This window comes from Strix uralensis, chromosome 8, assembly GCF_047716275.1.
Source record: "Strix uralensis isolate ZFMK-TIS-50842 chromosome 8, bStrUra1, whole genome shotgun sequence".
Taxonomy (NCBI): Eukaryota; Metazoa; Chordata; class Aves; order Strigiformes; family Strigidae; genus Strix; species Strix uralensis.
In genome coordinates, this window is record NC_133979.1 from 29,957,748 (window position 1) to 30,018,695 (window position 60,948).

General features: G+C 43.3%; 3 protein-coding genes across 9 annotated transcripts; 2 read left to right on the plus strand and 1 right to left on the minus strand.

Moving 5' to 3' along the window:
• The first annotated feature begins 5,343 nt into the window (after nucleotides 1–5,343).
• Nucleotides 5,344–31,400, plus strand: KLHL20 (kelch like family member 20). 5 transcript variants are annotated; one of them, XM_074876923.1, is made up of 13 exons: nucleotides 5,344–5,477; nucleotides 7,689–7,749; nucleotides 15,101–15,674; nucleotides 19,990–20,148; nucleotides 21,309–21,403; nucleotides 22,585–22,700; nucleotides 23,032–23,215; nucleotides 24,409–24,552; nucleotides 24,749–24,882; nucleotides 25,499–25,707; nucleotides 27,320–27,426; nucleotides 29,468–29,548; nucleotides 29,633–31,400. In XM_074876923.1, exons 2-13 carry the CDS (start codon nucleotides 7,727–7,729, stop codon nucleotides 29,661–29,663), a joined length of 1,857 nt encoding a protein of 618 aa, XP_074733024.1. In that variant the 5' UTR covers nucleotides 5,344–5,477; nucleotides 7,689–7,726; the 3' UTR covers nucleotides 29,664–31,400. The 5 variants fall into 5 exon arrangements, with proteins under 5 accessions (XP_074733024.1, XP_074733022.1, XP_074733025.1 ...); XM_074876921.1 differs by having other exon boundaries at nucleotides 5,345–5,487; XM_074876922.1 differs by lacking the exon at nucleotides 5,344–5,477 and adding an exon at nucleotides 5,703–6,392.
• Nucleotides 31,401–32,632: 1,232 nt separating this feature from the next.
• CENPL (centromere protein L) lies at nucleotides 32,633–36,926 on the minus strand. Its single transcript, XM_074877259.1, has 4 exons — nucleotides 36,781–36,926; nucleotides 36,202–36,453; nucleotides 34,953–35,495; nucleotides 32,633–33,643 (listed from the first exon to the last, which is right to left on the minus strand). The coding sequence occupies exons 1-4, from the start codon at nucleotides 36,901–36,903 to the stop codon at nucleotides 33,572–33,574; spliced, it is 990 nt and encodes a 329-aa protein (XP_074733360.1). The 5' UTR covers nucleotides 36,904–36,926; the 3' UTR covers nucleotides 32,633–33,571.
• A 98-nt stretch (nucleotides 36,927–37,024) lies between these two features.
• On the plus strand, nucleotides 37,025–55,132 carry DARS2 (aspartyl-tRNA synthetase 2, mitochondrial). 3 transcript variants are annotated; one of them, XR_012629905.1, is made up of 20 exons: nucleotides 37,025–37,102; nucleotides 37,374–37,486; nucleotides 38,477–38,576; nucleotides 39,930–39,996; nucleotides 40,292–40,393; nucleotides 41,660–41,755; nucleotides 42,740–42,863; nucleotides 43,504–43,550; nucleotides 44,300–44,406; nucleotides 45,183–45,252; nucleotides 45,817–45,996; nucleotides 46,813–46,920; nucleotides 48,709–48,771; nucleotides 48,953–49,105; nucleotides 49,953–50,171; nucleotides 50,653–50,763; nucleotides 50,983–51,058; nucleotides 52,160–52,386; nucleotides 53,194–53,305; nucleotides 54,453–55,132. XR_012629905.1 is itself a non-coding variant. In XM_074876928.1 (19 exons), the coding sequence occupies exons 2-18, from the start codon at nucleotides 37,390–37,392 to the stop codon at nucleotides 52,345–52,347; spliced, it is 1,908 nt and encodes a 635-aa protein (XP_074733029.1). In that variant the 5' UTR covers nucleotides 37,025–37,102; nucleotides 37,374–37,389; the 3' UTR covers nucleotides 52,348–52,386; nucleotides 53,194–55,132. The 3 variants fall into 3 exon arrangements, 2 of the variants coding, with proteins under 2 accessions (XP_074733029.1, XP_074733028.1); XM_074876928.1 differs by having other exon boundaries at nucleotides 53,194–55,132; XM_074876927.1 differs by lacking the exon at nucleotides 54,453–55,132 and having other exon boundaries at nucleotides 52,160–52,362; nucleotides 53,194–53,283.
• The last annotated feature ends 5,816 nt before the right edge of the window (nucleotides 55,133–60,948 follow it).

The window sequence follows — 60,948 nt, forward strand, 5'->3', positions numbered from 1 at the left end:
CAGGCTCTTTGGCGTCCATGCTCTCGGCGACAGGGGACGCTTGCTTTGGGTCCTGGGGGACAACATCTGTCCTGAACCAGAACCAGCTGAGGAGGCTGCGAAGGCCAGTGCTGCTGGGCTGTTTGGCGTCCATGCTCTCGGCGACAGGGGACGCTTGCTTTGGGTCCTGGGGGACGTCTGTCCTGAACCTGGCCCAGCTACAGGGTCTGCGAAGGCCAATGCTGCTGATCAATACGGAGGCAATCCTTCTGGCGGCCATGCAGAGCTTCTGGCGTCCCTCAGAAAGGGGTTCCATCTCGACTGTGAACCAGCTGGTGTTGATGGAAAGGCCGCTGGCACCGGGGAACAGAGACACCATGCAGAGAGCCATGGTGAGGCAGAGAAGTGGGCTGAGCCTAATCATGGTCTCTGCCGAGGGAATATCGATGCACGAAAAAATATCGATGCACGAAAAAATATCGATGCACGAGCTGGCTGGGGCTGTCACCCTGACCAGAGTTCAGGCAGCGACCACCTGGGCTGAGTGGCCACCTCCTGTGTCTGTGCTTGCAAGGGTTGCCAATGTGACAAGTCACGGGCTGATGTCATGCAAGGCTCTGTGATGTCACACAATGCTCTGTGATATCACAGTGCCTTTCCCTGCCCGGCCGGCGGGCGATGAAGGCCGAGGTGGAGCTGGGGAGGACCTGCATGGGCGCATTCTGAGGCCTGGTGCTCCTGCTGCTGTGCCGCTGGCAGACACCGAGCCCAGCAGTGGAGCGGGACTGTGTCCCACATGGTTTGGGCTGTGAAGTGCTAAGGCTTGGACAACAGGCCCAAGCCAGAGTTGACCTATAGATGAATCCTGTATATTTTATAACTGATAACCATTGTGCTAGTAGGTATTGTACTAAGTTATAACAACCGCTTATGCTGATGTAAAAAGCGCTAAAGTGTTAAAGTATTGAAGCCTGAACAACAGGCCCCGAGCCAAAGCTGCTAACTTAATACGTAATCATTAACAAAGTATGTAAGCTCACTAGTGAAAGATGCAGCTTAGAATATAATCAGTAGTGAGGATGAAATGCTGAGAGAATGTATCCAACTTCCCTTGTTTAGCCTTGTTCAAGGATGAGAACCCACGTATTTGGTCTTGTTAGAAACTCCCTTGGTCTCCCCGCCCCAAGCCCTGGCCAGGCTTTGGGTGGAATCCAACAGGAGAATGAAACCAGAAATTTTCCGCTCAAAACAAAGGTGCCAGCTATTCTGGCTTGCCGATCTCTAGTATATAAGGCTGGACCCACTCACAGCGACTTTGGAAGCCTCACCTACGGGTGGAGGCACCGCGTAGGACTTCCCACTTGCCGGGACAGGCTCTCCAAATCCTCGCTGCAACCGGGGCTGCCCAGCGTCTGCGGGTCTGGATGTTGGTAACATATGCAAGTGGTGATGGATCTTTCCTAATCACTGTTCTCCCTCTCATGTAGTAATGTTTTGATGCATTCCCCTGTATTTTCCTATTTGTTGCTTTGGGTGCATTATTCTGCCTTTTCTTACTGCATGTTTTCGGTATTACTCTGTTACATTACTTGGTTATCACTAGTAAAATACGCCTACTCTTTTCACTCTGGTGTCTGAGTTTCATTGGTATCCTTAATCAGCAAAACAGGCTGTGCCCTGAACTTGTCAGCGAGAAGGAGCTGTGCCCAGAGCTCCATCCAAGCTGTGTTCAGCGCTGTGCCCCAGGTGGGCAGCTGTGACACGCTTGCGCTCCAAATCCTCTTGGGGGAAAGTGGCAGCCCACGTTAGGGGGAAAGCCACAAATGCACCCCCTTTGACCAAAATCTTAAGTTGTGAGAACGAGGATTGAGATGTAAAGTTAAATTAAAAGCTGTCAGTGCATCTGTGAAAAGGGTTCATCTCAAAAAACAATTAGTGCCACAGTTTATAGAGAAAGCAAGAAAACACCATGAAATGCTAGTACAAGGTAGCCGTCTAGACCCACAAAAGTCTGCACAGCTTTGTATGATAGCAACTGGGATGGAGGCATTTGGAACTGGCCCGATGGGTCTGATGTGGAACTAAGTAAAATAAGTGACTCTGCAGCAATATGGCCCCTGATGAAACAAGAAATCACTACTGATGATCCACTTGGAGATGCATTGCAGAAATGTGATACCACTGAATTTCATTATTTTAATAGTGATGATCTGCAAAGAATCGTGATAATGTATCAAAACCAACCTGGAGAAACAATAGTTGAATGGCTGTACAAACTTAGGTGTGATAGGGCACGAAGAATGTTTATGAGAGAGGCAGAAGATTTAGACCTAGCCCCTTGAATTTCCCTCACCCTCTGAGAAGATGCTGATTGGACCTTATGGACTTTAACTATTAGATGGGCAAGAGGGGTCCATTATCAAGACTGGGGTGAGGAATCCATGTTCTCTTAGCAGGGCCCAGATGAATCGCAGGGAGCATTGTTTCAAGCGGCTGTTGTAACGTTGCACTGAGGTGAAGCCCTAGGTGATGAACCTAGTCCTTGGGACATTCCTGCTACATCCCCTGATTTGAGATCTGTTGGGAAGGGGGCCGTGAGGACAAGAAAATTACCTTTTATGCAGATAGGTCAGGGGCTACCTGTGGAAATCCCCTTTCCAAAAACGCTCCACAGACTGTTTTGCAAATGCAAGAACTAAGCCCTGACAATTAAGCCCCTGAATGGTGTCAGGTCTTAATCGTCTTGGCCTGACCTGGAAGTCGAATGAGTGCCCCACGAGACCAATGGACTAATCCAATCAAACAAAATAAGTCTCTTAGTAGATTTACCAACCAAATTGAGAGTGAGCAAGCCACACAAAATGAGTTGGTGGCACACCTGTTTAGAGTGGAGATACACTCACAATTTATTTCATGTTTGTAAGTGCTAGGACAAGAGCAAATGGACTCAAGTTGCACCAGAGGAGGTTTAGGTTGGATAACAGGAAAAATTTCTTCACTGAAAGGGTTGTCAAGCCTTGGAACAAGCTGCCCAGGGAAGTAGCTGAGTCACCATCCCTGGAGGTATTTAGAAGATGTGTAGATGTGGCACTTAGGGACGTGGTTTAGTGGTGGACTTGGCAGTGTTAGGTTAACGGTTGGACTTGATGATCTTAAGGGTCTTTTCCAACCTAAATGATTCTATGATTCTATGATTCATTTTATTAGTTCACCAAGGATGAGGCAAACCATCTCCAAATGGAGACTTGCTTTAACTATCACTGTAGCTTAGGTATTTTTCAAGACTGGATGGTCTTTTTGTCCCTTTAGGTAAGGAATTATGCTTGGATGGATTCTTTAGCTTGGGCCAACCTGGAGTTCCCTCATTTGCTTTTGTCTTAGCCATACTGATCTTCTTCCCCATTTCGTTTTCTGTGGAAAGCTCAGCTGTGAAGGATGACCACGCCATCTACTGTATTGTCCTTATTTTTATTTGTACCTTGCGTTCCTTGTCAATTGAACAATAACTCTATCATTCAACTTATGAATATCATTTCACAAATAGGTAACAGAACAAACTGTTGGTATTGTTTACAACATCCTCAATTTGCCACTGCTGACCTTGGATGGTTGGCAGAGCCTGTTGATGAAACTTTCTGGTATCAACCTGGTACAACCTAAATACTCTCTAATGATAACCCAAATTACTGACACCAGCCTTTTAAGGCACATTCTTATGATTAAACTCCATGGTGCATTCTTATGCCCAACTGCCACCAACTCAATTGGGGCAGAAGTAAGTCGTAATTATGCCTGTATTATAATTGAACACAAACTAGGTTTCAACTTATCAATAATAAGAACGATTGTAATTTTGAAGCCACGTGGACTTGTAACAACAAATTATCAGTTATAGATCAGGTTTTTTAATAATTTGTCACTTTGGAATCTCATCTGGAATATTAATGGCACCAGTTGTCAAAGATATTACACTATCACTGGTCCTAACTCCATGTCTTACATTTTACAGAGTAATTGTTGGTTAAGTACTAATGTTGATTGGAACGGCTGGTCTATGAATGATGACTCTGACCACTAGTGCTGGGCAATCTGGTCACAAACGCACTTCTCCCTCAAAGGGGTCCCAGGCACGCGGGCCCATCAGGATGCCCCACATTGTGGAACGGGGAAGTGCAAGAGCCTGCGGCCTGCTGCCAATGGAGACAGAATCACAGAATCATCTAGGTTGGAAAAGACCTTGAAGATCATCCAGTCCAACCATTAACCTAACATTGACAGTTCCCAACTACACCATGTCCCTAAGCGCTATGTTGATCCTACTCTTAAACACCTCCAGGGATGGGGACTCCACCACCTCCCTGGGCAGCCCATTCCAACGTCTAACAACCCGTTCTGTAAAGAAATACTTCCTAATATCTAGTCTAAACCTTCCCTGGCGCAACTTGAGGCCATCACCTCTTGTCCTGTCACTCATTACTTGGTTGAAGAGACTCATCCCCAGTTCTCTGCAACCTCCTTTCAGGTAGTTGTAGAGGGCGATGAGGTCTCCCCTCAGCCTCCTCTTCTCCAGACTAAACAACCCCAGTTCCCTCAGCCGCTCCTCGTACGACATGTGCTCCAGACCCTTCACCAGCTTTGTTGCCCTTCTCTGGACACTCTCAAGCAATTCAATGGCCTTTCTGTAGTAGCCAGGATACCGTTGGCCTTCTTGGCCACCTGGGCACACTGCTGGCTCATGTTCAGCCGGCTGTCAATCAACACCCCCAGGTCCCTCTCTGACTGGCAGCTCTCCAGCCACTCCTCCCCAAGCCTGTAGCGGTGCTGGGGGTTGTTGTGGCCCAAGTGCAGCACCCGGTATTTGGCCTTATTGAAGCTCATCCAGTTGGCCTTAGCCCATCGCTCCAGCCTGTCCAGGTCTCTCTGCAGAGCCTCCCTACCCTCGAGCAGATCAACACTCCCACCCAACTTGGTGTCCTCTGCAAACTTAAAGAGACGCGCGGCCGCGAGCCCTGGCTCGGATTCGGGGGCAGGTCTGTGAGCCTCGGTGCAGGGATGCCACGGCTGTCGGCTGCTCCCCCCCGGGAATGACCGAGTTCGGTGTGTGCGCTTGTCGACTCGGTCCCGGGGGACGTGACCCACGGGGCCCTGGCCATGGAGCGGCAACCGGCACCTCGCTAGGCCACGGGGCCCCATCGAGACCCTCTCCAGCACGGGGGCTGGGGCACCCCGCCACGGCTCTGCCCCGGGCGGGCGGCGGGCCGGAGCAAAGCAGGCCGCGCCAGGGGCCTGCGGCGGGCCCGGGCCGCGGCCGGAGGGCGGTGCGGGGCGGGGGCGGAAGGGGCGGGCGCGGCCCGGCGCGCGGCGGCGGCGGTTGGCGGGGCCGGACCGTTTCCTGCTGCTGAGGAGGGGCCCGGCGGGGTGGGCTCGGCGCGGCTGCTGCGGGACCGCGGCTCGGCGGCGACCCCGCACCCGGCGTCAGCGAGCGAACGACTGAGAGAGTGAGCGAGGGTCCGTCCATCCGTCGTGCGCCGGTGGGCACGGGGTCGGCTTCCCGGGGCGGCGAGCGGCCGCCCGCTCGCTGCGGCGAGGGGCTGCCGGCCGACCCCGTCGCCCCCGCCGGTGCGGCGGCGGCTCGGGCGCGCTGCACTGCCCTGCCCGGGTGCCGCCGGGGTGGCGGGGCAGGGCCGCCGGCGGCGGCGGCGTGTGTCGCGCCGGCCCGGGAGGCCGCCGGGACGCGGCGCCCAGCGCGGCCTGGGCCCTCCGCTCCCGGGGACGAGGGGCGGGGGCGCGGCGGCCTGGGGGAGCGCGCCCGGCTCCTCGGCTCGGCTCCTCGGCTCGGCGGCTCGGCTCGGTCTCCTCCGGCGGGTCGGGGGTCCGCGGCCCTGCCCGCCGCTTGCGCTCGGTTGGCGACGGGCCCTGGGCTGCCGGCGTGAGGGCTGCAGGGGCAGGAGGGGAGCGGTGGCCGTCCCGCGGGGACAGCCCCGCGCCTCGGAGAACTCGCTTGTGCCTGCGGGTGCTCCGGAGCCAGTGCCGCGTTTTGCTGGGAAAACCGTCGTTCCACCCAGTTGCTGCTCCGCGGAGAACACTAAATCGAGGACCCCGGACAGAAATGTCTTCCTTTTTTTTTTTTTCTTTTTTTTTTTTCCTCACGACTTTTAACGTGGATTTTGAAGGGATTAAATCGGATGCGATGAGGGGGCTAAGAATAGCATCGTCCACGTTTCCCAGCACGTGCAAAGTGCTCTGAAGGGGTTTCGCGTGTGTTGTACCGTTGCGGAGATGCTACTTGGCAGTGGGGCACCTGCTGTTGGCCGCGGTGGCGGGCCGGGAGGCTGGCTTCGCCAGGACACCCCCGCTGCTGCGGAGAGGCTGATCGGGGAGAGGCTGGGCAGTCACAGCGCGGATTTAAATCGGTATGCGATGCCCTAACCGGGAGGAATTGGCTTGCTTTATTTGCAGGAAAGTAAGAACCTGAGTAATTTGCAACTGTGGCAGACAGCAAGTCTGAGCTTATTCTTCATTAATTGGCTAAGTGCTCTGTTTGTGTTTCTGTGATAATGTGCCTAGAGAATGTTGCATATAAAATAAGGTGCCTTTTCATGTAGCCAAATAAAACTATAGCCATTTTGTAACTTAATTTCAATTGTGCCAAAAATATTTTGTGGTTGGACTCAAGGCTCCAGTCTGACAATCACAGTCTTCCAAAACCGATTTTATTCTTCCTAAATTTAAGTATTTCTATTTTAAATGCTACTTCTGTTTATTTTAAGAGTTATTCAGTCTCATTCTGTCATTGCTTTTCCTATAGTTTCACTGGTTTCCCACTTCTCACTTCATTTCTGGATGGGAAGAAGTCTGTGAATATAAATATGGAAGCAGAACACCCTTCTGTTCTTCTAATATGTATCAAAAAGTTAGGCTTACTGCTTTAATTAGTGATTGAATTAAATTTATTCCTAATTGAATAGTCATTAAAAATGAAATCGGGCCGAGTGATGCTCTTGTAAAAAGGGCTAATCTACATTAGAATTAGAAGTTAGTGGTTGAATATGGAAGGCCTGTGCAGTTTGCAACTGTTGTTCCTCTCGGAAAATGAGTATTTGGAGTGGAAGTGTAGTGAGCATCAGGCAGCATCATTAATCTTTGCAGATGTAATACCATTATTAGCATCCTTCTTACCTCTGGGGCACATAGTTATCTTCAATTTCCAGACACAAGTTTTATCTTAGATCAAATTCTGGCTCTGCAGTGTAGCTGTTGAGCAGCACTGTGCTGTTTATTAGGTGCCAGCCTGCCTTAAATCTCTGGTAAATGTATGAGGGAGAGATACCTCCTGGCTCTGGGCAAGGAGTGAGAGCAAGCACGCTGTTACTTGAGATATTTTTTTCCTTTGGTATTTTAAGGATTTGGGGAGGCAGACAGTTTACTGACTTTATGATGTGTGTGTTCTACTTGTCTAAAGAATCATTATGCAGCTGTAGTGAAATTACTTTTAAAGATGATGATATTTTCTTCTGGTTTATTCTCTGCAATCCAGACATTGTTAATCTAGGCTGTGAATTTTATAGCTGGGTAAGAGCTTGAAGGCATTTTAGTACATGGATGTGGTCAGTTCTGTTGTCCTAGAGTCAGACTGAAGATAGGAAAGAAGGTTCTCTTGCTTCAGAATATCACCCTTTTTTTTTTTTTTTTCTTTTCTCTTGGATCAGGTCTTGAAGCGTAGGGTGAAGGTTTCTCTTCACGGTGCATGGACGGAAAGCCAATGCGCAGGTAAGATATGAAAAACAATTGTCCTTCTCTTATCCAAATATGATAAATCATGTGAGTTGGTTTCATAAGTGCCTGGACCATAAAATGTTGTTTCTGGTTTTTTTTTTTTAAAAAGGCCTGGCTAGGAGAATTAGAATATAAAGCATTCGTCTTTAGTCCTTACTTAAATGTATTTAATTTTCATTATTTACAAGACCAGATGTCTCTAAACGAATATGCTGTTAGGAAGACAAGTTATAATTCTCCATCCCCACTTCCTACTTCCCCCGTTTACTATCATATTTAAAATCCAGTATTTAATTACTTAAGTATTCAAATTGTGTGAAAGAAACTGCTGGGAATAAATTTAAACTTGATTTCTAAGGGGCGTTATTCTTCCCTTAACTAAAGGAGTTTATCCCTTTTGATGGGGTGAGGTCTTGGGTGAAAAGGAGATTTCCTTTTCTAATTATGGATGCCAGCTGCCTCAGTTCTAATGAGCTGAAGATGAAGCTGAAGTTTAACTCAGGGGAGTTCTTGTTGTGGTTATGTCAGAAACACTATCTGGTTTATAGAGAAAAAATTGTCACAGTAAATCAGCACAATGACAGGTTGGCAAACAGGATTGTCTGCTAGTTCTAGTTGCTTTTCACTATCCAATGTCAATCCCATGGCAAAACTTACCAGCAGATAAATTTCTGTATGTGATACAGCCTGTGTGGAAGCAAAGTTTCCTGAAGTTCTACACCTCCAAATGAAGTAAAAAGAACTCATGCAGATTGCTTAGTCTGTCTGCACTCTTTAGGATGTTGAAAGTGGGGAACCTTTGTTACTGATAATTCTGTAAACAGTCACGTAAGAAAAGCCGAAGAATTTTAACCATAGATTGATACGTGGAGCACTTCTAACTATAGCATTTGCAGAAACCATTAGCCTGGGTTCTGTGTTGTGGAAGGAGGTAAGAAATAAATAGTCATTTAAACCCTTGAAGAGTGGCACTACGTTGTTTAATTAAATGAACCCCTCAAGCACAACAAAAAAACTGTGCCGCTGCTTCAGTTAAGCTAATGAGTAAACCTTGGGACATGATATGGGCATCACTGGAGCTATGTATTGTTCAATATTTTTGCCAAGATAAATGTGGTTTAGACAATGAGGAGCCGTATGTGACTTTTACAGTGAGCTCCTTTTTCTCCAAGACGGATTAAGTAGCATATGAACTCTCTTCCATCTTAGTCTTCTACAATGGAGACTTAAATCTTAAGCAATGTAAAACCACAGCTTTTCAGGTTCTTATATTGTATTCTAGTTCTCAAAATGTTTTTGCAAAATGACATAATATTGCTGACTAGCTTGGCTTGTGTTCTTGTTTTCTCTCTACTTTATTTTTCATGTTCCTAACGGAAAAATAAAGGGTCTAAATTTATTTTTGTCTTCTGTTTTCTGCATGTCGACTTGAGGCAGAGAATTAAAGTGCTGAAGTTTCTATGTCATCTGTGGGGTTTTGGCCTTCGACTTGCTATCACGGAAGTTCTGTCTGCCACTTAAACTGGGTAGTTTTAGTGGTGGGCAGCATCACAGGGCTGAAGAATTAGAGGTTTTCTACTGTGGTGCTGATCCTGGCACTTCAGGCTTTTTTTTTTTTAAATTTTATTTGGATAATGGATGCAGACCAGACCTTTCAGTACCTTTTGTTTTCCCTCCCTCTCTGGCAAGCCAGGGTAGAACATGGATAACATGTTTGACATAGTTACATGGCTTTACTTTTGAACTAACCTTTCAGCTCATCTCTGTGCCTGGATGTATTGTGTTGCTGTGGTCTAGCCTGACAAGTGTGGCTCTGTCGTGAGCTGTGGACTTCAGTTCTTGATAGGCTTGCATGTTTTAGGGGCCTCTGTGTGGATTGTTAAAATTTCTGTTTGTTATTCTGCTGTGTGTCTTAGCAGAAAATTATAAAAGGTTCCCAATTGGATTTCAGGCTCACAGATTTTCCAATGAAGTCCAGCTAAGCAGATGGCAGAGCACTTCCTTTTATCCTTTTACTCAGGGCTCTGCAGCCGTTTTAACACCACATGTGAGAGTCCTGTTAGACACTGCAAGAAAAGAGGAGTGAGACTTGGTCAGTACTGTTAGTTAGTAAACATGGTGAGTTGGTATCAAGTGTGTACAGCATTCAGAGGATGGGAAATACAATTTGAGCAGGAAAGGAATTGCAGCTATTCCTGTCAAGGTTATAGTAGAGAAAATGCATTGATGTTCAAACAGGATTTATTCTGCATTAGAAATGAAGTGACAGTTAGGGCAGACTATTCTTTCTCACTGTCAGGGAGCAGCAAGAGAACATTGTTTTGCTGAAGGTAAAAGCAAGGCAGAGGGGACCTCTCCAGTGAAGGGCATAGTCCCACAGTACCCGAGCAAGGAGGGCAGAGCAGAGCTGATAACTGAGTCAGTCAAGAGTCCAGTACTCATCAGGCAAGTCTGTAGTGATGAGGAAGGGCTGAGGTTAAGCCAAGAAGCTACCTCAGCAGATCAGTGTCATGGGGTACACAGCCAGGTGCAGATGTGCTTTTGTCATAGCTCAAGCCAGGCACAAGGGCTTGAGCAGCTCCCAGGCAAAGTGGGGAGGCCCAGCCTGCTCTTTCTCATGCAGTGGTGCTGTATCAGAGATGGCTCAAGCACAGCCAGACCCTGCTGAGGGAGGGAAGCTGCAGGTCCTGATGGTGCACTTGGGGCCCTTGTATGCCCTCACGAAGTTAACCAGTTGCTTGGACATAGCTCTTGCCCAAGACAAACTGCAAAAGGCTTTGGAAGGTTTTGGAAAACTCCAGCAGTAATGACCTCATTTTTCAGAGTATGGACATCCTCATTCTTGGTGAAACTGAGTTCTGGGCTTTGTCAGTGAAAAACTAAACAATGTAAATAGGGACATACACACCAGATCCTTGTTGTTTTCCTTTTGAGTAATGTAAAATAATACTGCAGTCAGATTTATCTGTTTATATAACTCAACTTCATTGAGATCGTATATTTGCTGGCTAGGTAAGAAGAGGAATCAGGGGTATTTTTACTAATAATCGGACTTTTCACTAACTAATTCCTAGGGTATTGATTGCCACAGTAAAGCATTTCCATTGATTTAGTTGACAGTGTTGTGGTGGTCACTTCTGTTGCTGAAGGTATCACCTTTGGCTGGGCCAAATCAAAGATCTTTGTTCTCCAGTTCTGTAACAAGTATAGGAAATACTTTGTGTATGCATTAAATTCAAAGAAAGGCATTGACAGAAATTGCTGCAGGTTTGGTGTGTTATTTTCATTTGCTACTAAAATCTATTGCTACTGAAATCCACCAGAGCAATGTATGATTTTGGACTTCAGTCAATGTTTTGAGTCGTGAGACTTGTTGTGTTTTGTAAGTCTTAGGTCAGCTTGTTGTTTTCTGGTGAACTGTGTTAAAACTTGCTTGTAATCTCATGCTAAAACATACATTATCTTAAACAAAAAAATGCAGGCAACTGACTTCAAAGTTAAGAAGCTCTATGACACTGTTGGAGAGAATTTTTTCTTAGGTATGTGTTATTAGCTATTTTTTTGAACTTTGAAAGAAGCTGCTATAAACTCTAAGGATGCCTGTGTTAATGAATAAAGTTTTGGGAACTGGCATAGCTGAATAAAATGGAGGCAGAGCAGCTTATTTATTTAGCTGACTTGGTGCTGCAGACTGCCTGTGTTCCCATTTGTACTTTTTCAGCAGTGTGCTACAAAAACTGATCCTTTGTCAGCCCTTTCTTAATCCCATTGTATTTGCTGATTTCCCCAGCCCTGCATTTTGATGGAAGCTAATCCCAGAATATCTGCATAGTTGAGTGTGAATCTTTTATCCTTGCATACACGTTTCCTCTCCGATCCTCAACCCTTCTTAATCACCCTGAGTATTCAGGAGCAGCTCTTAGCTTTGGGGGGGTGGGGGGAGGCAGCTAGCCTGCCATGTGAGAATCAAGTGCTGCCTTCTGTCTTTCACACCTCTAAGATACTGACTCATCATTTCATTCTCTATGCATACATATGCATAATGCACACATAATGCAGTTAAATTATTATCCTCGTGGAGACACATGCCATCAGACGGTGTCCTTTTAATTCACACTTCTGTGCCTGTGTATAGCAGCAACCCACAGTGCTTAACATCAAGCATCTGGTTTGATCCAGTATGGAAATTCCCAAGCCCATTGATTACTAGCTTCTGCATTACCTGGAGATAAGTTATGGATGAATCAGGAGTGCTAATTTGATTGTTACTCTTTTTTCCATCCATTCAATTTTCTTCAATCATTAACCAGCACTTTCTCCTCCTGGAGGAAGGAGGCTGGATACACTGCAGGCACTCAGATAAATGCTGATGGAACAATGCAGGAATGCCTCCAGTTCTTACGAACCAGACTCCTTTCCAGTTAATTTAAAGGCGTGTTCAGCAGAGTCTCGTTTGGGCAGAAAAACCCTATTCTGTCCTGGCTAAGAAAGACTAGGACTGAATCTGCCTGAATCTGGGCGACTAATCACATGGCATAAGATGGTCTACCCCGTTGCTCTGTGTCAGCAAAGAGTCTTGGGTGGTGGGATTGACAAGGTACACTGTATTCCTTGTGGCTACATAGCCTTATTCTAATCTTTTAGTATTTAGAATCTGTGCCAGTCTGAAAAGCTGTTTGAGATCTGTTTTAGGGCTGGTTTCAGTGGGGGTTATCTTTGAGGAAAGCCTGCAGGTGTAACACAGGGGTTCTGCTTTCCCAAAGGAGGTTCTGTCCTGGGCATAGGCTGTCTCTTGTGATTACCCATGTAAAATGGGTTTTTATTTTAAAAATGCTTTTTCTGTGCTTAGATGCTTTGACTGACAGCCCGGTCAAGACAAACTGTCCAAAATTATTACAGTAGCATGTGTCTTAATAGGGTTTTTTTATTTTTTCTCTCTCAGGGATTGGTTTGACATAGCTTGAAACCCTTGATGCACAATAAAATCCATTTGACTTGCTTAGCAAGAGCTAGACTCTACAGGGGAATTTTTGTCACCACCTTTCTCCATCTCTTGGTAGAGGAATTAAATGATTTACCCTCTCGCCTTAACTGCTAAGGAGTATGAAAGGAAGCCAATTAGGTAAATTAATCTTTAGCCAAGGTTTCTTGGGGTTTTTGTGGGGGTACCATTAAACTTAGTTTGCGTATGCTGCTGTGAGAAGAGGTTGGCTGCATTGTTTGTGGGGAAGTTGGCAGAGCTTTGAAAATGGTTGTCAAACCCACAAGGTGAATTTGGGTTGTGAGGGACAAGAGTGGGTGGAGGAGAGTGAGAGGCAGTATAACAGCAGAAGGATTTGTCAGAGGTGTCAGAAAAGGAAAACGGTGATGGATATAAAAAAGATGGAGTAGGGGTAAAAAAATGAGGCATTTAAGGTGCAGAGGCTGAACAGGAGCAAGCAGCAAAACCCAGAGGGGAGACCCAGCTGGATCTGTGTAACTAAGATATGAGGAAGAGGTAATGGTCTGAAACATCTGAATATGATGATCAAGGAGAGGGTGCGGGGGGAATGGGAAAACAGGCTAAGATGCAAGTGAATAATTCGAACTGCTGCAAAGAGACTGGTTTCCCTGTGGTTAGAAAGTGCATTTGACATAATAATGAGAGGAAAAGATGTGAGTTATTTTTTTTTAATTCTTCAAGCATGCTGCAAAATACTTTGAGCAATGGCAAAGCAAAGTTGGATTTCTTTTCAACTCTTAATATGAACAAAATGTGAGTTAGTGACAGCTCACAAACGCCAGTGTACCAGAGAAGCTGGTAATGGATAGCATGTATTAGGTCTTTCAGTATGTCTCCAACAGCCGGTGCACTTGCTGGATAATTCATAGTCATCAGTATTCTGATACTTTGCTCAGTATCCTTTAATTGCTCTAAGTGATGGTTTTCTTTGAAGTGGGGATAGTTTCCTGTATTTTCTTTATTTTCATAGTAATTGATATGTCACTGGTGATGATGCATCTTTTTTAATAATTGTGCCTATGATGTGACAGAAATTCACATATGCTTGAAAGATGCCAAATGGAGTCTCAGTTACATGTGCACTGATCTGCTTATTTAGTCCAATTGCTGAAAATAGAGTTGTGTTTAATTCTTCTTGTTTAGCACTGATTTTTCAGTCATAATATGATAGTGAAGCCTGGGGTGTAGGCAGACATCGCTGCGAAGTGAGGTATGAGATGTGTCATCTTGGTTCATCCCTGCAGAACTGCAGAAGGGCTGGGGGCAATACTGTGTTCCCGTTCTCTCGAGTTAGTAGCATACATGGTGTGAAACGTGATTTGTCAGCATTGTCATGCTGCTGTGCAGAGGGGTATTGCACTTAAGCTGCAGCAGAGCTGACATCTGCTCAGGGATTCAAGAGATAAAGGAAAGGTACCTGAAGTTTGTAAAGAAGGACAGCAGATAGCTAGAACGTTGCATGTGGAGCTGGGAAGATAGTATGTTTTTCCTACTCTGTGCCAGAAACTTGGTTTATATATTCTCAAGTGGTTCCTTATCTCTGAAATTGCAATCTTGACTTTTTCTTCCGTTTTTGGTAGGCCAATAGTGGTGGGTACTTTGATTGCTTTGACTTTTTCCTGATTGATCTGATAATCCCGATTGCCTTCTGCAGTTCTTACTCTGCCATTCCTGGGAAAGATTAACCTTCTTTTGAAATGTGTCAGGGAAGGTAGATTGAGTCAGCAGCCTCCAGGTGATGATTAAGTGGATATTCTGTGAACCTGAAAGATACTCATGGTAGGCTGCAGGCCATCTGAAGTTACTGAAGTCTGTGTGACAGTGTGTTCAGATATCAGTGATGAGTGACCCTATCAAAAATGTAGGTAGAAGAACAGAGAAGTTTGGTTAAATCATGCAGTTGGAATTCTTTGCAGTAGAAATCCATCTCCAGCTCTGTCAAAGAAAACTCAAGTGACAATGGGCAAGTCAGCTAATCTTCTCTGCTTTGAGTCACTCTGTGAAATGGGGATAATACTTCTCTACCACACAAGGCTATTACGAAGTTCAGTTAATAAATATGTATGTGTAGTTGGGTATTACAGCAGTGTGTCATAGAAAGGATATAAAAATAGGTATAAATATAAGCCTGTTGCAAGTTGGCATTTGTTTACTTCTAGGTGCGCTCAGGTTTGAGACAGATTCCTCTTTCATGTGGTCATGTGCTTGTTTCCACATTCCAGCATGGAGTTACAGGCGCTGCTGGCTTAGCACTCATCATCAGTGCGAGCTGTAGAGCTTTGGCTGGCAGTGGGTGATAGATTAGTTGATGATGGCCCTATCTTATGGCTTCCTCCGCTGCAGGTGTACCAGTACTCGACCAGGAGAGACCGGAATGGATGTGACTAGCCGTTGCACACTCGGAGATCCTAACAAACTGCCAGAAGGGGTGCCGCAGCCTGCTCGCATGCCCTACATCTCTGACAAGCACCCTCGACAAACTTTGGAAGTCATCAATCTTCTTCGGAAGCATCGGGAGTTGTGCGATGTGGTGCTAGTAGTCGGTGCGAAGAAGATCTACGCCCACAGGGTGATTCTGTCAGCCTGCAGCCCTTACTTCCGAGCCATGTTCACTGGGGAGCTGGCAGAGTCTAGGCAGACAGAAGTGGTGATCAGAGACATCGACGAAAGGGCCATGGAACTGCTGATTGACTTTGCATACACCTCTCAGATCACTGTGGAAGAAGGAAATGTCCAGACCTTGTTGCCAGCTGCTTGCCTTCTCCAGCTGGCCGAGATCCAGGAGGCCTGCTGCGAGTTCCTTAAGAGACAGTTGGACCCGTCCAATTGCCTGGGCATCCGAGCTTTTGCTGACACTCACTCGTGCCGTGAACTGCTGAGGATTGCTGACAAGTTCACACAGCATAACTTCCAGGAGGTAAGATGCTAGTGTGCTGGAGTCATGGTGTAAAATGTGTGAACGTGTCCTGGGAGAGCTTTCAGCAGCTCTCATTTTGTGCTTCTTTCCAAATCCTGCCTTTACATCTGCTGTGTGCCCTAATAGTGATGGGTGCCAGCCGTTAGGTGGGGGAGAAAGAGGGAAGAGGTACTTGTGGGACTGTGTACTGGTGGTTTGTATATGATCCATAGGATTTCTTCTCTTAAAGTTGTGTGGCACGTGCTACGTGGAAGACAAGGCTGCAGGTGTAGTTGGAGTCTGGCATTGAATCTGATGTGGCTGCACAATGTTGTGATGTTCCACTCCCCTTTCAGAAGTGTTCTGAATTTGACATGGTTGGAGGGGAGACGGGTGTTAAAGTAAGGACAGTATATCAATAGAACCAAAAAAAAATTGATGTTGGGTTTAGGGATTGGAAAAGTAGATGTATGGGGGAGCATACAGCTGCCTCAATGGAGTCTTCAATTCCCTTCCTGTAGCAGAACTAGGCTTTTGCATCTGTTACGCAGCAGAAGTTGTTTGAAAGTAATGCAGATGTGTAACTTTGTAGCTGACCTTTATGAACTCAAGTGCCTGCCTTTGTTAATTCTTCCTAGATGATTTTTTGGGGAAAAAAAATTGCCAGCAACTGGTTCAGGGAAGGATCAGCATAATAATGCAAGGATTCTGTGAGCAGTAGTCTGAGAAGAGGGGGTCTTTACTTAACTATTACACCCAGATGCTAAAAGGAGCCCAACACATAAGTGGTGTCTTTCTTGAGCCCTGATTGGAAGGGTAAAAATTTGCTTATGTTTTGGAAGCAGCTACTCTCTAGGAGTGTGCTTGGCATGAAAGTCTGTTCCCCTGCTAGAGAGATGTGTTTCTTACCTCTTCCAGAAACTTCACTCTTCCGTCCCTTGGAACAGGTAGCCTGCTGCGGAGAAATCTCCTTTTTCCACCTGCTTCACAGATAGATCCTTTCCAAAGGGAGAAACTCCAGTATTGACTCCTGATGCTAATTTAGCTTCCCCAGAGAAGCAGCAGTATGTAAGTGCTGTGATTGATTGCAGCTTGCCGACTTTTTTCCCTGCAGGAAACAGATTTGAATTGTATTAATTTCAGTCAGGTAGTACTTAAGAAAAATATGAGCAGAAGCAAACACAATGGAACTTGACTCTTGCACATGTTGAAGTCAATATTTGGTATCTAACTGTAGACACAAGACATCAGTTTGCTCTAAAAGTTGCAATTAAATACATCTTTCTTAACACTAAAGACTAGAAAATAGAATTTGCTGTTTAAGATGAGAGCTTGTTTTTTGTAGAATGTGGTGATTTCCCAAAAGTCATGTTTTAGCTGGCCATTTCATGTGCTCTGTGCTTGCTCTGCATTTCTTTTCTTCTGCATATTTTTTTGGGAGCAGGATGGTAACCAGATGGTCGTTTATTTTCAGTGCTTGGTCGTTTTAATGGTTAGATCTGTGCTGCTCTTGTTATTACATGAGTAGGGCATGCTTACAAGCCTCTAAATAACTTTTTAACAGCGTAACAATTTTGGTTTTAAATGTTTTAGCATTAATACATGCAGCTGGCTGTTAAGAGCTGCTTGCTATGGGGTTCTTTTCTTTTGCAGTCCCTTGAAGACAGCTTTGTCTTCCTTATCCCTGTTAAAGCACACAGACACAAAAGTTTTGGACTCGAGAAAACATTCTCCTTCTCAAAGATGATGCAAATTATAATTGACTTAACTGAATCATGGCCTCTGGAAAACAATTGCTTAGATTGGAGCACTATTTCTTTGGTCTGGGCAGGTTTTGGTATCCCTTTCAGTGCCCTGGGAGTTTTGCAGCTCTTCATCCTTAACGATCACTTCTTTTGCTTCTCTGCAGGCAGTCTTAGTGGTGCTGCTTGTTGGGACTGTATTCTGTTCTGCCGTTATTTTCTGCCTGGAGAGTGGATTGGTTGTCCTGGTGGAAGTCAATGATTCGGCTGTTTAGTCATCCTCCATGGTGGAGGCTGAGAACTGATAAAAAATGTGCCTTCCTCTGCAGAGGCTGTATGGTCATCATTCCTCCAAACTGAAAAAAGAAATGAGATGGGGATTTCCTGAATGGCAATGTAAAATATTAAGCACTAGGCATCAGGCCAACCCATGCAGTTACTTTGAATGCAGTTTGAATTGCTTCATGTCCTCTGCTGTGCTAACCTCTAGTTCTATTAATTTTTATGTGTATTGCTGCATTACATCATTAACTTCTTGGTAAAATGTTTTTCCAAGTTTTCCATTCCCCTCAATTTAATTTGTTGCCTAAAACCCCTAGTGAATCTTGTGCATGTAATGTGAAATGGTTCTATTAACAACTCTGCTGTACAGGAACAGCCTTCGTATTTTTTTGTTTCATCTCTGACATCTGTGTGAAGGGAAAAAATATACCTAAGGATGAACAACTTGTACTTTCTATCAACAGACAAAAATTGCACTCCATATTGTATACTCTGACACTTATTCTATCTGTTTGTAAAAGCAGTAATGCATATAAATACTGTAGAGGAAATGAAGCCCATCCAATTCTTCTTTAGTAAGCAAGTCAAATAGACCATTAGTATTAGTCAGGTAATTATTAGTGTCCTGATAATTAAGCCAAAATAAGCTAAAGCATTTTAAATAATTATTTGTTTTACTGTGTAAACTAACAAGTTGCCTAGTAGTAATAACTTGGTTTGCAGAAGTGCTTCCAGAACTTTGAGTTTTGTGAGGCCATCTATGCAAATGGGTTTTCTGAGGGTGGGAGGGAGAGTCTGGGTGACTATCCTTAACTCATTAACTTCCAGAGCCTCTGTTTTCAGAGTCTGAGGCTGCATTTACAAACTGTCAGGGTAAAGTTTAGACATAAGCTAGTCTATGTAGATGGGAGGGAGACTATGGAAAAATGCTGATAAAAGTCTTTAATGACCAACCCAGTTCTTACTCCAAGGCTGAAGAAGTGTGTGGGCTAACCTTTTGTGGCTCTTACTGCCTCTGAAAGCCCATGGGATCCAAAATCAAAGTCTGGTAACTGATCTCATTGTCTGTTGTGTTCTATTTTCATAATATTTTCTGTTGTCGGTAACTTGGCAATTTTTGCGTATTTATTCAGAGCTCTTAAGTAGTTTCTTTAGGTAATTAAAAGGACTGCACAGCTGACTGCTGAGGTGATCCTGTCAAAGAATATATTTTTCCTTAATTTATGCTGCAAATCATAAAGTCAGTCATGGAATTCTAATGTGGTCGCAAATGATAAGGACAAGCCAATATTCAGGTGTTTTTCTGTCACTGAATCTCTCAGATTACAGGCTACAAACTGGGAATGCTTGTAGGGAAGCCAAGCTGGCAGTTACCAATCAAACCATTTCTGCAGTTCTCTTTATTTTGATTCTTGCACCTTTCCTATCTACCTGGTATCTGTGCAGAAGACATGGTTGAGCGTGAGCTCTGTAACCTCTCAAGGCAATTGCAAACTGACTCACATGTACTCTGTGGTGTGAGCACTCCTCCAGTGGCTGCTATCTTGGGTACTGAAGGAATTAATGTGTTTGCAGATTGTCAGTGGCTTGAATTTTACAAGAGATCAGTCCTTAGGGCCTTAGGAGGCTCTGATTCCCTCTTAAGTGCATCTGGACTTGTGCAAGCTCTATGTATATATTTAGAGCAAATGAAGGAGGCAGGATCAAATGAGTCCATCTCCCTCTCCTGAAGTATTTTCTGTTCTGCCAGAAATCGGCATTCAGGAAGACTTTCTATGGTCTCTATGATGCCTCTGGTAACCTGTTTCTGAGACTTATTTTTGTGCTCTGTTTTGGATTTCTTGTGAATAGAGCCTCTATTTTGATACCACTTTTCAGTCACGTATTTATCACCTATGCAACATTTTTATTTCTGCTTTATATATTAGACATGGCGAACAAGGAACTGATTTTTAAAGAAAGGCTTTGCTTTTCCTACATTTTTGAAACCTGATCAGTGTGTCCTGTGGCTTAACCCTTTAAAAGTGTCCTACAAAAAAACTTTGTGTAAAATCTTCTTTCACTTGCATCCCCATCTAAAAGTGTCTTTGTGTTGCTAGGGACTGCATTCTGCTCTGTGCAGAAAACCCTTCACATGTGTTGATGTCAAAACTGATGGGTATTTGGCACTTAACTGGATCAGCCCATTAGACTCTAATTCAAGTGGACTGTTTCCCCTTTAGAATTGCACTGAAGTGCTGGAGTGGTGAATGGCTCTGGTGCTTTGGCCGCTGTCCTTACTTTCTTTTTGTTTTTTCTTTCCATTTAACCAGGTAATGGAGAGTGAGGAATTCATGCTGCTTCCTGCCAATCAGCTCATAGACATTATATCCAGTGATGAGTTAAATGTTCGCAGTGAAGAGCAGGTGTTCAATGCGGTGATGGCCTGGGTGAAATACAGCATTCAGGAAAGAAGACCCCAGCTGCCACAGGTAATCTTGAGCACAGTAACACCTGAGACCGCTTTATCTGGGGGAAGAGTAATGAGGGCTGATGGTGGTGCCACAGCAGTGTCACAGTTCTGAATGGATGCAAAGCCACAGTAATTCTCTCTGACTTCCACCTGTGTTATGCGGCTTGCGCTTTCCTTTCGTCTAGGCTGGAAGGTGCACTGTCTAGAGCCTTCAATAGGGGCTTTGTTGAATTATTTCCAGGTAGGACTTGCCAAACTAGATCACTCCAGTAGTCTGCCCAGACAAACCTGCCTGCATTGCTTTGAGTGTTGTATAAAAAACATAGTGGATAAAAAAAGCTTGTCTTCATTTGTGGTGTATCTTTAAGCTCTGCTTTTTGATTTATGCCTCAGCCCTCATGATCTTATACTGGAGCTTGTCAGAATGGTTTTGTTGAAACACAATGCTTCATCTGAGCCAAGCCACTTCACAGAGAAGTACCCATTCTGACAAAGCTGTCAGCCGGAAAGCCTCTGAAGTCTCAGGGTTTCTGATCAAAAGAAGTGAGAGCCAGTCTGCCTGCCTCAGTGTTTCTGCTTTGGAAATAGATGTTAAATGCAACTTTATTTAGTGGAAAGCTTTTGGGAATTGTTTTAAATAAACCAAACCAGAAAAACCTGCTGTTCTTAAGGTAGGTCTTAATGCTCTTAGAACTGTTTGCCTTTTTAGGCCCCTCTGTTTATACATGCTTGTGCCTCTAAATTCTAAACCATTGTGAAAGGCATGTTATTTGTTATTGTTCATTTACTGCACAATACCACTCACATTTAAGAGAGCTAAATGGTTGATAAAACTTTTAACTAAACTAGTGTTTCAGTCAAATGTATTAACATCCGTAATTTTTTAAAAGTTTTCAATTGTGACCTGATTTTCAGCTGTTAATAGATCCAGTGGATTGTCTTCTTTTAAAGACTGTTTTTTGCTGAGTATCTGAATTGGTATATCGAAAAGGGAAAGGTGCTGTAAGATGAGCTGTGTTTAACTAAAATGCCAGGGTTGGGATATGTAAATGACCATGTGTGTTTCCCAGAGAAATTATTAACTCTTTATAAAAATTTGTTAGCCACTATTGTTTTCCATTTGGCTTCTTGCATCTCTGTGGGTGTATGTGGTTTACCTTTATATGTTTTGTGTTTTAGGTCCTGCAGCATGTCCGCCTACCGCTGCTGAGTCCCAAGTTTCTTGTGGGTACAGTGGGTTCTGATCCGCTTATTAAGAGCGATGAGGAATGCCGGTAAATCTCACTGATTTACAGAATTGGGTTTCATTGTATTTGCATCTGTTCCCTAAAACTGTGCTGATTTGTCGGTGGTAAATGGGTGATATCTCACAATTTCCTCTTTTGCAACTGGGAGGAGGAGAGAGGCAAGAAAATTTTCTATTTGCATAATAGTCAACAGAGTGCCCTAGAAGTGTGTTTTGTTCTTTTAAGTTTTCAGTGAAATGGGGAACTTTGCACAGTTTGACTGTTGGTAAAATTCCCTTCAGTGTATTGTTTTCCATTTTGCCTTTTTTGTTTCTCTAGTCATGGCCTTTCATTACAGCTTACCACTTGCATGGCATTGATGATCTCATTAGGACTTAAAGTAGTTTTTCTATATGAAAAGTCTGCACAACTGAATCAGACTCCAGGATTAGAGTCTGCTATTTCCCACAGTGCTAGTGCAGGGAAACTGTCATTTCCTCCTCTTACAGTATGAGTCTCACCTTTCTGGTTCTAAGAAGTTCTATAAAGCACACAATTTCTATTGTGCTTAATGTAAAAAAGTTCAGGGGTTAGGCTAAACTGTTCTCTTCCTGAATAAACATTGATACTGGGGGAATTCCACATTTCTAGAGGGAAGGAGGACTTTTTTTTTCTTTTTTGTTTTATTCAAGGGTTTGGAATATTAGGATTAGTCCAGGTGGCAAGTCATGAATGGATGGACAGTGTGAGCTGGCCAGAGCTGATGGAGAAAATAATCATCAGAAGGGTACTATCTCCATCTATTGGTCATGTGTGTGTATTATGTATTTGTGTGCTTTTCAACTCCTCTTTTGTTCCTAGACAAAACAACTGATTGTTAAGTTTTAGCTTGAGGCAGACTGGGTTTTTCTTTTTCTGCACAGTAAGTCTGACAAATCTCTTGTCAGAGTTTTTATCAGTCTTTATAGCAAGCAATATCTATTACTAACTCTGGCCAAATATTGATACTGGTCTACTGCTGTCACTGTGTAAATGACTTGTAAACAATTGATGAGTATTTAGGTGACAGTGTATGTTTTAACTAGAGCTATTCATGCACTTAGGTGATTTGTGAATACCTGAAGTGCATGACTAGTGTTGACTGCTCTTGCCATCAGTTTTGATTTGTACCTCTCCTGAGACTGGAATCAGGTGAACTTTGGGAATTAATATTTTCCTGTCTTGCACAGGGATCTAGTGGATGAAGCTAAAAACTATCTGCTGTTGCCCCAAGAGCGGCCACTGATGCAGGGACCAAGAACTAGACCACGCAAACCCATCCGCTGTGGGGAAGTGCTCTTTGCAGGTATGTATAGCTCCTGCTAGCTTAGGCCAGGAGACTCCAAGTCTGGGTGTTCTGGTGGTAGTGTTCCCGTAAAGCCAATCTTCACAACGTATTTCTGACGTTACCTGTGCAGTAATATTTGGAGGTTTGAGTTAATTTACACTTTCTTACTTGGGTGATTTCTTTGGTGCTGTAAACACCACAGTACTTCCAAACTTGTATTACTCCTCAGAGTTGGGGCTACTGGGTTAAGGCTGACAAAGTCTGGAGGGAATATTTATACCAGGTGCACATACAGTATGTGAGCTCAGTGTGTTGTTATGACACTATTTCTTGTGTTTGGTTCCTACAGTGGGGGGCTGGTGTAGTGGGGATGCAATTTCCAGTGTCGAGCGCTATGACCCACAAACCAATGAGTGGCGGATGGTGGCTTCCATGAGCAAAAGACGCTGTGGCGTTGGAGTCAGTGTTCTGGATGACCTCCTCTATGCTGTGGGAGGCCATGATGGTTCCTCTTATCTTAACAGTGTAGAAAGGTAGGTCTCCATAAGGCCAGTGTGCAAAATGTTAACTCTGAATGTTTAAACCTGGGTGCAGCCTCTTAAAAATGAGTTCATTTTGCCAGCTGTGTTCTTCCTCTGCTGAAAATCTGAAATTTATATTAACATGTTATCTACATATTCTCCTCCCTTGCGTACCCCTTCAATATTGTGTTGGCTTACTGCTGAACTAGGACTTCATGCATAACAGCTTGTGTCATGTTATCCCCAGCTTAATGAGACAAGATGTAGCCTTTGGTATAAGGAAGGCATAAATAAGAGATGGGTCTGGGTATAATTGATGGGAGGAGTGATGATCCTGGATAACCTTCTTCGCAATTGCTGGTTTGTTTTTAGCGTTGTTGAGGAAGGTGACGTTACAGTAAGCATTTCTTAGCTGTTGAGGGAAAGATCATGGAATTTTATTGCGGAGGGGTAACTAGAGAATTAAGGAACCTTGGCACTTATACAGAAGAAGGAAAATAGGTCGGTTTTAGACCTGTGAAAGACTTAAACAAGCTTTACCAGGCTTCCTGTTTCTGAGAGCTGCATATGGCAATCCCCATGCCTAAAAGCCACGTGACTCAAGCACTCCTAGTACTCTGAATCTCATCCCTGTAACAAATCCAATGAGCTATACAAATATCTCCTTCCTCCTCAAGCCTCCCCTTCTTCCCATATATCTCCCTGCATACTCCCAGCTTCCCAAATCATGACCCTAGCTTTACATGTCCCATGTCCTGCACTTTTCTGCTGTGCACCATATTTCCTAGTCTCTGGATTCCCAAGTCCATCTGGTTCCGTCATTTTTTTTTTTATCTTGAAGTGCAATTCCCAGTGTTGGCTGAGTTCTTGTGTGAAGTGCAGAGAACATACAGCAGAGTAACTCTGGCTGCTGCTCTTTGCGTAGATGGAAGTTACCATGTCAGCCGGTCCCTGGTAGCCTGCTCTCTTATGAACCTGAACCTTTGATCTTCAGTTTGAATCATCTCAATTAGCAGTTTGAACATCCCTGGAAAAACATGTGTTGGATGCATTATATCACTTCAGGGGTTTTATCCAACTTACAAAATAGCTGTGTTGCAGTTCAAGCTCCAGATAGGCATGTTTCGCTGCCTTAGTAGTTCCCAAGCATGGGAGAGGTTGAAGCATACCTAGACAAGCAATTTGTGCTGTTTGTGTTTTTCTAGGTATGATCCAAAGACCAATCAGTGGAGCAGTGATGTAGCACCCACCAGTACCTGCAGGACCAGTGTTGGAGTAGCAGTTCTTGGAGGCTACCTCTACGCTGTGGGTGGCCAGGATGGTGTCTCTTGTCTCAACATTGTGGAAAGGTACTTTTTAATTAAAAAATAAAAGTGGGGCACAGGGAGAAGAGAGTGTCTTAGAAAGTGCACGTGAGCTGGAGAAGAGGTAAGTACTGTACAAATCTTATGGGGATTTTTGTTTGGAGAGAATAAGGTCAGTCTTCCTGTCCCTTTGTGAACATGTCAATGCTTTACTAAGCTTCCGTGTTCATTTTTTTGCCAGGTATGATCCCAAAGAAAACAAATGGACTCGAGTGGCTTCCATGAGCACCAGGCGCCTGGGAGTTGCAGTGGCTGTGCTAGGGGGCTTCCTCTATGCTGTGGGAGGTTCTGATGGAACTTCTCCTCTCAATACTGGTATGTCTTTTGCTGTCCCTTAATTGCAGTCAGCACTTGTCATGGTCTTGTTTGTCCATAGTGTCCCCGGATGGCTGTTGAGTATCTTAATGATCAGTTCATAGTGTTTTTTTCTTCTTTAAATGTGATTTTTTCCATACAGTAATTCATTCTCCAGACTTGTGAGCCCCATTACCTGGTTGTGTGTGGTTTTTTTCTTTCTTGATGCTGCATTTGGCAGTGTGTCCTGAATACAGTACTTTGATCAGTTGCATAACAGTTGTAAGCATGTCTTTCTTCCTGCAGTAGTTCTTTTCTGCTGTAGGAAGGAAGGTGCCAAAGGTAAAACTGCTGCAAGCTGGTAGTGCAGGTCAGTTCATAGCATTGCCAGTTCCTCCTTGAGTGAAGATGCTGAATGTGATTGACTGTGTAGGGTGGAGACAGGAGAGATAATAGTAAGCAATCTATAGAAGAAAAGCGTAAGAGTGAGAGATGACAAACTGGTTCATTGTATTTTTGGTGTGTGGAAATTGTAGTGTCTTTACAGATTGAGCAGTACTTTGGATGCAGGTTCAAAAGTGCTAACCCCCACTGCCTGCCAACCCTGTTGTCCAAAGATGTGTCATTTCCTCTGCAGTGGAACGCTACAATCCCCAGGAGAACCGCTGGCACACAATTGCACCCATGGGGACAAGGAGGAAGCACCTGGGCTGTGCGGTATACCAAGACATGATATATGCTGTGGGAGGCAGAGATGATACAACAGAGCTCAGCAGTGCTGAGAGATACAACCCTCGAACCAATCAGTGGTCTCCTGTCGTGGCCATGACATCCCGCCGGAGTGGAGTGAGTTTGGCTTGGTTTGCTTGTCCATATGTAATCACATGGTGAGAGCATAGGGGAGAGGGTCATCTTGTGAGGTTTTTTTCTCTTGCTTCCTCTGTACCTTCACCTCTCTTCTTGTGTTTGTGAAAAATCAAAGCTCTTTAGCAAGACTAGAGAATGAAGTGGTAGATGTCATGCCACAGACAGCTGTTTAACATGCCTGAAGGTGGGGAAATGGAGTCAAATTTGAGGGTCTTTTTTAATAATTTTAGTCCCTTATATGGAGTTAACCGTGTGGGCCTGAAACAGAGGCGTTCTTTAGGTTTTGATTTGGTGATGTAGCCATGCTTGGTATGATACACTGTTAGAGAACACTGTCAAAATTAGTACCTGAGTCTCTTTGGATGAATTAGGAGGTCAACATACATACTTGCCCAGAAGAAGGAGCTGGGAAATGGTGCAAGCACTAGTGTTTAGATGCAAACTTCTGGCAAAGTCTTTTCATTGCCTTGGGATGTATGTGGGAAGAGGGTTTCTGGGCTTTCACTTAGTATGTTGCTTCTCTTCACTGAATCCTGTGAGTATGGGGAGTGACAGCATGTTCTCATCAACTGCTAATCTTCCTGCTTTCTGTAGACATGTGAACAAAAGATTAACATAGTATTTAAAGTAGTCATCGTATTTGGGCAGATGCAAATGCTATGAATATTTATCATTGGATACTGGATTATATAGTAAAGAGTGGATTAATTCTGTCTGTCTGCTAGTATTCCGGTGTCTGGTGAGGCATGTATGAATCATAATTTGAGCAACTACTGGTTTTGGAGGCAAGAGAATATATATTTCCATCTTCAAAGCATATAGTATACTGTCCAACACTGTCCTTTTTAGTTACTGATTAGGCATTGACTTTTCATGAGCTGCTTCTCTATTTGCTTTCTGTAGAAAATGCTAAACACATGCATCTGTATCTGCAGACCTCCTGAGTTTTCGAACTTCCTCAAAGCCAAAACAAGGACCGTTTTGCATTGTGTTCTTGTCGTCTCTTTTCTGTTATGCCACAAGATGTTTTCACTGGAAGTGGTCTTCCTAAACCACAGAACTGTTTGAGATTTCAGTGATTTTGTGCTTTAACAGAAAGGCTGGAGGCCAAGGTGCTTACAGATGGTCCAAGCCCCAGCCTGAGAGGAGCAAGCCCGGGCTTACATATGGTTCTCGCAGTTTAAGCAAGTGTTCCAGGCTGTAGGCTTGTAGATATTCTGGTGCACGCATGTCACACTTGGTGGAGAATTCAGTCCAGGACATAATAAGTTTTGGCTGATAAAGGCTTAGGTTCTTAGGTGCCTATTATCATTCAAGCAGTTCTAGTTCTTGTAGCTGGTAACAAGGGGAACCTTCTGCTTTTTCTTTAAGAGGTTCTCTGTTTTGAGATAACTTTTCATGTCTACTTATTTTTTAGGCTTTTATTTGTCCTTTTTCCCCCCGAAAAAAAACCCCTACTGCAGACTGTCTTTCACCAAACATGGTTATTAAATCCTTTTATTAATATTTTAATTTTAACCCTTCTTTTCATGACCTGTCTCTTCAGGACATCCCAGCTAAGTAGCTGCTATCTGTGGTGGTTGTTTTGCAGGTTGGCCTCGCTGTGGTGAATGGACAGCTGATGGCAGTGGGTGGTTTTGATGGCACAACGTACTTGAAGACCATTGAGGTGTTTGATCCAGATGCTAACACATGGAGGTAACTTAAGTTTGTGAAACAATCAAATAGTGATCTCCAGCTGGAGCTGCTGCCACCCAGCTGGAGTTGTCCCAGCCAAACTAAAATGTGCCCTACACCATAGCAAAGAACTTGGGTGTGGTAGTCAGCATAACATTCACATTGTGGCTTGTTGGCTTGCTTGAAAGTGTGAGAAAGATAATAACATTTTGAAAAATAACCCAATATGCCATTGATCTATGGCACCCCTATGTCTATGACTGTGGCAGTTGAGAAACATTTTCTTGCAGATTTCTGGTGGAATTCCAGCCACTGACTCCATTTTAAGTAAAATGGGACTGAGTTTTCCGTAGTGTTTTCTATCTGAGTATCCCAACAGATTTAACCAACACTTAACGAATAAAGTCTCATGGCATCTTTTGCAGGTAGGAAAATGGTGCATAGGTAGGTTATTGAGTCCTAGAGAAAATAAATGATTTAGCAGGCTTGTTGGGTAGCAAGCAAAAGGTCATACAAAACCTAGTTTGGTTAAAGTGCTCTCTTGAACACAACAAAAATGGACCACATTGAGAGAGATACACCCCTTCTGTTTATTTTGGGCTGAGTCTCTTCTGCTTCCCCATAAAACTAAGCTTGCCCTTAGCAGAAGGAACTCACAGTCATGATGTAGAATTCGGCCTACTCATTTTTTGCTTTCAAGCTGAGGCTCTGATTTCCAGATCCTTTTGGAGGAGCTGAAACAGAACACTGTGAGCATATGATGTTCTTCCTCTTTAAATCTGCAAGACAGCAATTAGAAGAATTTCAGCCAATCTGCAGGCTGAGAGAAATAATGTGAAATAAATGATCAGAACCACGTACTGAGCAGAAAGGCTATTTCTCCTATTTCTTTTCTAGTCATAACTACACTTGAAAGCAATTGCCTGTGTATTCATTCCCAAATCTAATTAGTATTAAATTTCAAGCTCTTATCTGTATTCTTGCTGCTTTAGTAATCTGGCAGGGGTGGGGAATAGAAAGAAATTAATGTCCTTATTCCTCCAGCCTAGTAACACTAGTAGATTAACCCTTTCCCTATGAGATAAGCTGTCATAAGCAGCAGTGGAGGAACTTCCCCTTGTTTGAGTTATGGACGATGCCTTTTGAACTGCTTAAAAAACCCAGTTGAGTAGAGAGTAATACCTACTTCATATTCCTTAGCTGAATGGTGTCACCTAACTCCAGTGACATTAACAGTAGTAAGATGTCTAGAGTTAGGAGTTACTGCCTGGGCTAGCATTCACAGAAGAGAGGTTGTTCAAGGTACTAGCTTGTGGGTTTTTTCTTCTACTGTGTTTGATATAGCTGATCAACATCCGTGGTCTTCTCTTTGTTTGCTGAACTTCTTTCTCAGTGAACGACTTTATTTGTGTAGCCTGACAGAGAAATGCTTTCAATGCAACTTGGGTTTAACGAATTGCATTGGCAGGAGTTGTTTGAAGAACTTTCTTCTCCTGTTTCTGCCAGCAGACTTCAGTGGCACAGAGGGGAATATGCAGCTGAAGTGAGTAGGATGCTGGAGTCTATAGGGATCAGATTTCCATGTGAAATACAGGCACCGTTTCAGTAACATATTTTGGAGAAACAGATGGTGCTTGGGATGTGTTACATCTTGGTTGGATCAGCTGAATTTAGGGTATTAGAAATATAAAATAGTTGAATTGTAAGTAGCAAACCTATCCTTGCTCTTGTGTTATCCAGAATGTAGCCCAAGGTCAGTTACAGCCTGCAAAGTTCTTTTATCTTTCACGTTACCAGATGGGGGAAAGCAAATGATTATTTGAGTAACAGAAAACTGCAATGTCAAAACAAGAAGCAGTGCCTGTTTTGAGAGAGGCATGAGCAAATACAGCTGTTTACCTTGGAAGTATGTATGATGACTGCTACTCAGCTCGTCACTTGTCCGCTTTAACCAGAGGTTAATAATGGTGTAATTGTGCTCACAAGGGCTGGTTCAGTCTTTCCCATGGTATCTCCAAGAAGGAGCTGAACCGGTGTGACCACTGAAATCTTGTCTTTGCAGGTTGTATGGTGGGATGAACTATCGGCGGCTGGGAGGAGGAGTAGGTGTTATCAAAATGACACACTGTGAATCTCATATATGGTAAGCATCAAGAGGGAGGGAGACCCCTTGGTTCTCATTCCTACAAAAACTGAAGAGACTTGTTGACACTGGACCTCTTTGCAGCTCTAGTATGCACGGTCTAGATCCAATGTAACTCTTTGCCGGTGACTCTTTCTATGGAATTATAAAAATGACTTCTGTGAGAGTGTGCCCAATGGGAGACCACGTTGTCAGACTCCAGGGAACCGCTGGACAAAAGTAGAGGTGTTGCTTATGTCCGTATTTTTTCTAAATAGTCTACATTTTTGAATAAACCAAACTGTAAAAGTTATTGTAGCGTAAACAATGCTGATGTAGAGACTACATGCTATGCTGGGAGTCTGGCAAGGAGGAGGGTTTCCTGCTTTCCCTCCTGCTGTGTGAGCAGTGGATGTGGCAGCTGTGTGGTGGGCGAAAGAGGAAAGTGATACAGAAAACATTGCTTTTGCCTTATTTACAGAGAGCTTCAAAAAAGTACTTGACCTGCAAGGTGCCACCTTTGCACAGAAGCTTTTCTGTGCACAGAGTATATTTATTTTTTCATTTAATTTGTACCATGTATTTTCTTTGTATCGCTCACAGCGATAATTCCAGCTTTTTATATACATATATATGTGTGCATATATATATGTATTTTATATATATATGTATATGCGTGTGCGATTTGAGTTTTGACAAGCTGGTGGTTCGGGCAGGGCTGTGTCCTGCCAGCTATTGTGGTTCCAACCCTTGTGGTATGTTTTAGGGTCTCTTAGAGTACAGGAGAGCTATGAGGATGGGTGCCCTGAGTATCTTTTCAGTCTTGCTGGAGGCAAGAAGTAGAACTGGAACTCTCATCTATCGACTGAATCAGTGAAGTGCCCAAAAAGGGTGAGAGTGAAAAGGATTTCAAATGATGCCTTTTTACTGTACAGTGTATGGTACAAAATTTCAGCTTTTGTCTCTCCCCTCCCCTGCATATGAACCTGGAAACAACTAGTTGTTGCTTACTTATGAAAACCTTTTTCTCATGTTGCCTGCTAGATATCAGTTCTTGTCTGAAGCTGGGATGCAGGTATTGTCTGTTAATTCTGACTGGCCTAGATCAACACTCACTTCTCAGGTTCTCGCTAGAACAGCAGACCCACAGCCAGCTCCTGCTGAAAAAAGCTTTAGACCAGCATCATGTTAGCTGCCCTCCTGCCCCTTGTCTGTGTCCTTAGAATTCTTGTTGTAAAACACTGACCATGATGAGATGGTACCCTCTCTTTCAGTGATTTTTTATGCACTTTGCCTGTGTTGGTTTAGAGCAGGGAAAGGTATGAGGCTCATTAAAGAGTTTGGAGGGGAGGGACTGTTTTCTGGCACTGTGAGTAACTGTCATGTTTAAGTGACTGTGGAGGCACCTGGGGTAGGGGGAGAGGAACGAGGGACTCTAGATTCAAAGGTTCTGATAGGTTTGTACTGTAATTTCTATCTAGTATGAAAGAATGCCCTTTTGCACCTGATAATAACTTTGGACCTTACTAAATCTGATTTTAAAAGAGGAAGAGGACTGTAAATTCTTGAGATGAAAAAGGCAGTGCTGACATCTTAAGTTCTTTAACTTCATAGTTTGATTCATGTAACTCAGATTTTAATGTGCTTGAATATAGTAAAAATTACATTAATAAATGGGTCATTAAAATTTTTTTTAAAGCCCCTTTTCCCCTAAAGGTTGGTATTCTTGTGTTTACATATGAAGATCATTTGCACCTTTACAAGGAAAACAAGTATTCTGTAAACAAATGTTTACATGTATCATTTATGCTTTTTTCTAGCATGAGTAACTTGTATAAATAGTGCTATCTTAATAAATTTCTTCTATGCTGTTCTTCGTTTGTTCCTTTGGGTGAAAGCGGTCTACTATGCTTTTGTATAGTTTGTGTGGTATATTTTGCAGGTACCAGTCCAAGCAAAACTGGATAAAAACTCTGCTGTTTAGTGTTACCCTCAATTGCTTAGAAGCACAACATTCAGGACCAGCTTTTTCTGGAAGAAAGCATCTGCACTATCTGGCTAGATCTAGCTCTGTTCATGTGACTGCAGTTGCTGATGAGGGCTATACCCCAATTTGCAGATAAGCATGTAAAAAAGAGGAGTAGCTTTTCATTCCAGCAATACCTTACAGCTAGGCTCTAGTAGATACCACACATACATAGCAAAGCATCGTACTTGAAAGCTGAGTATGTCTGTAGTTCATACTCATATTCCACTGGAGTTACACATGCTGTTAGTCTGTGTTAAGGCAAGGAAGAAATTAAAATGGGCTATATGGCATTTAGTTTTTTAGAAATTATTTATGCAAATTTCTTGGAAAGAGCTGAGCATTAGATTTAAATCTTAAGTCATGGGTGTAACAGTCCTGTTTTCAAATCAAATACAGGTGCCAGTTATGTCAGACCTCCTATTCCTGCTTTACCCAGTGTTCCTCTGAATCGAGATAGCAAGCTTTGTCTAAGATGTTTCATAAAGGAAACTAAAGCACCAGAAGTGATAGTTTAAATAGCTGCTGAGCTGTCAAGACCTTCAGAAGATTGCTTAGCTGCTTCTACCAGGGTAAGAGTTACCACTTTACAGACTGCAACCTTTACATGCAAAAGTAATCTATCTTCAACTAGTAAACAAAAACTAAAAAGAAGCGCATGTTTCTTTGATTCTAGAAATATTAAAAGTAGATTAGGAACTAGGCATGCCATTAGTTACGTTAGACTGTTAGGTTTGCGTGGCTGGTTCATCTCAATATTGCTGCGGAGAAGAATGAAGAATGTTTTCAGTGACAGCAGACTAATCCTAAAATTACATGGCTGGGCAAAGAAGGGAAAACTTGCATCCCTGCTTAGGGGAAAGGTCACAGCACAAACTCATCAGACCTTAGAGCTGCTGTACGAGCATGAAGCCATTACAAGTGAATTGTATAGGAAACTAGAATTTAAAATTTTGCTGCTCATAGAATTATTTAATAAGTAACAAAGTCAGGTAAGCTACAGTGGAAGACAAGCACCCATATAAGTATATATTTAATGAGGCACAGGTAGCCTTCACTTGGCTCAAGACCCATCTATTGGCAAAAGACAACAAATTTTCTTTATTAGAACTGTAATACAAAAATCCCAACACTTAGCATCATGACATTTAGCATGTACTTATTCTACTTCCTTTCTGCTCACTGAAGCTAGAGCCAGGTACTATGTACTAGTTCTCTGAACTTCTACCTACTGTAGAAGGGAGAGACCTAGTATAAAACTGTAGCACCCATAGCTCCAACCCTAAGAGCTCTCTGGTGTACCAGACTACATCCAAGACAACAAACATCAGGCAAAGCATAGTAAATATCTAGCTTATGCACAGACCTCAATTTCCTATGTATTACCTTGTCTGAGAGGAGGAACAGGCTGGACACACAAGGCAGTTGTCAGTCTCCTGCTGTTTCCCTTCGCCCAACTGGGACACATATGAACACTTTATGACCATTACCAACTGGCCAGAGCAAGTTCAAAAGGAAACTAGAAACCTGGATTTTTCTGCCCTGGGTTGCAGAGCATGTACCCTTTCTCAGGTACCCTTTGCATTTAGACTGGCCCAAGCATAGTTACAGTTTAGCTAAGGCTAAGGTCTGTATAGCTTAAGGCTTAAGTGAAAACCAACTTGCTCTTTGGAACAACAGAAATAACCTGTCAATAAATTGCATCCAAGAATTTGCAAAGTTTATCTTCTAGTCCCTGGCTGCTATCTACACATAAATCTACAGAGTGACTATAAAACAGTGGTGTATGTAAAACAAAGCTATTAAAAGTTTGCACTGTAGCCTTTCTTCAGGGCAAAATGTCTGCTTGTCTTTGCTGTGCGTGATGTTGAATTACAGCTAGAGTTGAGTGCAGGAGTTGAGTCCAACTTTGGGCAGCCAGCATGAAAGGCAAGAAGGTGCTGCGCTGCAGGAGTGAGTTTCCAGTTGGTTTCTCAGCATGTAAGCCTTTTTAGCATGAAGATTTGCTGAAGTGACTCTCACTGTATCTGGGAGATTGCTAGTTCTGTCAGTAGCTTCAGCACTCCAATTAGGTATTGGCTTTGTAGAAACTGCAAGAAAGAAGAGCATGTCAGAACAAAAATTACAGTTGCCGAATTTCCACACCCTTAAATGTGGAAACTACTAAGGGTTCTATGTGATTAGCTTCTCTGTTGCTGTTTGCAAGGTACCTTTCTGGTGCTATCTTCACCCTGGATATTGAGAAAACACATGCCTACATGCTGCTCCTTTCAGAGCCCTCTGACTTCTGCTCCTGTCCCAGCTTTTGGGAAGATGAGAATCCTAGCACTTCTGTTCCTTCAGCTACCTCCCTCCTCCTGGAGGAAGGCCAGGAAGGAGACATGCCAGTTTCCTTGAATATCCCTATTTTCCCATATTGAATATGTCTGACTTGAACTCATTATCCCCCATTATGAAAGAGCCATAACTGAGTTTACTCAACACCCATTCCAGAAGAGAGCCCCTCTTTGGAAAGCATATGCTGTTGAGTATCTCTTGTGTTTACCTACCTGCAAGATAAAAAGTTGTTTCAGCTGCTTTTAAATTACTACAGATAAAAACAAGCAATGTAACACTAAATGTTTAGTGGTTTGCAGTTGTTCTACCAAAGGCTGAAGCTGTTAAGAGATGCTTCCCAGCAAAGCTTATTTTCTTTCATGGGATGAACACATGCTCCAGGAAAGAGGTGCATGAGTGAGGTCCCAGCTGTAGCCTGTAACATTCCCTCTGTACCCAGAACAATGGAGTCAGCACATCATAGACAGACAAACTTCAGGAAGGATTAATCCTCTGTGGTTTTGAAGGATATTATAGATACAGGATATCTAGATATAGGAAGACGAGCACCTTGATGAAAAGGGTTACAGGTGAAGTAGCTTTAAGCAAGCTGTTTTGATGCTTAAGATCATCTGTTGTCTCTTGGCTCACCCACACACCAGCTATTTTTGTGTAGCACATTAATTATATTTGTCTTCTGCCTGTGTCTTAATAACTGTAATACTAGAAAGCTAATAAACTACTTTAAGGTTTTCGATTAAGTTTGGGATCTTTTTAAGCCTGAGTTTCGGCCAATGGGCAAAGAAACCTTCCTGTCCATACCACAGCTAATACACCTATTTCTGGCCCAAGACTAGGGTTAGTAGTTTCTGCTGCAATACAGCAGTAAAATACTGTATTGATAGCTGCCCCAACTCTAGAATGAATTATGAGTAATAAAGGATGAGGGTTTAACAACTTCTTATAGAAAATTATGTGTAAGAAACATGAAACCTTAATTTTTAGAAGTAAAGCATTTCTAGATAGTACAGCTATTTTATTTGTCCAGCATTGGTTAGGTCAACATGCTACTTAAAACCTCACCTTTATAATCCCATCACAGTGTGCTGAGGCAATTGCCGTCGAAACTTTCACCAGTTTTGCAGCTGACAAGCGGATCTTAAAGTGTCTGTGGAAGTGAGAGTAAAGGCAGTCCATAAAGATATCCACCTCTTCTTGAGTGATCTCTCCGGGAGTTTTTTGGACTGTGTCCCACAGAGCTTTTGCATCCTCTGGATGAATAGCATATGAAATATCCAGAGGCTGGAGGAGACCAGGGACAGAGAAGATGAGTTCCATGGCAGATGCAGTTTTGTCCACTTTGCATCCAGTCCACATAGCTGCCATCCAGCTGAGATTGAGAGGGCTGATGGCTAAACGGTGGAAGCAGCAGTCAAAAGTCTTCTGAAACCAACTTCCAACAATGGCTGTGTAACTCTCTGCCCCATTTGTAAGAAACAGAGGTAAACAAGTGAAGTCCTCTGGCACGTTTTCAAAAAAATCATCTCCACACACACAGCAGAACCAGCCTGACCATATCAGTTTCTCTTCTGAGGTTTTTTGGGAAGCTGTCGATCTTGAAAAAAGCTGGGATGAGGAAAAGAAGCATTTGAGTGCTACAGAACAAGTTTGACTTTTTTCAGTTAAAACCAGTTTTTGTTTTATACTTTCAAGTGTTTGGTAGAAGTTTTTTCTCAGGACCTTGCATGCAACATTCTTTTCTGTAAAGTTTATACAGTTTTTCAGTCTATCACATCCCTGAAAGATGTGTGCAATTCTGTTGAAAACAGCAGAAAAGGCACTTTCCACTTCATTAGGTACAGTCCTGAGATCTGAGATTATGCTGCTTAATTCAGAAGAGCCAATCCATCCTATAACCATTGCCATACTGAACTTTGTATTTCAGTAACATCTTTCACTTGAGGCAAAGCATTTCAGAAATATTAATTAGACTTGAGCTACGGCCAAGAGATAGGATTATACCAACTTTATCCAGGAAGCTAAATAACCTAAGTTCTTGCAGTAAATTGACTGCTGAACTGAAAAATGAGATACATATTGCTTTTTATAATCATACTCTGATTTTATCAGAGTGGAACTCAAAACTGCAATTAAACATATCCATTACTTATGAGAGGTTCTGTTCCAAGTTAAAAATAAGACAGTCAAACAGATACTACAGTAGTTATTCCATACATCTAGAGTTTAGTATTTTATTTTTTTTATGCATTTCATGACAGCAACTTCTAAAATCCAACTCTCAATTCTCAAAACTACAAGGAAGACTCCTTACCTCCACAAGAATTGCAGCATGGTCTTGGTCACTACCTTTCAGGTCTGGAAGGCTGGAGACAGCCACTTTGATGTCCAGCTCAACCCCTACTTCCACGGCCCATCCTTTCTGCCTCTCGGCAGCAATGAAAGCACTAAGCAGTCTGGAGTAATTCTTCAGATTAGCGTTAGAGAACCTGTACAGAGGAGTCACGCTGTATAAGGTCCACTGCTTGCGCAGCAGAAATGCTATTCTCTGGGGATCTGTGTTTTCCTAAGATAAAAAAATAAGTAAGTCGTATTAGAGCCTAACAAGGATAGTTTCCCCTCTTCAGGGCTTGCGAAGGGGCCCCCGGACCGCCTGGCCCCAGCCGCCGCACGCAGGCTCTGGGCCGGAGCAGGGGCGGTTTTCCCGCCTGGCAGCGCCACAGCGGGAGAGGCGGCAGCCGCGAGGGCGGCGGGGAGTCCCGCGGGCGCGGGGGGGGAGCGGGAGCGAGCTCGGCCGAGAAACAAGGGCCGGGGCCGGCGGGGCAGCCCGGCGGAGGGGACCGGTAGGCCTCAACCCCTCACCCCGCCACCCCTCTCCCCGGCCCGGCCCTACCTGGGAGCGCGGCGCCGGCGGGAGCAGCTGGCTGCTGGAGCTGAACCCGAGCGGCCCATGCCCCCGCGCCAACAGCAGCCCCCACGACGGCCGCCCGGTGCCGGACAGTGTCCGCGGCTCCATGACGGTACCAGCGCCCACCCCGTTCCCTGCCGGGCGCGGTTTGAACCCCCTTCCCGTCAACCCCCGCGGCGCGCTGGGCGGGCCGCCTGCGGCCGCCATACTTGTGGCGGGCGGAAGTGGGGCACGAGCTGCCTGGCTGGCGGGCGAGGCTCCTGTGGGCCGAGGCTCCTGTGGGCCGGTCCTTCTGCCGCGGTTCAGGGTGAGGAGACGCTCGTTCCGGGGAAGCGGGCCTTACCGCGAGGCGACCCGCTTGCTGCACCTGGGTTTCCCCCGCCGCTCCCGGCCCTAACCGCAGGGGCTCTGCTCCCCGCTGGTGCCCCACGCCCTACCCCCGCCCCCCCCCCGGGAGATGGTGCAGGGCAGCCCCCGAGTGGGAGAGGCTGGGGCTCGGGGGCTGGCGCTTTCTCTCCTGTGTCTTTATTGTTAGCCACTCGCAGGTTTACGACGGTCCTCTCTTGTTTCTGACTCAGGTGCGGGCTGTAAGAGATGGCCCTTCCGCGGCTGCTGGCCCGAGGGCTGGCCTGGCCGGGCTGCGGGCGGGCTCTGCACCGGGCGGCCTCCGCCTCGGCACCGGCCGCTGCAGGTGAGGAAGAAGTGTTTGTCTTATCCCCACCGCCTTCTCGGGGCTTTGGTTCTCTTTTCCCCCGCAGGGACCCAGGGCAGGGTAGTCTGCACGGGCGATTAAAGGTACACTCGTGATACACTGTTTTCCCAAGATCATGGTTTAAAATGTTTTCTTCGTATTTTTATTTCACTTCTGGCATCTCACAGTGAATTGTGATTCAAAATTAAAACCAATTGTCTAACTTTTTTTCCTGAGCTTTTACTTTGCTTTTTTTCCCCTCTTCTGCAGCACACAGACTATAAACAACTGGTAGCTGAATGCCTAATGTGAAAACAAACCTTCTTGTTCTCTAGAGTATTTAGGCTGCAATGAAGGTAGTGAGGAAGACTAGTTCATATAACTATACACACATATATATGTCTAGGTAATAGTATTCTTCAAATTTCTCCTTGCAAGCTGGAACTTTAGCACATCTGTAAATGGTGTGCTTGGTTTTATAGCTAAGTCACAATGCCAGGCACACTGGAGGTTGGAAAGTCTTCTGTAGTCATGGTTTAGGCCTTTTACCAGGAGTTGCAGGCAGGAAACTGTTCATTTTACACCCACATGACTAGTGTCAGTATGTTTCAGTCTTGACTTGTCAAGCCCACTTTCTGCTGTGTGTTCTAGATTTGAATGTGGATCTGTCAGCATGCCTCAGGACCAATCTGCAGCTTTCCTTTTTCTTGCCCCTGAAATTTGCGGGGCAACAGTTTGCAGCAAGGCTGTGTTCAGGTTTCTGTATAGAAGTTTGACTGAGACATAGAAATAATTCCTTTTATAAACTTTTTTAGAATAATTTAACATATTTATATCCTAATGTCTTACACCAGTTGTATTGGGGATATAGGGAGTCATTTCTTTGTATACATCTAAGTTTTGTTGGTGTTGGGACGGAGCGGTGACTCTTAACTCTTTTGTCATGCTTGTCTGCAAAAGCCACAAAATAATTTATTATTTTTATTCAAGACTTTAATAGCTTTGTCACTCGGACCAACACTTGTGGAGAGCTGCGTTCTGCTCATGTGGGACAAGAGGTCACGCTGTATGGATGGATTCAGTATCAAAGGTAAATGCAAACTGAGGTGAAAATGGAGATGCTTGTTTGCCAGATCCAATATATTCTCCAGGCCTGCATTCAAACCCTTTTTATGCTTCAGGCTATCTTTTTATATCCTGCAGTAGTCACTTCTGAAGTGAGTAAAACAGTTGAGAACTGTGCCAGATCAGTATTTACAATTTTGAAGTTTCATACAAATGTTATTTGATGCTTATTACAACACTGTAGAGCAGTTAAATATTATTACCCTTGTTGTATAGGAGAAAAAACAATAATCCCATATTTGTAACAGTTCTAACAGCTGTGAGCAAATATTTTCTTTTATATAGCATCCTGCAATTTTAAGCAAACGATGTTTTTTCAACTACAGCATCTAATGATGCGATTTTAAAGCACGCAAGCTTTGCTTAAAAAAGAAATACTAATAAAAGGTAGTAAGCAGAGGATGAAATGTTAATTCCAACAGTTTGCTATAGGTGGCGTGATATAGTCATTCCTAATAGAGTTGAACATTCTGTAAATGTAGGGTGAAAAGCATGTCTGCATACATTATGGACGATGCTCCAAAATGTTCTGAACCTGGGTATGTGCTTGTAAAATGGGGATAGGTCTTGCAGCTTTGATGAAATTAATTTGTATCAAAAGTCACATTTTGAATTTTACAGTCCAGAGAGGCTGGTTTTTATCCAGCATTGTTCTGCAGTTATGGTCTGCATGGGGTTTTTTTTAGGAAGTCCTGAGCATCTCATCTTTGAACAGGCATGGATGGAGTTCCAAGAAGCAGAGTTAGGATCATTGCAGTGCAGTTGTTGTGCTCTTGCTTTTAAAGACGTGCAGAGCATGTTCCGTTTGATAGCTTCTTGATGGATTAAGTACAATTGTAGCTGTGTCTACTGCATCTGAAGAGATTAAGATTTATGATTCTGAGTCTAGGAGCATGGATTGCTCATGCGAAATTTTTTATGGGACCACTGTTCTCCTTGTTTTGTGGTTGGATTTTTTTTTTTTTTGTATCCATGTGTACTTTAATTTTATTGCTCATCTAAATGTGTTTATCTGAATGATGTTTCTCAGGAGGAAATTGCATGTATTCAGAATCCCTGCTCTACATGGATTAATACTCAAGTTAAAATCTTACCTCTCCTGGTTATTTGCACATTGTTTGTCTGTAACTGGGAAAAATCTGAAACGATTTGCTCAGATTACAGTCAGATACGGGAAAAGTATCTGTGCATACTTTACTTGGAAGTGCTTTGAGATTGGTCAGAAGGTACAGAGAGAAGGTAGCTGCTGTGTGCTTTGGCTTAAAAAGTAGAAGACTACTGAATTCTTGAAAAAACTCTTTTGTGTTTCATGGATCAGACAAGGACTGTTTCTGGTTTTGAGGGATTTCCAGGGACTGACCCAGATCATCATTCCACAGGATGAGGTAAGTGCTACAGAAATGTGTCTGTTATTTTTATTTTTCCTTTGGTATCTTGGGTCCAGCAGACACGAGAGCAGAATGGAGTACTTTGTCAGACTGAGTCCTCTGACTCACAAGTACATTTTTAAGCGTTATGAGAGCCCTGATCTGACACTGCAACAGAAACGTTAATGCTGTTTCCTCTGGCTTATGAGGAGTGCTCCTGGATTCAAATGGGCTGTTAAGAAACGAGGCCCTTCAGCATGGTGCATTCTTCCTGTTCTTTGAATTTCTATGAGACGTTGTCATCTTCTTGCAGGCACATTCCCATGTGAAGAAGCTCTTGTCTAATGCCCCAGTGGAGTCTGTTGTGCGAGTGACTGGAACTGTGTCCCTTCGGCCCCCAGGGCAGGAGAATCCGGTGAGGGTGTTGGGATTTCTTGGGTGTTTTATTCCTTGTGGAAGAGAGCACTGGATAGTAGGATTATGGTGGGGTTTGTGTCATGGCTTTGCCATGGGTTCTGGGTGTGTGATGGCCTATCCTCAGATAATGTGAAGTGAAATAAACGCTGTGACATATAACTTAGAAGAGCCCTAAAGCACATTAGACACCCACGAATTAAATTGTATTCTAGCCCTTTGAAGGGATAATGGCTCGCTTTTTCAGGCTTTCAAAGTGTGGTTGAGATAATTTCTTTTTCTTGAAAATAAGTATTGTCATCACAAGTTCCACAGCACATGATGACCTCTTTTTCACTCAGAATAGATTTTGCTGTTCTCATTGATTAAGAAACACTATAGAAATAGTTGAAGAATTTCTTAATGTTATGCATTCCTCAGCTCTTGTTGTAATCAACTGTAGATTAATCTGTCAGGATTTTACATATCCCATCACTGGCAGGCCTAAAAAGAGAACCTAGGTCTCTAGGTTCTAGAGAACTGGGTCTCTAGGATCCTAGAGAACCTAGGATCATAACTTCATTTGCTCTGACCACTTATAGATGTCCATAAAAAATGCAGGCTTCAAGCCATGCTTTTATTTCTTTTAATCATTTATCATTTTATTGGAAGGTTGTATATACTTCTCCTGGTAAATAGAAAGAGTTCTGTAAGATCAAATTAATTTTGATGTGAGAGTGCTAAGTGGGAGAAACTGTTCTCCCTTGAGATCTAAGAAAAAGACTAGTTCTGAGAACTGGTGTTCAGAGCTGGAAGTTCTGAGAAGTTCCTCACAAGTTGCCTTTTTTGACTTGTGTTAAAGACTGATGGTGATGCTGCTAATGCACACTAAAATGTGTACTGTGGTCTCATCGAAGCTAACGGAGCTAGTATTTTCTCCAAATGCATGTGCTCTAGAAGGGCCTGTGCCTGACTGTTCCTTTGTGCTTAGTATCTCCTTCAAGGAGAAGGCAAAGGAAAAGTAATTATCTTTCTTGTAGAGATCACTATGCTACTGGGAAAGAATATGCCATCTTTGGTGAGGTGACTGTGTTTTTCTGAACAGAAGGGAAATCTAGGAGAAATCTCTCCTTGAGAGATGTTCTCTGAGATATACTGTGTTAGAAGGTTGGGAGGATAATCACATGTTTGTTTTTTTTCTCCCCCAACCATCTGTGAAATACCTTTCTCCAATTGTTTTCCTTAAGTTTTGATTCTAATTTTTTCTTTTCTTGCCTTTTTGCTTCAGAAAATGCCAACAGGGGATATTGAAGTGAAGGTGGAGACTGCAGAGATCCTAAACTCCTGCAAGAAGCTACCTTTTGAAATCAAGGATTTTATCAAGGTGTCCATGTTTTTTTCTTTTTTTACGAAAGTGGTGGCTTTTCAATAAATTGGGCATCTGCCCAGAGTGATGGCAAAACATCTGAGAGGTCCATCTGATTCTCCCAGCTCTGCTTTGGGGAAAGGATGGTATTTAAAATAGGGGTGTTACTTGTTAGCTGTGACAATGTATTTCTAATTACAGTTAAGCAGAAAACAAGGCTTGAATGATTCCAGTGCACAGGGTTTTCAGATATCACTGTAAGAACAGATGGTAAAGGGAAGAGTGAAAGAAATCAGGCTATGCTAGCTTTTTTGAGAGTGTGAAACAGAACCTGCCAATGCACTGCTGTGTCTTAAGGCAAGAGTGCTTAGTCGTATCTGGACAAGTAGCTAGTCAGCCTGAGGATTTTCTTCCTCTGTAAGTACTCAGTCTTCTAAGAAGTTAGTTTTAGTGCAGGCTCCATGGTGTAGGAGTGGCATCGCCGTTGATAGAAGATGTCCTCTGTGCCATCGAAAATGTGACTGGTGCATAGATGTTGGCACTAGGAGAACTGGGTCCTGGTCTTTCCATGTTATGAGTCCTGGACAATTGCCATCATCCACACTACTTTAGCTTTTCTGTCTGGAATAAGGATGTATCACCATTTAGTTGTTCCCTTAGATCTATGTAAGATACCACTCCTCTGCTTAAAATTTCAAGGAGGATTGCTGCAGTCTGTTGCAGTGGACTGAGAATAAGGAGGGAGGAAATCCTGAGCTTTGAGGCAGCTCTTATCACAGTAAATGTCTGTTTTGTGGTGGGTTTTTTTAAAATTAATTGTAATGGATGGAAACACTTGGTGGCTGATGTTTGTCTGTGTAAGTTGGGGTTAATGGGTGGGTTGTGGCAATAGAGCAGCATCCTTTTTTAGCTTCCCCCTTTTGTCCTGTGGCTTAAGGAGCAGCTTTACTGGACATGCAATTTGAATTTTGTCTCTTAATCCTAATTATCTCTTATCTCCAGAAAACAGAGGCCTTACGGATGCAGTATCGCTACTTGGACTTGCGTAGCTTCCAGTTGCAGTATAACCTGCGGCTGAGATCACAGATAGTGATGAGGATGAGGGAGTATCTGTGTAACCTCCATGGTAAGAAAAGTGCTTGAAGAACAGTGTGCAGCAAACATTTTAGCCCTCCCTTCTGCTCCCTGTTGCTGGGAGAGATTGCCAATCAACTTCCTACTCCAAACTGCTCCCACTTAGTAAGGACATGTCTGCTTGCAGTGGGATCTTTAGAGGGACGTTCGCAGGCCTGAAGAACAAAGTGCATTGACATCTCTTGGCAGGCTACAAACCAGTTGTTTCAAATCGGCTATATCCAGTGAGAAAAGGCCTTTTGCAGGTAGTTTCCCTCTTTTGGTCACCCAATTTGAGGCATGTCAAAGGGATGGGTTTCTTATAGGGCTTTTGCTTATCTTAAAATCAGGAAGTCCTTTTTGGAAAAGCAAAGCCTAGTTTAAAATGGATAGAGAATTAACAATTTTTCAGCCTATATGGAGTCCTCTGTCATCAACAGTTCTGGCAGGACATCAGGGTAGCTCAGAGCCTTTAAATCTGTCATTGCACAAGTTATTCTTGGAAGCAGCAAAATCTGTAGATTTTGGAGAGGCTACATGGTGTGCTAGATCACTTGTTTTGCTGACTAACCCTACTCTAGCCTACTCTGTGTTATACTAGTTCTCCCTGCTCTCAGCATATCCTGTGTCTGAAGCATGTGTTTGTTCCTCAGGGTTTGTGGATGTAGAAACTCCAACACTCTTTAAAAGAACCCCAGGGGTATGTATTCTGTTAGTAACGCATTTTAGCCTCCTGTGATTGCATAGCCAGTCCATGGTTGAACTATTGTTGCTTGCCACTCAGCCTTCATTGCTATTCCCTCACTAAGTAACAGCTTGTGCATATTTCTGATATGATACATAGATCCTTTTAAAAGTAGAGGGAGTGAAAGTGGAGAGGTAATATCTTGTGTCTTATTTTTGAACCTTCAAAATGAATAAAGCTTCTATCTTGTAGAGCACATGTTGAATGCAAGTCCTGTCCTGGCACAGCCAGATTATAAAACCAAGAAACTTCCTCTAAGCACTGTTTCCCCAGCATCTATCTCTTAACTAGTAGTTAACTCTAACAGTAGGTTACCGCAGTGGCACTACTCAAGTCATTTTAATTTCTGAGTTTATTTTCCTTTCTTTCATTTCAAAAATAACCACAGAAGAGAGCAGTAGCCCAGGATTGGGTGATGCAGCTAGCATATGGATTTTTTGCATTTAAACCCCTGATAGTGTATTGTTATGCATTAGTCTCTCAGAGGTGGAGAATTCTCCTTTGGATATTTTGGACCAAGTTAGTTAACAGATTTTTTTTTTTTTTTTTTTTTTTTAAAGTGTAATGTAGAAACAGCCATTTCCGCACAAGTGGGATTTCATAATGGGGAGAATAGGTCCATTCCTCTTGCGCTTCTAGGCTGTTCTGTCTGTCAGGAGGCCACTTATTTGCTGAAATGTGTAAGCTTTCCTTTCTGATGTTAGGGAGCAAAAGAATTCCTTGTGCCCTCGAGGGAAGCGGGCAAGTTCTACTCTCTGCCGCAGAGTCCTCAGCAGTTCAAGCAGCTCCTCATGGTTGGAGGCCTGGACAGGTAAGAGTTCCTTGGACTCCTGTTCTCTGCATGTCCCATCCAGGGTTTGCTTGCTTTGATCTGTGAGGTTTTAGATACTTCCCCGAAAACTTACTGTTGTTTTCAAGAGAGATCCTTAAATACTTAAGACTTTTCAGCTAGGCCAGGCCCTTTGCCCCCTAGCAATAATGCCTCCCAGTAAGAGGAACTGTATCCTGTTTGAAGGTTGAAATCTTCACTGTTTTAAATGGAAATCTGATCTGAAGCACAGTCTGCCTGAAGGGCAGGAAATCTAGTGTGTGATAAAAGCCTTTCCAAGAGTAACCTATAGAAGTAATTAAGATGAGGCTGGGCAGCTGAGCATGACTAAGACAAAGAAAGTGTGTTCTCAGGGTGCAGAGCTTTTAATTGGGCTTGTTTCTCCAAACAAAATTGAAGGAGAAGGAGACAATTGTGCATGCAGTGAACTGTAGGCCAGGTCTTGACCATGAGTGAATTTTGCATGGCTGTTAGTAGATTCCAGGTTTGGAGTGGAAGGTGAGAGAAGGGATTGCATATGTCCCTGTTGGTAGCCTGCACATGCCTGTGGAGGTATGGCTGGAGCTGGATACAGCTCCCAATACAGTTGCTTCCACTCAAAATTTCATGCTTCTGAGGGGATGGGAACAACCAGGGCTGTGATCATCTGCTGCAAAGGGAACAGACCTCTGTTTTTCTTTCTTTTATGATCAATTCTATAGCTACAATTTAATTTAGGAGACCTTTAAATTGCTTTCTAAGTAAAAGTATTATTGCAGGTACTTCCAGGTTGCTCGCTGCTACCGAGATGAAGGTTCGCGGCCTGACAGGCAGCCTGAATTCACTCAGGTAACCAGCTCACACTGCCTTTTACTCTCCTCCTCACCCCAAACAGCTTGTAGCTGTTTTCCCTTGTGGAGGCCTAGTTTCTGCTAGCTCTTGTGCTGCTTGGGGAGTACAGTGTTTCACATACCCGTTGATGTTAGTATGGGACATGTACAGAGCGGTTACCGTCCCTGGCTGAGTGCACAGCCCCAGGTGCAGTAGATGTGGGAATTGTGTTGCAGCAGTGATGGTGCTTGATGATGCAATCTCCTCCTGTCCTGCTGGGTCAGGCATCCCTTTCCTCGGCCTTGAGGTCCCAGGCAGAGTTGGCCTGGTTCATTCAAGGTTTCTCCCTCTGTCCTTGTCATCATTACCTCATTCAGCTCTCAGAGGAGACTGCTGCCTGAGTCATCAGGCTGTAGGGAGATCGTAAGCACATTCTCACTCTAAGGCAGTCACGCTATGACTTCGTGTAGTATATTGTTTCTTGTTACGCTGGCTTTATTGTCAAGAGCTTCTGCAAGTAGCAGTGCAAAGGCAAAACCTGTGGCTAATGTGGAATCCCCACTCTTTATTTTCTGTTTTAAGATAGATATAGAGATGTCATTTGTAGATCAAGCTGGGATCCAGAGGCTGATAGAGGGCCTCCTGCAGTATTCCTGGCCTGAGGAAAGAGGCTCCATTACAACTCCTTTTCCTTCCATGACATATGAGGAGGCACTGGGTGACTATGGGACTGATAAACCAGACACACGTTTTGGGATGAAGGTGAGGGTTTGCCCATTGGAAACTTGCAGCTTTTCATTTCTGTTAGTGTTTTAAGAATAATCTTTGTTGAAATTGTGCATATGTGATTGGCTGAGGTTCTTAATGCTGTAATTTACCTAAAGTATCTATCCCATCATTGCTGCTTTGTACAGGTAATCGTCTCTTGGAGAAGAGAGGGTTTGATTATTTGGTTGTGGGAAAATGTATGTTTTTAGAACTTTTTATTTTAAAGATAATGTAGTGTTAGGAAGCAATGTATCCTGACTGTCTTAGGAACAGAAGCCCATAAGGCATCCACAGATACCATAAGTGCTTTTCTGTTCTGCACTCTGAAGCATACTCCTGGTGAACATGCTTCATGAGACAGGCTTCTCCAGCCTTTTAATGGCCTGAAGATATTTTCAGGATAATCAACATGTGTATGCATACACTGTTTATGAAATAAGAGTATGAAAGTATGAAATAAGAATATTGACAAATGCATGAAGAGGAGCAGTGCTGAAAAGCGAGAAAGCATCTTATTTCCCCAGGAATTAATTTTGGGCATTTCTTTTTCAGTATACAGCTCTCTTCACTGTGGTAGGATGTCACCATCTCAACCTTGGGTTTTCCTGGGTGTCTTGCATTTCTGTTTCTGCAGTGCTCAGCCTCCTAATGCTTATTCCAGCTTGGCCCCATTAACTTTTTCTGTGAACCATTTGATTTTTGAGCAGAGAAATGGTGTCCCAGGTGTTGAAGTTGTTAAGACACAGGTGCAGGATTTTTGCTTTGTGTTCCTACCACCATTGCTTTTTCCTGTGCTCTTTCCTTTCTCAGATAGTGGATATCAGTGATTTTTTACGAAGATCAGACATTCGGTTTGTGCAGAATGCACTTAGTTACCCACGTGGCACTGTCAAAGCCATTTGTATCCCTCAGGGAGTGGTAAGTGATGCTTTTACATACTGCTTATAGTTTATGTGAAATAAATAAAATTGCCAATTTGAATTCCTTTATTGGTATGGAGATGTTCCTTGCTGTTACTGGGGAGTGGTGTCCAGGGAACTTGGGATCGGTTGTACTGGATGTCAGGTTGGGCTGAGTGGTGTTGGAGTGGAGATGACCAGGCAACAGGAAAAATATATTGTCCTCAGGAAGGGGAGGAAGAGAACAGAGCTGCAAGATCCCTTGAGGACAGGGAAGCCCCTCGGGGCTTCAGCTTGCTTATGTCAAGGATGGCTTCCGATATGCATCTGAATAATAAATTATGCCCTGTGGCAAGAAATTGAAATAGAGCCAGATATGGCACAACTCCTGTTCTGGGCTAGTGAGAGAAAGGTCAGGTGGTTACATGCCCTTCTCATGTTTGCTTTTGCTGCATTTGTGGGCACAACTCATCTCTTGTAATGAGAATGTCATGGACCAAATCCAAGGCTGACAATAGATGTAGAAGATTATTTGACACCATTGTGTATTTTGGCAGGGAAGCAGATTTACTTCTGGCTGTAGGTATCTTTGCAGCTTGGACAGTATGGAAAAAAAAACCCACTAAACACTGAGTTTTATTTGGGGAAGAGGACTTTCTGATCATGTGTCCTGGTTTCTGCTGGGATAGAGTTAATTTTCTTTCTAGTAGCTGGTACAGTGCTGTGTTTTGGATTTAGTGTGAGAACAGTGTTGATAACACACTGATGGTTTAGTTGTTGCTAAGTAGTGCTTATCCTAAGTTAAGGATTTCTGAGTTTCCCATGCTTTCCCAGCAAGCAGAGGCACAAGAAGCTGGGAGGGAGCATGGCCAGGACAGCTGACCCCAGCTAGCCCCAGGGATATTCCATACCATAGGACATCATGCTTAGTATATAAACTGGGGGGAGTTGGCTGAGGGGGGATTACTGCTGGGGCGTTGGTCCTCAGGTGCTAGCAGTTGCATTGTGCATCACTTGTCTTTTCTTGGGCTTTATTTCTCTATTATATTATTTTCATTACAATTATTCTTGCTATTGTATTTATTTTTAGTTATTAAACCATTCTTATCTTAACCCAAGAGTTTTACTTTTTTTTTTTTTTTTTCCGATTCTCCTCCCTGTCCCATTGGGAGGAAGGAGTAGTGAGCAAGCAGCTGCACAGTGCGTAGTTGCTGGCTTGAGTTAAACTATGACACCACAGTTTCTCTTGGGATTCCTTTAATTTTTGGCACAAAGTGTAAGTTACTGGCTTCCCACGAGAGGGCACTAAGATACGCGTTTGAGCAAAATGAAAGTGGCCTCTTGAGCCCCTCTAAATATTAGATGAAAAAAGATCAGGATCTTGATGCGGGTCCTCACATCCACTCCATTTTTTTTGCATGTGAGAGCCCAGTTGGTTTCCCTCTGTTCCTTCAAATTGAACTATGCTTTCTCCATCAGCAGTGTGGTGGTGTAACCTTGTTCCTGCGTGCTGGAGGCAGTTAGTTGGTGGACTCTGCTGACCAGCTACATCTGATCTGTGAGCAGGGAGAACAGCTGCAGCCAGATGTCCAGCCTAGAGGGGCTTCTTCCTGAAAGGAGCCCTTGGGAAGACACCCAGCTGCAGCCTAGTGCTGTGATCCTGTTCCACAAACCTCATAAGAACTTGCACTAGAAACAAAAGAACTGGAGGGGTTTTAAAACAGCTCAGTCAGTAGATTTGAATCCTGGTCAGGCTTTCCATAGATTTTGCTGAGCTTTAATGTGTCTTCTCTTGCTCTTTCCCCAGAGATATCTTAAAAATAAAGATTTGGAGTCATTAAAGGAGTCTGCAAAATCCCAGTTTAACCAGGTGAGACAAAAACACTACTGAGGCTTTGGAAACAGTGAATGACAAAGTCTGTATAAAGGCACTTGCAGGCAGAGGAAGGTAGAAGAGCAGTTTCATAATAGCCGAGTCGGTGCCTGAGCATGTGATGTCTCAAGACAAGGGAGGGCAGCACTGGACTGAACATACTCTTACCTTTGTTTAGGAAATCGTGGAAATTACCTGCAGGCCTGATGGAAGCTTGAAGTCTCTCCTTACAAAGTTTCTTGGTGAGAAGCAGCAGTCAGAGCTTATCCAAGCACTGAACATGCAGGTGGATGATGTGGTTCTGCTGGCAGCTGGTGAACACAAGCAAGTGGTAGGAAGCATTTCTTGTGTGGTTGTGTGAATTGAATGTTGCTGATGATGGCTTTGATGTTATCTGACCTTAGTCTAATTATTATTAAAATAGGTCACCATCTAATTCTATGTTTCTCTGGAGCTGAAGCTAAGCAACAGCAAATAATGCATGAAATGCACCTATTGCTTTTATTTCCCCCAGTCGAGCTCTGGGAAGAACTCATAACTGAAATAAAGGCTGGAACATAAAACAGGAACAAATCAGCACCTCCTGTTCTCTCACCTTAACATAATTTTTAAAGCATCAAACCGAGATTGGAAAAGAAGGTCCCCTAGGTAATTTTGTCTCCCATAAGCAGATGATGAGAGTGAAGCACAGCTGTTTATTAGCAGCAGTGATGGGAGATTCTGTCCCTACCCTTCTCTGTATTCTTGCCAGCAGACATTGCCTTCCAAGCACTGGTTTATGACAAGGTGTTTGCTTGATAGCCAAAATTTTGTCATACTCTCTGTGCCTTCATTGCTCTGTCTGCAAAGTGCAGATCTTACCTGTGCTCCCCCAGTTAATCCACATTTATGTAGAACTTGAGGTTAGTCTGGGGAAGTTCTGTGAAGATGCAACAGCTGGAAGAAAACGGACTTTCCAGCTCCTCACCTGATCTTTGTCAAACCCTGGAGCTGCTGCTGCCTCAGCAGGAAGGTGATACTTTTCAGGATACAAAACAAAAGTGTTAAGGCAAGAGTGCATTACAGCCGATGCTGTCTGTGATACTACCTTTATGAAACACTCTTTCCCTGGTTGGTATTTGAGCAACTTCCCTGACAGTGAAATTGCCCCGTCTCGTTCTCCCCCTTCTCTTTTGCAGTGCTCTGCATTAGGAAGCCTTCGGTTGGAGAGTGCTGACCTCCTTGAGGCAGCTGGGCTGGTACTCCGTGATCCTACAGTTTTTCACTTTCTGTGGGTGGTGGATTTCCCTCTTTTCCTCCCAAATGAAGAGAATCCCACTGAACTGGAATCTGCTCATCACCCCTTCACTGCCCCTCATCCTTCAGATACCAGCCTCCTCTATTCTGATCCCACAAAGGTAACTTAACTTCATGCCTGTCATGCTGGATCTTTTACAGCTATGTGTCATGGAAAACTAGGCAAGTAGCAGCTGGTTTTAGTGTAAGAAGAGATGTTGTTTCATGGAACTGAGTGCATATTGTCTGTGTCTGGAGGAGATGGCTTCCAGATTCCTCTGAGTGGCAAATATCTGTGCGTGCCCCTGACAAAAGTAGCTTATAGAAAACAGTTGCTTAAGGTGAGGAGTCTTATATTCTGACCCATCCCACGTTGCTTCAGGTTTTTATCAACTTTGCAAAAGGGTTTATGCTGTTCCCACTTGTGTCAGCAGCATTCCATGACTCTGATAGGACTGGTACCTGAACTGCAAGGTACCGTTGAGAGAGCAGTGTTGTATGTCGTGGCTTCATCCCCAGCATCTTTGCCATCTGCGTGCGGGTTCTTGTGAGATGCAGCTGTGCCACAGCCTTGCTAAGGTGCTTGTTCATTTCTTTCTGCAGGTCCGTAGCCAGCACTATGACCTTGTGCTGAATGGCAATGAAGTTGGAGGTGGCTCCATCAGAATTCATAGTGCAGAACAACAGCGTTTTGTGCTGGAGAAGGTGCTGAAGGTAACACCTACAGGTGTCTCTAACACTCTCTTAGAGATTTAAAGGACTAATTAATTTAAATATGCATTTCAAATTCTGAAATAAAAGCTCATGTGCTTCTCAGATAACGAAACATAACTCCTAGCCCTGAGTGATGGATGACTTCATCATACCTTCATATTACATTGCTAGTAGGAAGAGCATTGCTTGTCCAATGACACTTCTTATGTAATTTTGCAGGAGGATTCTGAAGTGCTTTCCCATCTGCTTGAGGCTTTGGACTTTGGAGCTCCACCTCATGGAGGAATTGCTTTAGGTAAGTGCTCTGTGACTCTCCAGATACAATTATCTTTTGACTTTTTTTTTGGCATATCAGATCCCAGGAGCAAGCCTCAGGCATGCTGGCAAAAGCCTTGTCTCTCCTGACAGAGATGGCTGCTCTGGTGTTGCTATTTGGCACCAACATGGTAACACTGTGTGGGCTTACACAGTACTTCCACTTCTGTAGTTGCTTTGTAGAAGGAAACAGAGGTCTCATCACCAAGTGCAGAATGTTTCAGTGGCCCTCCCCAGCGTCATAGTGTGATTTAGTTCTTATACAAGGACCAGATCACATACTGGTGGCTTTAAGGATGATCCTTATCCACTGTCCTACAAACTGTATTCGTTAAGATTAGGTCATCTTTACTCTTGTTCCTGTGCCACCAGAATAGGATCCCTGTACTGCGTGCCTAGAGGCCTGGGACAGCGTGGTACTTTGTGTTTCATGCTCTGGGTCACTGCCACAACCTTGCCCCCTCTGCTTCAGTCTCACTTCCTTTCTTACTCATTTTGCTCACTAATTCAGATAATGTCAGATTTTTTTTTCCTAGAACCCTGCAAGTTTGTGGGTTTAAAAAGTTAAAAAAAAAAACCCAAACAATAAACCCCCCACCAAAATGAACAATAAAACCCCCTACAAAAAATGAAGGTATCATTTTAACCTGTGGTCTTCCGGTGTGATTTCCCTCCATCAAATCATGCAGAGACTCTTGTTCTTTTTAAATTCCTCCTAGTTGCTGTAATCCTTCAGAACTGTTTGATCAAGAGCTTTGTCAGGGCTCTGCTTAACTGCTCAGTGTTCCTGCCACTTGGCTGCCCTGGTTTTGTTATGCTGTCTTTGCAAAGGCACTGTCTCTATCTTGCAGTCCTTTGTGTGTTGCAGAACCTCTGTAATATTGAAAAGCTAGGCATTTCTACTCTTTAGGCAAGCCTGTTTCTGTGCTATTGATTGAGATTAACTTTTTTCCCCTTACTTGCTCCGCTTTTATTCTTCAAGCTCAGTAATATTATCTACTCCATCATTCTGTTTTTTCTGAATCTGAGGAAGTAAAATAGGTCCGTAACTCAAGTGGTTCACCAGTTTTTCTGCTTCTAGGACTTGACAGGCTGATCTCTCTCATCGTTGATGCTCCAAGTATCCGAGATGTCATTGCTTTTCCCAAATCCTTCAAGGGACGAGACCTGATGGGAAATGCTCCAGACTATGTCACTCCAGAAGAATTAGAGCCATACCACATCCAGGTTTCCTGGCCTCTTGCAGAAAAAGAGGCAAAAAAACCCTGACTTAAAGCCAGTGATGTAAGCTGGTCTGTTTAACCAGAGGTGGTTACAGCTTTTAAATACTGGAATTCAGTTCAGAAAACATCAGCTGTTATGGGGAGGCGGGGGGGGGGGGGGGGGGGCGGGGGGCAGGTAGTACAACCCCACTGTATGTAGGATGGCAGTTTCAGGATTGAATGGGCAATAGGTACAAGGGCTCCCCAGTAGGAATTCACCTTTGGGTTGGTAATGGGAAGGAGAGGTAGAAAAGCAAAAGAAAATAACGTCATTTTAGCATAGGATAGTGAGACTGTTGGCTTTGGGGTGTCATACTGGAGGGAAGATGTGATCCATTTTTTCCACTCCCCACTTTTTACTTGTCTCTTATAAAAGCATTTCTCCTCCCATCTGGAGGGGATAGCGTCAGCTTCCCTGGCAGGATGGTTTGTATTCCTGATGATCACTGAATCTTGTTAGCTGAGGACTGTTAGAATAAAGCTGTGCTGGGCCAAGAGCTGTGGACACTTCACAGCAAAATATCAGTGCAGCCAGCAGCTCATCTCATGTTGGAGGATAGAAGATCATCTAGAAATTGCCACGGGGAGTTTGTATTCGGCTGTGTTCCCCCTTCAAAGAAGGGGAAAGAAGTGTTCATAACACTTGCAACAGCTGTCCTTGTAGTACTTGTCAAAGAGGTGATGATCTGTCTTTGGGGCCTGTGGTCCTGGTGCTTTTCAACACACTAATTCTGAAGTTTGTATGTTTGTAAATAAAGCTTATCTGTCAGTGTGGTTTTGACTGAGTTTGGCTTTGGGCTTTCTGTACAAGAGCAAGCTGACAGTTTTTCTTTGTGACCCCTGATCCCTCCAGGAGATGACAAGAAGTCTCTGACAGCATAGCAGGGTTGCCAGTCTTCTGTGAATTTTGCCTGATCCTGCAAACCTGCTGCTACAGTGGCGAGTGATGCAGCACTGAGTTCCTCGTAAGTGACTGTTCATCCCGGTCCTACACCAGAACAGCTGCAGCGCAGGAGCAGCTCTGTATGGAGTAGAGCCTGGGCTCTAGCAGCATCCGAGCAGGCCAAGCCACTTGGCTCCGCTCTGTCACGTACAGCAAGCCCTCTGCAGAGGCCCTCTGGAGGTGTTAACTCTGTGTTCAGCTTGGAGAAAGCAGAGAGCTGGTGGGAGAAAAGGAGGAAGGTGAAGAAACTGAGGAAGAGGGGTGAGATTACCTGAATAAACTAGGAAGATGGTGCAAAGGAAGAAAAGGGAGAACTACTGTGTCCCAGCTGGCAAGGACAGCAGGAGACATCTGCCAGAGGAAGTTAGTGAGGACAGAAGGAAGACTGCAATTATTGCCTGAGCTGATACTGAACTCCAGCTTCCTGCAGGAGATCCTATCCTGCAGATTCTAACCGATTCTGGGCTGCTTCAGGGCTTATCAACTAATTTGGTCTCTATGTTGTGGGATAACAGTACATGGTGGGGCACGCTTTTTTTTTTTAAATACTGGACTGTCCTGTTGATTAGAAACAGTGAGGGAGGTGGCTCTTCTCCTTAAGGTTTTTTTTTTGAATACTTTAGACAGGCTAAAAGTACCATCCATAGCCAAGTAACGGTAGAGCTGACTTGCTGCTGCTTTCTTTGCAGATTATAAAATGATGGAATTCTGTGTGTTAAAAAAAAACAAAAAAAAAAAACCCCAACCAAACAAAAAAAACTCAAACCCCAAAAAAACCCCAACAAAAAACAGACCAAAAAAACCACCACATGCAAAAAAACCCCCCCAAAACCCCCCCAAAAAACCCAAAACCCCCCAAACCCACCTTAAATCCTTTCTGATCTCATGTTTATCATCAGTCTTGGAGCGTGGTTAAATACTATTTTTTAAAAAAAAAGTCCCCAACAAAACTCTGGATTTGTATTCACATTTGTTCTAGCTAAACACGGAATTCCTTAATTTTTTCCTTGTATGAGCTATTCATTCTTATCTTGAAATTAACTCACCTTTGTTTTACTGCTTTTTTTTCCTGAGTAGAAGCTGTCAGTAACGGAATGAGGATCAGTTTTCAGAGAGAAGCTAGATCCATGTTAAAAGCAATTTTTAATTTTTTTTTGTTGTTTTTGCAGGGAGGAGAGTCACCTTGTGAGAGTTACACCAGGTATTTTTGTTCCCTTAACTTGTAAATGGCAATATGGAATACAGCCACTACAAGACTATGTATCATAATCAGACTAATTTTTTAGAGGATGCTGGATTTTGTTATTTGGTTTCTTTACTGGTAGTGAGAACTCAGATTTGCATGGAATTTGCTTGAGGATCATCTGTGTTCTTAAAGCAGGGATGTCAGAGGCTTGGTTGAGAACATGGAAACACAGAAAACAGTTATTCTGGAAAGTTCTTTACTCCCCCCAGTCTATTATTTATAGTAACTAAGCATAATGTGCTGAACTTTTTTTAAATTGTGAAATAAGGGGTACTGTATCATTTGGCTAGTAACTGCAAAGGCAAATGCTCTGTTTTAAATTCTTTAAATTAGGATTATCATCAGGTGTTCAGAGAGTAACTGGTGCTCTAAGGGGCTTAGACAGAAATGTAACACTGCCTGGAACATTCTTGGTGAGAGCACTTGTTAAAACACGTGAGCAAGCTGTCTCCGAGGCATACACATCCCTCTTTCTTGTGCAAGCTGTTTTGTGTGATGTTTGTTTACCCACTGCTATATTAAGGACTCGCTGCAGTTCTAAGTGTGTGTGACACAGCTATGATTAGCTACAGTGAAAAAAATGCAATAAAACATGTCATCTGAGCTGCTGCAGTCCTGCCACAATTAGGTCAGCGAAAAAGATGTATCCCAAATTTATGCAAGCCATCTGGGCTTGGATTTGTGAATGAAGGGGGCTCACATACAAGTGTGTGAGTTTGCCAGGTTGCCAATGTTTTTTGTAGAGCATTGTGTAAAGTTTCACTTGGACTTGTGGAAGCCTTATTTACAGAAAGTTGCTTTTAAACCACGATCTAGTTGGCATACTTAGCTCTGTGTTTTGGTAGAAGCAAGAATAGACAGTATAAAGAAATAACACCCAAATAAGGGGCGCTTATATTGCAGACCAGTATCTCATGTTTGCTGGAGAAAGGCTGCTGGCCTGTGATCCTGAAAATAGATGTTAAAATCACTACTTCAGCCCAGTGTCCATCAGAAACACCTGCTGCAAATAAGCTACAGCATAACCACAAACTGCAAGCTTTCACTGAGCCCTTGTTGCTTCTACAGTCCTTTCTCTTTCCTGTATGAGACAAACCTATGGAGAAATGTTGCAATGTCAGCTATTCTAGAAGATGCAAAATCCTGGACTCCTCTATTAAGAGTTAATCTTTAAGTAATCTTTCATTAGAGGTGTGGTGTGCAAGAAAAGGTTGGTGGATCTGTATTGCTGTGTGGTTTGGGTTGGTTGGTTGTTGGGTTTTTTTCCCTTCCTCATGCAGCGCAAGTCTCCAGGCTCAAGCCAAACTAGCAGTGTAAGCCTGTCATCAACTTAATGAGTCCAAAGTCCTTGAGGGTGCCTTTATATTATTCCTTTTTGTCCAAAGAGCAAGCTGTGATATACGCAGACTCCTCCCTGTGTTGGAGGTATAGGGACGCTGTCGGCTGTTACCAGAAGTGTCCTCAGCAGACAGAGCAGCTTCCCACACTACAATATACACATAAAATTAGTAACAAACCCCATAGCATTACTGTCTCCGGATTCCTGCAGTGATTTCCACGTGTCAGTGTGACTCCTCTGCTCTTTCTTCAACTTCTTTTCAATGTGCCTGTATATGGTGGACAAGAGAATTGCCCAGCCTCTGGGTATTCTATCCAGAGCAGTTGGCTTTGTTGGCAATAGAATCACCAGTTGGACTCAGGTGCTGCCTGAGGATTTGTTTTTGGATTTGCTGGTAGGGATGAGCTTGTGGTGGTTGAATGTGTTCCCTGACATGGTCTTCTCAACTCCAGAGAACTTAATGACTAGCATACATGGGATGTGAACATCCAGGTGGGTAATAGGATTGTACAAGGAGTGCCTTTGCAGGAGCCACGGTTGTATGTAAGGCCTCTGTACTCCTTTAACCCTGCCAGCCTGCTGATTTTCTTCTGTTAGACCTGAACAAAACACTGGTAAAATGGAGAGACAGTTTCTTGCCCACCTGTAGGGGAACTGGCTCTGTGTATGTTTCAATAGATTTGACTGGAACAACTTTCTAGTAAGTATATACTACCCTTTTGTAATATCAGAGATAAGTTTCTGATGTGTTTCAGTATTTTTTTTTTTGCCTTTCCATAACAGGAACATGGCATGCTGGTGGGATTCTCAGCAGTCAAAGTGTATTTTTTTTTTCCGAAAAGTTTCCAAGCCTATCCAGACTATTTCAGGTTGGGCCAAGCTGGGGAGAGATTGCAGTGTTTGATTTCAGCTGTTCCAGATGGCTTGGGTGCGTTTGGCTGCAAGGGTTTTGTACAATCTGCCATAAAGACAGGAACTGTTTTCAGAACTCAAGCTGGAGTTTAATCCGATATTGTGCTGGTATCTATCTCTCTAGAGTTAGCTAAATGACAATGTAACTTCGCAGCAGCTTTGTGTAATCCCGTGCTGCAGATACCCAGAGGTTCAGGGTGCTGATTAATTCCCAGTTCTGTTGAAAACAGACTACTGCTATATGAAAATATTATAATTCGTAACAAGTCGGAAGAAATTTTCAAAGAATGGTTTCAGCTGCTTGCAGCTGGATTTGTACCCATTATTTTACCCCATGGGGGAAAAGGGGGGAGCTACTGCTCTGTACTGTCACTCTCCTGTAGCCTGAGTCTGACAGAAGGACATTTATGTATGCTTTTCTTCTGTCTTGGAGAGCATGGGGACCTTCGCTCAGACCTGACGGAAGGACACTGAGTGCGGTGGAAGCCAAAGGACCTTGCTTGGATGGACAAAGCTACTCCTGGAGCTAGAATGTATGCTAGACTCCGTGTTGCTGCATGTGAGCAGGAGGTGGTGCTTTGTACGTTCGCATGGCAAATCCCCGACCCCAGGAAGGCATGGCTCTGCTGCTCTGGGTTTCACCAGCAGCTCTCCCACTGGGAGGAGTGGAGCAGGTCTGGTGTCGGGTGATGCTGCACTGATGTCCAGCATCTGGTGAATACAGGCAGCGTCAGAAAAGGAGTCTGTCACGGTAAGAGCAGAAGAGAGCTTATGCTCTCAAATGTAAGGGCTTCTATTCTTTCCCCACTTACTTTATATCTCTAGTTGCTTGCACAATGATTTGTTTTGACCATGCTTGCTTGCTGTTGTCAGTGTATGTAGCCAGCCGTCTGGTGAGGATGCTTGGTACGCTCTTTGGCCCATGTGTTAACAGGAGCAGAAAGGCACAGACAGCGCACAGCCACCTAAACGCTACCAGATGGAAATCCCTCTGTAAGCTTCACATGACTTCACCTCTAAATGTCTGGGCTCTTATTTTAGGCTTGTGTTCTAGCTTGTTGTTTTTTTTCAAAGCATTGTTTTATGTAATTAAAAAATGTTGATTACATGCAGTCACCAGCTGTGCCAGCCACAATTTTACAGCAAACAGAGCTCTGTGACAGATACTTTCAGATGGATTGGTCACATTTGCCTCTAATAATCCATCAGGTTCTATCTTTCTTGTTATGGTTTGATAGCTTTTGTATTTACCGTAATGCTAAAGTAGAATTGAAGAAGAACCTTATGGACAGTTCTCCCATTAATTTGGTCATATTTTAAGTATGCTTGTATTTCTGTAGCCGTGAGTTCTGTTAAATTATGTGTTATGCTAAAAAGTACTTCCTCTTGCTTAATTTAAATCTTCCATCTGATCATTTCACGAGGTACCTTCCCATGTAGGTTATTAGAAGGAATGAATGCTCAAATTTCTTCTATGTTTTCCGCTCATCACTTAATGAATTAATATCCTCTGTTTTTCAATCACATCAATTTCAAGCTGTACAGTTTTAGGTGATTTCACATGCCTTCCTGTGGAAATCACTGCATACCTCCTGTGCTACCAGCAGCGACTTTCCATACGCCCATCGACAGCTGAAGTGGCCAAAAGTTGGTGCTGTCGTAGGCTGTTTGGAGTCTTTTTTACCCTGTATGTGTTACTGTTTGTATTTATCAACCTTCACTTTCTGCTTCGCACTGTGTAAAGGTACTAGATATTTTTTTTGGTGCAAAACCTAGTATCAACCATGTACTTCAATTAATATTTAAAAAAATATATAAATTATCAGAAAGATCACAAAATACCTGAAAAAGAAAGCAGCAAGCTTTGGCAACACTTTGCGCATTCCCAAGTAGCAGGTATATACCAAAGTGAATGATATAAAACCATGTCTGAGAACAGTTAGTTCAAGGGGCACATACAGTGGCAGTTTTCTCTGGAATAATAATCACAGTGTACTATTGGATTTTTTTGTATTATCCTCTATTTGGAGAGTGATAGATTTAAAACCCTCTCAGTCCTGAGAATTTTACTTGTTTGCTTAGCAATTTGAAGAGAATTGTAGTTGAAGGCTTCACCTCTGATGGTGTCCTTTTGTCATTTATTTAATTTTTCTTGTCATTAGATTTTTATTTGTATATAAAGAAAAAGACATCCAGTACAGTTCTGTAAAAGAAAAGCCTTAAATGATTTTTTTCTTGTAGCATGAACAGAACTAATTTGATAGCAATTACAGTGCCAGGGCTCTGAGTAGGGTGATGCAGAGCGATTCTAATCCTTTTAAACAGCATCACTTCACTTTCAGCGGCAAAACAACAATGTCCAGAGCAAAATGGGTGTGATATTTCTTGTGGGTGATACAGCCCCCAGTAACTGTAGAATGACATTTTTTTTTTTTTTGTGGCTCTGTACAAACATATCAGAGAACAAATAGGAGAGATGGGTGAATGACAGGCTGACTAGCTCAAGGTCACACAGGGTATTGTCCCAGAGGGAGCATCCCAGGAATACTGTAACAGCTCACATAGAAAGCTAACTCATCTCTAACCTCCCATGCTTCTTTACAAGGAAAAAATGCTGGAGCTGAAATAAAAAGTACTGTGTTGTATGCATAGTAAAAGTTTAAAAAAGCAATTATGGAAGGCAGGATCTTGATCTGGATGTTTAGGATTTCTTGTAAAAAAACCCAAGAATGCTCTAAATAGAATTTAAAGCATAATCTCATAAAGCCCTGAATTCTCATGTCAAAACTAAAGACAGATCCAGAAAAAAAAAAAAAAGATTCTTTTAATGGGAGGAGCATAATTTTAGCACAGCTGCCACAGAAATACACAGGACCAAGCTCTGCCCACAATTGTCTTTGGAGACAGCTAGCTCGTTTTAATGCATTTGCAGGAGCCACATGAGGAAAATATCTGGCATGCTGTTACTAATTTCATTGATGGAGGATGAGATAAATGTTAATGAATATAAACACCCATTAAATGCAGACTTACCAGTTAAATAACTGTGCTGACTAAACTAATACACAAAGAGGTACTCTGTAGTCAGGATGACATTCAGCTGGAATGATAATTTCTGAAAGGCAGTTTCTGCAAATGTATCATTTTATTAATGCTACCTGAAAAACCTTCTGTTTAAATCTAAGTTGTGAGCCTGCAGACCTGTTTTCTTCATGTCAAGGTCATTTCTACCCCTCTTTGCTGCTGCTCACTGATTCCTTGGCGGTGCTGATCAAAGCGTTTGAGGGATACCCGGTGAGCAGCCCTTCATTATTTCAGCTGGGACCAGGTTTTGGATCCAGCACACTGCATGGCCTCCTAAACAGCTGTTGCAGCTCAGGTGAGGAATAGGAGTGACTGAGGCTTGGAGAATATAGGAAGGAGCGAACTCTGAAGTGAAATAACATGCAGTTAATTCATGCTGCCACCTTGTGGCTCCTGCTTAAAAACACTTAAAAATGCTGAAAAGTGTCAAAGTAATCAGACTCTATCATGCAACAGTAGGAAATACTGAAGCTTTTCTTTAAACAGCCAGTGACAGAAGGTTTTTTGGTGTTTTCCTAGGGGTTACTGTTCCCTTTGACATCATAAAGTGGGTTGCAGTTTTATTCCTTAGCCTTTCATGGTAGTGTGAACTAAAAGGTGGAGGTGCACAGTGTCTGTTTATATATATGTCAGTTCTCCATAGTAAGATGTGTAGAATCACAGAAGATATAATGTGCAGTTATAGACATTTTTATGCATTTTAACAAATTCCTAAACAGAAAATGTCATTTAACATGGAAGTTGATTTATAGTGCTCATTTATTTATTAAGTAAACCTGGCGGATAAGTAAAATCGAGGATGAGAAGTCTCACCAAAGTCTGCTGAAGACTGTCTGCCCCGGTGTCATAAAAGAAGAAATGATGAGGTTGCTCAGGAGGGCGAGTTGCTTAACTCACCTTGCTTTCAACAGTCAGAACTTGGAACATGAAGCTGCTGAACAGCAGGATATTTCTACTTGAGCTTAACATTTTTATGACCTCTTTGGCAGTTCTTGCATTTCACTTGACCTTGCTTTTGAACTGCTGTAGGTTTGTTTTGTTGTGGGGTTTTTTTTTTTTCCCCTCCCTGGAGCTAGGATTGCTC

Coding starts and splice junctions, on each gene's coding strand:
- CENPL (XM_074877259.1), bottom strand. CDS start 36,903: ATGGAGCCGCGGACACTGTCCGGCACCGGGCGGCCGTCGTGGGGGCTG. Junction 36,454..36,780: donor CGCCGGCGCCGCGCTCCCAG/GTAGGGCCGGGC, acceptor TTTTTATCTTAG/GAAAACACAGATCCCCAGAG. Junction 35,496..36,201: donor ATGCTGCAATTCTTGTGGAG/GTAAGGAGTCTT, acceptor TCCTCATCCCAG/CTTTTTTCAAGATCGACAGC.
- KLHL20 (XM_074876923.1), top strand. CDS start 7,727: ATGGACGGAAAGCCAATGCGCAG. Junction 23,216..24,408: donor TATCTTAACAGTGTAGAAAG/GTAGGTCTCCAT, acceptor GTGTTTTTCTAG/GTATGATCCAAAGACCAATC. Junction 29,549..29,632: donor CACTGTGAATCTCATATATG/GTAAGCATCAAG, acceptor ACCTCTTTGCAG/CTCTAGTATGCACGGTCTAG.
- DARS2 (XM_074876928.1), top strand. CDS start 37,390: ATGGCCCTTCCGCGGCTGCTGGCCCGAGGGCTGGCCTGGCCGGGCTGC. Junction 40,394..41,659: donor CCCCAGGGCAGGAGAATCCG/GTGAGGGTGTTG, acceptor TTTTTGCTTCAG/AAAATGCCAACAGGGGATAT. Junction 49,106..49,952: donor CTGGTGAACACAAGCAAGTG/GTAGGAAGCATT, acceptor TCTCTTTTGCAG/TGCTCTGCATTAGGAAGCCT.